Below are 53,280 nucleotides of genomic sequence, written 5' to 3'. Positions count from 1 at the left end.
AGCAGATCAACTAGTGCCTGTGATAGAAATGGAGGGAAGATCCAGTGCCACCCGGCAGAACCCGAGATAGATTTAATATTTCAGAGAATCTGCGAAGGGGGTTACCCCTTTCACTTCCGGGGCCGGTGATAAGGCTCTTCTGCCGGCCTAACCCCGCCTGGACCGGCGGTAAGGCCCTTCCGCCGGCCCAGCCGGCGACAAATAGCCTAGTTTTTGCAATTTTTTCATCCGACTATATATTTTTGCAAAATGCTAAAATAAAAATAAAAAAATAAAAAAATTCCAGGAATGAAAAGTTAATTTGGGTCCGAGCCCAAAATAGTTGATACTTGGCACAAACACTAAACTACAGATGAAATCACTAGGCCCAGTTTCGAACTAAGAAAGAAGCCTGATAGCCTGCAATCTGCTATTCTTTTCTAACTTGACTTTGATCTAGCTAGTTTTTTTTTACTGCACAGCAAAATTAGACTAAAAAATCCAACCAAACAAATTGCTTGATCCTATCAGGTCAGGTTTAAGGAAGGTGTCAAATTTTGTTATCAATAATTAGTATTTATCACTAAGCCAGCAAAATAAGGTCGAACTAGTCCGATTTGCTTCTCTTTCCTGCATCGGGCTCTCGTACGGTCGCCGCTTCATCTTCTCAAAATAGTTTTGTTTATTATTTTTCCTCCAATAATCTTCCTTGCTATTATGCTTCAACTTTTAAATATTCTTCCTTGCGCTCTCATCTGTTAGTGTTCTGTTGATCAGGATAATAACAAGCACTCAATCATGATATATTATATAATCAAATCAAAATATATTTTAGTTACTTATATTTTTTTTGTAAACGTAGGGCTCCATTTAAGGCTACATCAAAAGTTAGATGGAAAGAGCGTTTTGGAAGCCTGATTTCATAATCTGGTGGATCCAAACGGACGCTTAAACTAGCTTATTTCAAGGAGCACAAGTATACTTGCTAGTTGTTGTAATGTTCGTGACCGTATTCGGAGGGGCTCAAAAAGCACAAACGTTGTAGCAAGATGTCCAGCCAAGCGTTCTGTCCTGTTTTGCTTTAAGTTTCATTTTAAACTTTTGTGCTTGAGAAGCATATGCCAAGTGCTCATCACCACCTCAGCTCTTATCCACACTACTTTGTTCTCATTCCACATGCTCATCCGATAGACATCATCAGCACCCGTCAAGTGTTCAACGAATTAACGTCGCTTTCCCTCATGTACCTCTCAAAGGAAGCTTTGCCGCTGAAAATCCACCACAAATTTTGGAGGCAGCCGCTGCCCCCATGACGTGAGTCTTCTTGACGTTTTCGGCATTTGGCGACCGGCAGTTCGGCAAAAAAAGGGAGGCTGATGAAAGGCCTCGAACTTTTGTCAATTTGTGCCTGGATGGTTACACCGATCAACCTAATTGACGCACCTTTTCTCTTTTAGAAATTGTATGTGTTGGAGATCTTGGTGGTAGGACATATGGATCGTATTTGTTGGGATTTGTTTGGCAAACCAATGAAAAGTTGTGAATGGTTCGAAGAAAAACAAGGCAAAAAGTACCAAAGAGAGGCTCAAGGCATGCAAAAGCTACTCTTATGAGTGGGCGTGGATAGGGATGGTTATCCCTGAATGTCGCTTCTCACTAAATTACAGTGAAGTGGGGGCTTTGTCTGAGGACTCGGATCTTAATCCTCGTCCTCTTTTCGCTCAATCACCAAATATGAGTGACATCAAAATAGGAGGATATAATCATCCCTGATGCTTCACTCAATTCAGTGCAGCTAAACGTCACATACAAGCACACCAACAAATGCTGCTCATTATGGGAAAAAAGGAATCCTACAACTTCTCCATCCACTTGAGACTTGACCTTCCGATTCACCATTTATGGACCATTCAACCTGAGAAAGTGAAGCCCTGTCTTCAGTCCTCATTCATTGACCATTCATTTTCAGAAGCTGCAAGCTGTTGCCTTCCTTCAGTCTACACCCCAATCAGTGCAACAATGACCGCATGCTAATCCTGACTCATGACTAGTAAACAAAGAACACTCCAGATAAAATCAACAGCCAGGAAGCATATCTGCACATGTGCAATCAATCAGCCAGGATAGCAAGTGGTCACCAGTTTGACAGTTTAGTAGCGCCGACAAAGCTTCCATTCTTTTTCCCATTTCATTTACACAATGATACAGTCAAAACTTTTTGATTCTGGCAACATGGGCTGCTGGGGCACATGGCCGGTACAATTAGGAGGCTTAATCACAATCGACAATAATAATTTACTAAGAGGAGGCTATGGCAAACAACATATCTAATTAGGGACACAAGGAATGGGGTTTGGTTTTGAAGGAGAGGACCTAAATGGCTTCTACTATCCTTACATTCATCTGCTGTGTATGGTACAAAACATACACTGGTATGGCTGGTTGGCTATGAGAGCTCCTGTATGTACACCATGGGGCTCAGGGTTCCTGGCTGTTCACCCGGTGGTGAAGCTCCAGCATCTCCTGGTGGTTGGGGTCCACCGATAGGGCTGCACGGCAGTCCCGGAGGGCGCTCGAGATGTCGCCGATGTGCTCGTGGAAGGCCGCGCGCAAGTGGAGCAGGTTCAGGTCCGCCTTGAAGGCGATTGCCTTGGTTAGCTCTGCGATGGCCTCTTTCTCCTTGTGGTTGTCCATCAGCACTGGGCACCAAATCAAAGTAGGATAGTCCACATCAGAAAATGAGGAAACAGAACATGAACAGATGAGCTAATTCATGGACTGAATGAAATATATTATGGTTGTTACACCTACTGATCAAGTTGAACATAGAATATGGCAGATCACATTGACTCCTCACCAGCTTATGTTAGGAACTAGGGTAGTTGGTTCGTTAAAGTAGCACAAACCACTGGGAGTTGGGCACAGATGAACTACATCTATTAACAATTAAATTATTGCATCTAGAATTTTCTATACCAAGTTTCAATCTGCTTTGAATCTTGTGGTCTAAAATCACATCACTTCTTAGCTTTGTCGTACCAAAATAATAAATAACCTAGATATTTCATGCAGGAAGCAGCGCTTACCAGCAGCACGGTATCTGTAGGGGTAGACTCGTAGAGGGTCAAGTTTGGTGACCATCTGCAAGTCCGCCTTTGTCAGCTCCCGGTCGCAGTACTCTGATCTCTTCTCGTATGCTGATGCATTGTTCCTGGCCTTCTCTATTAGCTTTGTCATTTCATCATATGCACCTGTTCTGTTGTTCCGAAGGAAATGAACCCTTGCAAGGCCTTGATGTGCTCTTGTGTGGCCAATCTTTAGGGCGTTAATGTAGCATTCAGCTGCCAGGTCTAGCTTCCCACAATCCACATAAACACTTCCGAGGTTGTTCAGAGCCTACAAGATGTTAAAACATTCATCAGCGAGTTGCAGTTATGCATCCTTTTCTGAACATCTCGATCTAGCATATTACAGGGACATAAACAGGGCAGTTTCTGAAGCTCACATAGCTAAGCTGACAGCAATTTTTTTTAATTTCTTTTGATTAGCCATTGAAAGGAGTGCTCAATTTATCCACATGGTTAAAATGAAAATTCCCAATAACAAAGATGGAATCGGATGCTCTAACTTTTCTAACAGGCCAACCCAACTACTTGATAGGAAAACAAATTACTATTGGAGTTTACCCAAAACTCCAGTTGATCAGTTGCCATGTTAGGAGAACAAGGACAACCATTTTTAAGAGTGAGAATGCCATTCCCATACTTAATGCAACAATGAATAGGACATCTTAACTTCCTAACAAATTTAGCAACACCTGGCAGTTGAATGAATGAATATGTGAAGAACAAAAGCAATAACAAGAATCCAATATCACTCTCTACCCAAACAAAAGGCTGCTTAACAAATGTAGCAATAAATTCCTGTTCCATATTTTCCAAGGAAAGTGATGAAAGTCAAGCAAAACTTTATGGGTTGCAACTATATTTCAGTTTTGGGTATAAGATCTCTTAGATCTCAACATGTGCCACATGTCACAGCAGAAAAATGATTCATGGATCGTGGTCCACTTGACTAAGTGGAATTGAGGAAATGATGTTGGGAGAAGGAACCCTTACCTGACCCTTCCGAAGTCTATCTGAGGGACACCGCAATGCATCTTCTAGAAGTGATACAACTGTTGCTGAGGTCGAAGGATCAAGACTTGAATCAGCCAGAGCATAGGCTTTTAGAAAAAATGCCTCAAATGACCTTTGTATTGCGATGGATGCTTCCGCTTTCTGCAACCCTTCCTCGCAGTGGCCAGTATCATACAATATCCATCCTTCATAGACAAGCCTTTCATGATCGCTTGCAGCATGCTCACGAGCAAGTTGCAAACTCCTCATTGCAGCCTCAGGACAGTTTAATCTGGTAACACAAAATGAAACCATATTAATCCTAACACCCCAAATTGTGCTTGTGCTTCCAAAAAAAACATGCAGTAAGTTAGCACAGGAGGCATGTGCAAACATGCTAATCAGCCAAACATGTGCAAACATTCCAGCTTCCAGATACATAATACTAGTAGGTGCAAGACATGCCAGGCATGCCAAACCATGTGCGCTAGCATGAGCATCTATGCCCATTATTGCCTGACTCTATAATACCGAATTATGCAAACTATTCTTCTGAGCAATAACATAAATCTATTTATTTACCTGAGAAGAAGCAAAGATTGCCTAAAGTACAAAACTCCTTTGGCAGTATCTGACTCCAGCATTTGATATATAACAGAGAGTGATCCTATATCATCCACAGATGACCACCGATCATAGAGCTGCATCCAACAGTCAGCAGTTGTCCACTGCTCTACATTCTCCAGCACAAGCATACGCAACTGCTTGGCAGCCACCCGGCCGCCAATCATACGATATTCTGGGGCAAGCGTGAGGATTGCCTGCACATCACATAGCGCAGCTCTATAATCCTCAAGAGCAAGGTAGCAACAGAACCTTAGTTCTAAGCATTCCAGCACAAGCTTGAATCCCAGGATCCGGTTGATCTCCATCAATGCAGCTTCAACACTCTGCCTTTTCATCAAAGATGCAGCTCGGAACATATAGGGATATGTCAGAGTAGGGTCCAACTCAGTAGCCTTGTTAAGATTTTCTAACTTGCTATCACCATCCAAATATAGTGCTCTCTCTTGATACATCCATCCAAGAGGCCACCGAGATGACATCACAGAGTCTAGCAACTTGAGAGCAAAATGCTTATTACCCCTCAGAGAGGCCAATCTAGCCAAACCCACTACCGAATAGAAATGGCCAGCAGAAAATGCAGCATTGAACAGGCGCTCAGCTTCAGCATAATCTTTCCTTAGAAATTTTGTGCATGCAAGCTGATGTAAGGCCAACTGCTTCTGTCTAGAATCTAATGCTGACTCCACCAGCTTTTCCAAGAAACTTACAGTGACATCCGATGTCGGGTTGGTACTCATGGAGACTTCACTAAGAAGGCAATATAGGGAGAAAGATGCATTGCCAGCCATTGTCAATCTCTGCTGCTTATTTGCAGAGGAGAATATCCTAACAACTTGCTCATCATTCAAGCACTCTGGAAGCTCATTCAAGAGCACCTGCAAGCATGAAGCAGCAAGGATGGAACAGCCCAGCTCAAGAGCACATTCCATGAAGTCGATAGCATCTTGCCTTGAGGAGACGAAAGAAGCAAGCTTTCGCTCACAAGCATCCTTGAGGCCCTTGCAGCAAAATTTATTGGCAAAATCAAGCATTTCCAAAATAGCATCAGCTGACAAATACGGTAATCTTCCTGACAGGCTGAATTTACTGATTGCCCTCATGCCAATAGGGGAGATGCCATTTCGAGACATGTCAATGACCTCAAGATATGATTCCCTGAACCCGCCATTGAGCATCGCATATAGCGGGGTTGACAAAGCTGCAAGCTTCCGCCGATCACATGCAATCATATCATCTCTTATCCGGAAATGAACCACTGCTGAGCCCCGAAATTCATCAGACTCATCATCATAGCTCATGTCATGTGACCCCGTGGAGACCTGCGACACGAAATCCAGCAGCCTGAACTCCTGCGAGCACTTGCCGCAGGAGCTGAGGAGGTCCGAGATCGCTTCCTCCCCTTTCTTCTCATACTTGAGCCACGCCCCAAAGATGAGCTTCTCGTGTATGGTGCTCGCCTTCTCCCACGCGGACTGGAGGCTCCGTCGCGACAGCTTGGCCTCCCCCAGGCCGCGGAAGACCTGGAATTGCAGCAGGTACAGGCAGGACTTCTCATCCGGAGGGCAGGACTCCAGCTCCTCGTGTATCTGAGCCAGTTTGTCGACATAGTCCGCGGGCTTAAAGTGCGGGAGCACTGCCGGCTCCGGCATCTTCATCAAAGACTCTCTGCATCACAGACATCAGAAAAGATGGCAAACATCCCAATCAGCCAATTTATCACAGGAAACCAAAATTCAGCACCAAAAAAAGTGAATCTTGAACAACAAATTCAGCCATAATAGCAAGCGCATCTTGCGAAATCAAGCGAGAAATCAGGTACGGCGGGGAGCAACGGGATCGGGGCGGGCGCTTACATGGAGGAGCCGCCGGCGGCATGGCCGGAGAACTTGGAGAGCTTCCCCCTCTCGAGGGGCAGCCACGAGTGGGGCGCGGAGTGGAGCTTGGTCTCCTTGCAGGCCGACTCGGAGAAGAAGAGCTTCCTCATGGCACATACCACGGCGAACCGAATCAGAGCTCCGCCTCCTCCTCCTCTTCCCGAATCCACTCAAATCCTTCCCATCCAGGGCTGGAATCACCCCCCGGACAGCCAAGAAACGCCGCGAATCGACCCTCCCGCGCCAAACCGGTGTCCGGGGAACGGCGGCGAGATTCGGGGCCCAAGAAGGCAAGAATTCCGCGGCGGGGGCGAACCCGGAAAGGCGGCGCCTTTGGACTCCCGAGCCCCAGTCGAGCTGCGCGCTGGCGCAGGAACCAATCTGCAGCTATCTAGCTAGAGAGAGAGAGAGAGAGAGAGAGAGAGAGAGAGAGAGAGAGAGAGCGGGTCGGGTAGAGAGAGAGGGAGGTGGAGAGAGAAGGAAACCCAAAGGCGCCGGCTTTAATGGCACGACACGGCCCAGCGGGGCAAGAAGCCAAGGGGGGAAGTAACCACTCCCCCCCTCCTCTCCTCCCGAGCTCTCCCACCCCCAACCACACCACACCTCGCAACCAAATCCAACCCAACCCGCAAAAGGGCGGGGCCGGCACCGGCAGGCAGGCAGCGAACCCACCAAGATTTGCTCGCCCTGCTCCGCTTCCGCTGGAGCTGCGGTGTGGAGGAGGATGAGGAGGGAGGGAGGAAGAGGAGCAGGCGCGTGCGCAGGCGGCAGGCGGGGTCCCGAGATTCAGCCGCTTTGGAAGGGAATTCTTGGGAATCCAAAGCCCCGACGCGAACGCTTTTGTGCAGCCGCTGGCCCGCTGCAGTGATCCCCTCCTCCCTCTCTGCTTTTGGTGAGGAAAGATGGGAAAGAAAGAGGCTGCTCTTTATCGATCTACCTTCCCCTCTCCTTTTTGCCAAGGGACGCAGAGAGAGAGAGAGAGAGAGAGAGAGGAGACGAGGAAAGTTGCAAGATAAAACTAGAGCTCGCCCGTGCTAATCAAGGATCAGGGGCGGCTAATCGCTTAAAAATCCCGTGTTCCGTGTGGCCGTCGGAGGGAGGGGCCCCTTGCCTGCCGACCGGGGTGCGCGTTCGCGCGAGAGGTGGTGGTGGCGGTGGTCCAGGGGACGGGGGCGGCAATGGCGTCCGGTCGCGACGCAACGGGTGGGCTTTCTTTTGTTTTGGTTTGGTACCGGGACGGGGACAAGTGGCGGCGGTGCACGGGCCGGCGAAGCGTGTGAACGAACGGCGACGGCGAGTCGGCGACGGCGCGGCGGCGGTGGCGCACGCGGCGCGGGTTCTTGGTTGGATTTTACTTGTCTTTAATTTTTTTTTATTGAGAGTGCGGGAGGGGTGGAAACTGGAAAGGAATTTGTGTGGGCGGGAATGGCCATTGATGGCCAACGTACACGTTGGTTGTGGCGATCAATTGTTCCAGCAGCGACAGATAAATTCGGTAGCTGGAGTGAGTGAAAAAAAATCGATACTTTTGCAGTACTGACACTGTAAATCGATACTACTACTAGTAAGCATGTCGTCTTCTTGTCCAAAAAAAAAAACATGTCGGAAGAGGGATCGTTTAGCACATCTCTGTCCCGTTTCAGACCAGTTCAAGTTTCAACACAGGCCTTTGACTCCAAAGACTTGGTGCTAGATCGTGTTCTATTCCTCTACACTTTCATGCCAAAGTCCAAAAGAATCTAGCGAGCAGTACAGCTACTGTGTGCTGCTAGTAGTTAAGGATTGCCATGAAAAAAAAAGGTTTTTTTTCTCTTTCCTGGTCTACAGTACGTACGGTGCACCCCTCCCAAATATTTTTTAAAAAAAATTGTGGCGTCCGGTTTGCACGATGCGACGGGTTTTATTTAATTTTCCGGGCAATAAATAAATATAAACTGCCACCGCGCGGACATGGATGAGAACGTACAACAACTCACCCTCGCTGTTCCGTTCCGTCCCCAATTTTTTTATTCATCCATTCATTCATATCAGATGCTCCGTCCATGAATTTTTTTTAATGCCATAAATTTCCCTTTGGAACTCCCGTTTTAATTTACGCTAGACCTACTTGATACCCCAAAAAAAAAAATCCAAGCAGGTAGGAGTGTTTACTGCTCTGATGCTAGTACTGCAGTGAAGGTACTCTAGCAGTGGGAACCTGGCTGCATTCACCATTCACATCCCTGTTCCGGTAAAAATCCCAACATCATCGGCAATGACTTTTACGGGACTTTTACTGTCGCTGTCATTCTCTGCCTGACTCTCCCTCCCTCTCCATACTCTCGACAAGTCTGATCTCTTTTTTTTTCAGAGTCAAAGTTTGGCTTTGTCCTACCAAAGCGGCCACACTACGGCCAGAGGTAAACTGGTAAAGGGTCTGCATTCTGACGAGTGGCCGCTGCGCCACCGGCTGCGTGTGCTCACGTCACTCTTCGTGTCCTACTTTTGGTACGTTTGTAGGTCGTAGGAACACAAGAAGCCGGCCACTGTGGAAAACTGCACTGTGCCGTGCGATGCAGTGCGTGACGGGGACAGTACAAGGTTGGATTTACGAGAGGCAAAACAAAAGGTTGGAATTAAACGAAGTTCCAGAAAGAAAAAAGGAATTCACGAAATACTTTTACGAAACGAGCGGAAAAGATTTTATATTTTAAGAAAGGAGTCGTGGAACAGGGGCAGCGAAACCAGCCGGATATAACGGCTAGTGCCAGTCGGTGTGCGATGTGGACGCGCCACTCAGCTGTTGCTGGTGCGCTGCGAGCCCTACGCCCCCCTAGTACACGCACGCCTACACCACCCTACCCTGCCCTGGACTGGGTGGTCTATGGCCCGTGAGCCACCCCGACCTCTCCGGCAACCAACGGTGGTGCCGCCGGCGCGCTGAGCCAACCGACCCAATGGCTCCGCCCCCGGGGGGCCCACGCGCCTCCGTGCACCCGCCGCGTGGGCCGGTGCGCTCTGCTGCTGTGGGCGCGCGCCGGGCTCAGGCGAGTGGACCTGGTCCAGGAGGCAGTAGGAGCAGCAGGTCTCTCTCTCTCCCTCCTCCGGCTTTGACCTTTGCAGCGGCAACTAATCGGTTGATTAAATGGATTAATTAATTACCATTACCCTGCGTGGTGCGATCGTGTCGCGTGTGTGGCTGCGTTTCGGGCCGGTCCAGCGACCAAAAAAACAAGATATGTAAGCCTGTTCGCTTCAGCTTATAAGCTGGCTGAAAAGCTGAAACGGCTGATTTGTTGTGAGAGAAAAACACTGTTTGATGGCTGATAAACTGGTTCAATAAGTTGAAGCGAACAGGTCCAAAATTGCATTCCGGCGAGGCGAGCACTGCTTGCACCAACAAAACAAGACAAAATTGCATTGCCAGGAGCAACGAACGGTGGGGTAATTTTTTTTTTGTGTGTGGAATAAATTACTACGCGGGCAACGTTTTAATTTTGCAGGAGTTGACCTGTTATGCATATACTAACTCTAGCTAGCTGACCCCACACGTGCAATCAGTGGTTCTATATGTTTTGCATCTGTCGTCACGTGCGGTGCCACACCTACTACAAATACCGCAGGGAGTGGTTAGACGACGATGACAAACCAGTTTAACCGCGTTTGGCCGTGGCAGGTAGATCGACCAGCTGCTGCACGTCCACGTCAGCTTCATCAAAGGGGGGGAAAAGGGAAAGGAAATTCAGCGCAGTTGGGGGCGTGGCCGACCAGCTGCTCCGATCAGGCCCACGGCAAAGCCAGACAGAGAGCCCTGCGATACAGGGGATCGAAAACACATGCGTACGTTAGCAACAGTCGGTAGGTTAGCTTAGCTCCGGCCCTGACAACACAAATGAGCCTGATTCTACACGCACGCAGCATTAGGCATATGCAATAAAAAAAAAAGTCAGCTGACTGCCAATGCCGTTCGTTCGTTCGTTCGTTCGTAGCTAGCTAGGAAGCGTTTTCGTAGAGGGGCGTGTTGCCTGTTGCGTACCTTACGTACTCACGCTCAAAAAAAAAATCGGTAAAAAGCCTAGCTTTTGGGTGCATGCGCAACCTTTCTAAGTTTGAGTATACACGGGGCACGGGGGTTGCCAGGGTGCGTATGATGTGCTACGTTTTGTCGCTCCCTAAAGCAAGAAGCCGCCGGCGCGTGCGGCTTTGACCGGCCTAACAAAGCTCTAGCTTCCCCTCTTGTGTGCTGCCGCCGCCTGTTGCATGATTGTATTTGCTACTTAATTGTACCCCTAACCACGCATGCATGTACAACTAACCTTTGTTTCTCGATCACAGCCTTATCGGCAACCATACCCAATGTCTGAGGCAACTGATTGCCTACGGGCTACTACGGAGAGAGCATGTTTGGGCGCTTCATTCTTTGCTTCGAATCCCCCTGAGGCCTTGCATGCAGGTGATCGAAGAAAGTCACGAGAGTGCACGAGACATTTTTTTTTATAAGCGTGCAAATCATTAGTTTTGATTATCACGTGCACGCATGGTCCGGTTGATGAGCTCACGCGCAGGACGGTGCGTTAGGTTTGCGTACGTGCCGGATGACCCTGCCTCGTGCCTTATTTGCCAGCGCAGGCGGCATGCATCGTCGTCCACCGGCCGGAAACCAACTCCTGTCACGTCCGTGCCACTGGCGATCTTGATCCGGAGTTAGTACAACCAAGACTGCAAAATTTAATCGATTTCAACGATACCCTTGCCCCATTTGGAGCGTATTTGTTTAAGCTCTGCCCTGTTCCGGTGACAAATTTAATTAGATTCCCGGTGTCTCGTCAAGTCGTTGTTGCTTTTGCTCTTCAGCTGCAGCAAATCATGAGCTCGCTTTCTTGTGTGCGTGAGAGGTTTTGCACTCCAATTCCTGCTCTGTGATGTTATGTTAGTACGAACCGATGTGTCGCGACTCGCATAAGTACGACTTGGTTATCGTGGGGAAAAAAATGTATTTTGACGGAAAAGAAAAAAAATGGGTCGTCGTCTAGGAAGGAAGCCCAGCGCACCTTTGTCGTCTACCAAAGCCAGACCGGGCCAGGCCTGAGAAATTCTTCCAGCCCCTACTCTTTTTAGTTTCCTGCCTTGCTTCTAAGCCCACGTGGAGCCCACGCCTAGTTTTGCCACGGAAGCGGCGGAGTGTTTGGGCTTCTCAGGCGTTGGTTTTTGACCGGAAATCCTGTAAGATAGTTCCTTGTACATCTTCCACTTTAAGATACGTGCGCAGGACATAATTAACAGCAGGTTTAGTTTGCGGGCTAATTTGGGCCGGTTAGTGGGCTGCTAATGGATTATAGATGTACATGCTAACTATCTACCAGAAGGTGTTGATAGGAGCCCCCGTTTTTGACAGTGCGAGCCAGATAAAAATTTCGCAATGACAAAATCAGGCGTGGAACACATAGTATAATTTCAATTGAAAAACATGAACAGGCGTGGAATATAAAAATCGATTGAAAAAAGAAGAAGAGTAACAACCAGATTCGTTAACTACTCACCATCATCATCACGTCCACGTGATACAGTAAACTGATGAAAACAAGGGTTATAACATCCAACACACCTAAAAAACAGCAAATATAATAATCAGCTTAACATATACTACTACTCAATCTATTTCAAAATATAGATCGTTTTAGCTTTTCTATGTATATAGAAGAGTCAAAACGACCAACATTTTGGAACGGAAGGAGTACATGGCAATGCAAGCTATTACTACTGTGCGAGAGCCCAACAGCAAGCAAGCCTTTCACATAGCTTTAATTGTACTGGAGCGTTGGGGGTCATACCGCTAGAGAAGTGATGGAGTACTACCCTTTCCTAAAGCTAAAAGCAGCACGTCTGGGGGGTTATTCATCGCTGCAAAAGTTCAAATCCTTGTTATTGAGTGCTGAAGCCTGCAGGGTGAAAAGTGCCGAGTTTTGTCCACAAGTCATGATCATGAGAAATTTTCGCTATTCTTATTGGGTCAACTGCTTAATTTTGTTTCTTGATAAGCAAATCATTTTGTTCATCACGTACACGCATGGTCCGGTGAATCAGGGATAGTGTTGCGTCCATTCGAGAAGACGTACGCTGGTGTATCCCGGTCGGCCGGAAACCAACTCCTGTGATCATGTCCTGTCACGTCCGTCCGTGTTAGGTCCTATTTGATTACATTTACTTATTTTTAGCACCCGTCACATTGAATATTTAGATACTAATTAAAAATACTAAACGTAGATTATTTACAAAATCCATTACATAAGTGGAGGCTAAACAGCGAGACGAATCTATTAAACCTAATTAGTCCATGATTTGACAATGTGTTGCTATAGTAACATTTGCTAATGATGGATTAATTAGGTTTAATAGATTCGTCTCGCCGTTTAGCCTCCATCTATATAATGAATTTTGTAAATAGTCTACGTTTAATACTCCTAATTAGTATCTAAACATTCGATACGATACGTGTTAAAAATAAATAAAGGAACCAAACGTCCCTAGTGTCGGTGCTGCTAGCTAGGCGGCCGGTCAGCCAGCAGAGCCAGCCAGCCTCAGCCGGAAGCCTGCAAAAGACGTGGGCCCGTGGCGCTGGCGATTTTGATTGGAGTTTGTACAACCAGACTGCATAGTTTAATCCTTTTTTCAACGATATCCATCCTTGCCCACCATTTGGAGAGTATTTAAGCCCCGTTTTGGTGACAGAGATTCCGGCTGGTGTCTAATTCGTTATTGGTAATCTGGGAGGTCTGGAATAAGCGAAACGTGAGAGTTTTTAGATAGCGAGAAACGTCGATGCCGGAACTGATGGTCAAAATCAAAAGTGAGGTGGCAGCTTGGGACTTAGCAAGAGCCAAAGATCTAGCGTCTCTTGTACAATGAGAATAACTCTTTTATTTCTTTCCGACTAGCCGGTTGTACTCTTCTTCTCTATTAATGAAATAGGCACGTTGCTTATACAGTTGTACCTGCCTCTATGATATACTATACTACTGATTTTGACGATTTATCTTTTTTTTCTTGGGTGGCAGCTATGTGAGGCACATTTTTCCACTGCTAAATGTGCAAAAATCACTGCAGGCCTTTGGAAAAGGAACTTGTCAAATAATTAAGAAAAAGATTAGCGATTAGATCACAGATTCACAGTGGACAAAAGAAAGCTTGAGGTCGTTTTAAGCCCAACCCACCTTTGTCTTCTACCCAGAGCCCACCTACCAAAGTCCGATCCGTGCCGGGCCTTGCTCACCCGGAGGCCACACGCCAGTAGCCCAGCATGTGTGGCGGGCTGGCGGCCTGTAGGACCTAGCTCACCAGCTAAGGTGTGGGCCTCCGTGCAACGGTGAATCGTCTATTTTTGTCTTACCGGTGGGCTGCCACTGCCATATAAAATTCCGCTACACTAGCTAGCCTTGAGAATTGAGATATCACAAGAACATTATTGGATGACTATAGAGCACACCATAGACCTAAAAAAAAATATTATTGTGTGACTAGGGACAGATCTGTGATTCCATAGATAATTTAGGATACGGTGTGAGCCATATCTGCACGTGTCCCACTTTTTCTCTGATATACGGTAGACCTACAGTAAAAACAGAAAAAATGGATTAAGTAGAGAGAGAGAGAGAGAGAGAGGGGTCGGATGGGTTAGAACACTTTACTGCTCATCAACCCTGCAGGCTGCAGTAGCTAGTTTTTTTGTTTCCCTTTTTGACAGTTGAGTGCAGTAGCTAGTTGTTGCTACTGCAGACGATCGATCACAGGCGAGCATGCATTAGTCACCCACTCACCCCAGATGGACAGTGCTTTCAAACAGTTGGTACATGTTGCCTCCCCTACTTGCAATGACTATGCCAACTGGAGTATGTTGTTAAAGGGGTGTTTGTCTGGTCCTGTGCAGAATCCTTATTGAAACTATCAGTGGATCGGGCCAAACTGATCATGTTAAACACTAATTCAATTTTAGTTAACTATTTTTTGTAGTTGGGGACATGAACAGCATAGCTGACTTCAAAATACATTCACTATGTGTCTATGTCGAAACAGCATAAAAGGAGACAAGCAAATCACATACGTGGGGTGCAAAACACGTCACTAAAATGAGATTAATTAGCGACGTGAGAGATTACAACGCATCACTTAATTAAGTATGTGTTGGTCCAAGCGGACGTATGAACATACATATAAGGAAGACGTGTCTCAGCAAAAACACGTCTCTCATTTGCGAGTGTTCTTATGACATAATTGATCCCTCCAACATATCTTGCTCCATAATTATGTTCAAAAGTGCTTAAAAAAGGCTGCAGGAAGCACAGTAATTATGGTCAAAAGCACAAAAAATGGGTTGCAGAAAGTACACAGAGATGCTTTTCTTTTTTCAATGGTGGAACCATGCATGGAAAGCGAGGAACATGGGGCATGAACAGATACCTGGCTCCAAAATACTTTGGTGACAACGAGTCGTATTTGGAGAATGCCTCACAAGCTGGGTCAACAAACATGCTGGTGATATGATTAGTCAATTCCACCCCATTGCTTGTTTATACATTCTATTCACACGCACATCATAAGGAGGTTTGTATTGTAGTATGTGGAATCCTTATGGCAACCATTGTTGGATCTACTCAAACTATCATATCACATTGCTACCTAATTCATTTTTAGTGAACTTGATTTATTTGAAGTGGTTGGGGCACATGACCTAATCAACTCTGAAGAAGTTTATTCGTAGGTTTTAAACAAGTTATGTTGGTGAGTACCACAAGTCAGATACCATGCTCATTGGAATCTTGAGCAGCTAGGTGCTAAGATATTATTGTGTGACTAGGGACAGATCTGTGATTCCATAGATAATTTAGGATATGGTGTGAGCCATATCTGCACGTGTCCCACTTTTTCTCTGATATACATAGACATACAGTAAAAACATAAAAAATGGATTAAGTAGAGAGAGAGGTTGGATGGCTTAGAACACTCGTCAATAGAGAACTGACCTTCCATCCAGTAACTTTTATCTCGGATGACTTTACACTTGGGATTTAAGGGCCTTTAGTCCCGGGTCTAAATTTTGTAGACTGGCGGAGCCCTTTTAATCCCAATTGGTGGTTTCAACCAGGACAAAAGTGGAGCTTTTAATCCCGATTGAAGCCACCAGCCGAGATAAAATGAATTAGTTCCGGTTGGTATTCACCTCTCTAACTCCTCTCTCTCTTCTCGCGACCTGCACCCATCCTTATCTCCTGCGCCCGGCCCTCTCCCCCCCTCTCTCTCCTTATCTCCTAGCCCTCCTTTCCTTCTCCCTTAGCTCCCTCCCCGCCTCCTCTCCCTCTGCTCCCTCCCTCCCTCGCTCGCCCACGCCGTGCCGCCCTCGCTTGCAGGGAGGAGGAGACCGGGGATGCGGGGAGGGAGGGAGGGAGGGAGCAGAGGGAGGGCGGGCAACGCGGGCCCGGTGCGGATCAGGCGGAGCGGCGCCGGCGGGCAAATGTCCTTGAGGCATCAGCGCGGGCCCGATGGCGCAGGGTGGAGCGGCGCTGGCGGGCGCGGGCGGAGCGGGCTTTTTTTTATTTTTTTTAAACTTTTTAGTTCCGGTTGGGAATACCAACCGACCCCTTTCGTTTTGAAAATTAATCCCGGATGGATTTTCGGGATCTTTGACCCCTACCAACCGGAACTAAAGGCTCGTTTTCCGGTGGTGACTTTACTGCTCATCAAACGTGCCGGCTGCAGTAGCTAGTTTTTTTCTTTCCTTTTTTGACAATTGAGTGCAGTAGCTAGTGGTTGCTATTGCAGCCGCTCGATCACAGGCGAGCATGCATGAGTCACCCGCACACCCATATGGACAGTGCTTTCAACAGTTGGTACATGTTGCCTCCCCTACTTGCAATGACTATGCCAACTGGAGTATGTTGTTAAAGGGGTGTTTGTCTTGTCCTGTGCAGAATCCTTACTGAAACTATAAGTGGATTGGCCAAACTGATCATATTAAACACTAATTCAATTTTTAGTTAACTATTTTTTGTAGTTGGGGGCATGAACACACTGTTGGAAAACTAAGCATTCATCCCGAGGCTCAGTACCGGTTGCATTTTGGCCTGGTACTAATGTGAGCATTAGTACCGGGCCTAACGGATAGTCCCCGAGAAGCTCCCTGTAACCCCCTTTAGTATTGGATGGGAGCTCCACCGAGTACTAAAGGTAACCCATTAGTACCGGGTGGGGCTCCACCCGCGGCCCGCATCCATCTATTCACCCCTATCTCCTGTCTTCTTATCCACCCGCTTGCCTGCCTCTCTCCTCTATCTCTCCCGTCTCCCTTCCTCTCCCTTCCTATCTCGTTGCTCTCACCTCACCGGCCCCTTCCTCTACCTCCCTTCCCCTCCCCCTCCGCTCGCCCTCACTGACAGTGAGGAGCAGTGGCGGGGCGAGGTGAGGTGGCGGTGGCAATGGCAGGCAGCGGGGTCGGGCGGCTGACGGAGGCGGAGGGGGCGGCAGTCGGGCGGGGTGGTGGGTGGCGGGGCCATGCTCGGCCTGGCCGCGAGCGCTGGCGGCCGAGGGGCCTGCCGAGCCTGCGGTTGGGCCGGGTCAGTAGACGTGGGTCAGGCCCACGGGCTCGGCCTGATAGAGATGAAAAGATTATTTTTAGAAATAATTCCGCGTGTAAAGATAAATTCAGAAAATTCTACATAAATCATTTAACTCACAAAAAATATTCTGAAAATCCTAAAAATTCCAGGAAAATTCCTAGAGGTAGATTGGGACTCAAGGAGTCCAAATAAAACACTTGGAGCTCATGTAAAGGATTCTAGAGCCTTCCAAAAATTAAATTTAGATCTAGGTAAAAGGAGAATAAATTCCAGAAAAAGCTGGAAAATTCTCAGAAGGTCTAATCATCATAGAAATGCATTTTTGAAACTTTTGCACTCATGAAATCCAAGAATGCATCGGCATGAATGTACAGACACAGAAAAATATTATTTAATTTAGAAAACAACCAATTATTTTGCTATACTAAATTTCCTGTAAAGAAAATAAATGTTGGAAAATTTTAAAATTATGAGAAAATTATTGTTCAATTATTCCTTGTAATTACATCCCGAAATCCTAAAATTTCAGGATGTGACACAGCTGCCATGGTCCCGGCGGTATCCTCGGGTCAACGAGCTTGCCGCAGAAGATGACATGGACGATGAGAGGAAGGAGGATGCACAAGCCGTTGAAGTAGTATGGCAGGCTAAAGGGCTCCATAGCTCACCGAAGAAGCGAGGAACATGGGGCATGAATAGATAACTGGCTCCAAAATACTTTGGTGACAACAAGTCGTATTTGGAGAATGCCTCACAAGCTAGGTCAACAAACATGCTGGTGATATGATTAGTCAATTCCACCCCATTGCTTGTTGATACATTCTATTCACATGCACATCATAAGGAGGTTTGTATTGTAGTATGTGGAATCCTTGTGGCAACCATTATTGGATCTACCCAAACTATCATATCACATTGCTAGCTAATTCATTTTTAGTGAACTTGATTTATTGTAAGTGGTTGGGACACATGACCTAATCAACTCTGAAGAAAGTTTATTCGTTGGTTTTAAACAAGTTATGTTGGTGAGTACGACAAATCACCTACCATCACTACGGGAAATCTCTAATTTACTGAGTGTATTTTTATTTGCTGAGTGTATTCCCTTGGGTACTCGGCAAAGAGCTCTTTGCCGAGTGTTTCGCGAAAAACACTCGGCAAAGTAATAACACTCGGTAAATCAAGGCTTTGCCAAGTGTTTTATTTTTAGCACTCGGCAAACAAAAGGTTCGCCGAGTATTTTATTTTTACACTCGGCAATAAGTTTTTTCTCTCAAAAAATGAAAAAAACTTTGCCGAGTGCCCCAATCGGGGACAACTCGGCAAACCTGAAAAAATCTAACCTACGGCGCCCCCTTAATTTCCTCCGCACCGCACCAGGCCACCACCCCCGAGCCCCACTCCGCAACCCCGCGCCCCCCACCCCCCCGAGGCCCCCCGTCTCCTCCGACCTCCCCTCCCTGCCCCCTTCCTCCTCTCCCTACCCTCCCCGCCGGCGGCCGGCCCTCCTCCCCTCCCCTCTCCCTCCCTCCCCGGCGCACCTCCTCCCCTCCCCTCTCCCTCCCCCAGCCGGATCTGGCGTGGGACGGTGACGGGGGTGGGTCGAGGCGGCGACAGGTCATGGCGGCCGGTGGGGACAGGGCGTGGCGGCCGGATCTGGTGCCCCTCCCTCCTCTTCTTCCCCGGCCGGGCACCCTTCTTCCCCGGATCTAGCGCCCTTCTTCTTCCCCGGATCTGGCGGGGAGGGGGGGAGGGGTGTGGCGGCGACGGGGGTGGGTCGTGCGGCAGCAGGGTGTGGCGGCGGCGGTGTGTGCAGTGTGTGGTGGCGGCGGCCGGTGGTGCAGTGTGTGGTGGTGGTGGTGGTGGCGGCGGCCGCTGGTGCAGTGTGTGGTGGCGGTGGTGGTGCCGGCGACCGGTGGTGGTGGCGGCGGCCGGATGTTTTTTTTTATTTTTTTGAAAAATTGGTTGCCGAGTGTTTTTTTGCACTCGGCGAAGTGTTTGCTGAGTGCCCGACACAAAACACTCGGCGAATCAGCGTTTGCCGGTAGATTTTTTGCCGTGTGTCATATGTCGAGTGTTACACTCGGCAAACGCTTTGCCGAGTGTTTTTCGGGCTTCGCCGAGTGCCCCTGGCACTCGCGGAAGTCCCTGTGTCCGGTAGTGCATGCTCATTGGAATCACTACATATTCATGAGCTACTATACTTAAGAAAAGGAATGCATTGATGAGTGATTAGCCCTCCAGTGTGTTAGAAAATTAGCACTACCCACTGATCTCCATAATGGAAGGGATTGTTGGACTACCGAGATGAACTTGTAAGATCACAGATAATTTTTTGTTGACGAGGTTTAGCCAAAGCCTGCATCTATAGGGTAGGCCTATGTGTGCTTGAGTTACAGATTTTGACACATGATCTCTAGCATACTGCTAAAGCGCTTCATATATAGTGCACCGAAGAAGTGAGAAACATAGGTTTGGATTAGGGCCCTTTAGGTATGCATATATTGCCATACACTCATCCCGTTCAAACGTACCAGTGCTTTCATCAGCTGGTAAAATGTTGCTCAACGACATTGACAAGCCTGTGTCCGTTAATGTGGCTTTGTCTTGTCGTGTGCAGAATCCTTATTGCAACCATCAGCGGATCTGCCCAAACTAATCATATTAAATACCGATCCATTTTTGGTTAAACTAAAAATTAAATTATTTCAGTAGTTGGGGACATAGATAGATATTAATTTGACTCTAATACTTGTACACAGTGTTCATCGCGAGGACGTTGGCACTATATATGTTTATCACAAAGCATAGTAGCAATAATCTGTACGGGACGATATACAGACACTGCAGCATTAATAGGTTTGGACTCGTTTTGCCGATGAACTTGCAAAGTTGCAATCCTCCGTTGCATAAGGGTTAGCGGCCGGTACTGGAGGATACCAACTACACATGCCCTGTTGCACAAGGCTTGTTGACCTCTTTTTCCTGCCATGATCTCCTTATTCTCAGAATTGAGTTCGTGTGCATTGTAAGTAGGGTGGTAATGGATCATGGTTCTTATCCAACTCAGATCTATCTATTTTTTGTTCAAAATCATATAAAATTATGGCCCGGTCCATATTAAACCTGATCCTTAAATTTGTTAGTCTAATTTAATTTGTTAGGCTAAATTAGAGGTAACTGTGAGACGAGGATTTGCTGGTGGCTCGACAACTTAGGGAGGCAAATTAAAGGTCGAATCGTGCTAGGGGTGGAGGAACTGGTCGACAGTGGCCATGATGACGCATGAGGGACTAGTGGAAGCCCCGTCCAACCCCTCCACGAGGAGAGCAAACTGACCGTAGTTTTCCTTCCATTTGACCCTTGTGTACTGTCACTTATATAGTTGAGGTGAGTAGTTGTTTTAATTTCCTACAAACCTTTGTTAGGAACAAAAATTAAAGGGAGGTCTACACGGGCCAACAGCATTATTCACATACTTATCAGTTATCACACACTGATAAAGATAATTTTTATCTGTTCTCACACACAATGGGGGTGCTCGGAAGTGATTGCAGTGGCTGAGCTGTAGCTGAGGCTGCAGCAGCAAGCCTGAAGCGACTACAGTGCTCCTGCAAGCCTGCAGCTGCTCATAGCAGCAACTACAGCTGTTGTAACCAGCCTGCAACCTCATTTTACTAGTAGCACTTATCACTTGTACACTAGGAAGCTTTTCACTGGAAAATTCTTTGAGCTGCATCCGATTTTTTGACATGGAGTATCAGCCAATCAGCTGGCTGTGCAGCAACTACAGCAGCTGCTACTGCTTGAGCTACAGCCGAGCAGCTGGTGAAAAAGAACAAGTGAGCAGAGTCTTATATTAAGGAAGAGAGAAGGGGGAAAATATTCGTACAAAGTCTCATTTCCTCACGAAGGAGGAAATAAGGCTGCTGCAACACCACACGGATCTAAATTAAAAACCTCTCGCTTGACCCTCCTCTTGACCGGCTCCTCTTGACCGGCAAGGTTGCAAAGCCTCAACTTTTCTTTAAAAACTGATGTGCTGCTTGCAAAGAAGGGCTGCCCGCATCAAAAATTCCCTTTGTTTATGTGGTTGCATCCAAGTTGCTAGTAAGTAAAATCCTTTTCTTTGGACTTTCCTTACTTTTGTTTATATGATTTATTCACCAATCAGCGAAGCTCTTTTCATTCCTTCTTGGAACTATGCTAGCGTTGGTAAGAATGTGCTGCACCGTCTCCTCCGCTTGATCCATTGATATATTGTTGGGGAAATTAGAAAACTGTCAAAACTCCTCTCATGTCCCTTTTCTAGTATCATTGATTCATTGTAGCATTTGTTAGATGCCAATTGATTCTGATCTCTCTCAAGTGAGGGTAGGGTCCCACGTGTCATTGGGACAATCATAGTATTTTCACAAAGCATAGTTCCTTTTCCTCTTGAAAATTTGGTCCTAACCTTTGATTTTGCATTTTGGTCCTGTATCCTACGTAGTTTCTTTTAAAATAAAATTTCAGGTGGGGATGGTGATTAACAAGAGCAGCGAAACAGCTAGCCGAGCAACAACATACAGGGGCAGAGAGGCACATTGCTGAAGCACAGAACATGTCATGTAACACTTCATTTCTTGTTTTATTTTTTTGCACAGATCGCCGACAATAGTTTGGCCCTTTTTCGGCCCCAGCAGCTAGATATGCTTCATCAGAATTCAGTACTCGTCCGAAACTCTGGTGATCTTGGCCAAGCAGTTGTCCACCGGCCTGGGGTGGGGCAGGTACCTCACCCGGCAGCTGGGGTTCGTCCTCGTCAGCCTGCCAAAGCAAAGCCCAACAAATCATTAAAGAGAAACACGCATTATTCAGATAAGGTGTCATATGAACAAAGCCAAAAAAAAAAAACACCTGTAGTTTCTTCATCTAAACGGTAAACTACAGGTGTTTTTTTTTGGCTGCAACTTCGCCGGTGGAAACGGTAAAAAAAAAACTACAGGTGTCATATGCACCATTTCCACCGGCAATGAAAGAAGTTACCTGTAACCGAGGAGGAAATGGTGGAGGAAGACGGAGATCTCCAGCTTGGCGAGATCGTTGCCGGGGCAGAGCCTTGCGCCGAGGCCGAAGGGGAGGAATGTGCCGGCTCTCGGCGAGTGGCCCTGAAAGGAAACAAGAGTATGAAGATTGTTTGAGCTTCATCAGGCCATGATCTGATTGATGATGCTTTTAGGATCGATTTATTCAGAATGGCAACAGTGTCTCTGTTGCTGTTGGTACAGTACCTCCCATCTTGAAGGGTTGAACTTCTTGGGGTCAGGGTACACTTGAGGGTCCATGTGCACGCTCCGGTACCACAGCTGAACCTTCCAGCCCTTGGGGATCAGGTACCCTGTTAGGAAACATGCACACGGTGTTTCAGTCGATTCAGCGATCACTCTAGATACAAAAATGTGAGGCTAATTCTGAAACTCACCGTTCACAAAGACGTCTTTGGTCGCCTGACGGAAGGACACGAACGAGGTGTTGACGAACCGCAGCGTCTCATCGATCACCTTCAGATACGTAGGAGTTCATCAGTACAGTATAATGTTGCTGGTTGGTTGCATTGTACTGTCAAAGAATGGAATCTAGTGTGCTCAAAGTCACTGCTGCGTGAGCTGAATATAATGCATTTAATTTGCTACAAAGAAAACGTTACCTGTGAGAGGTACTCCATCTTCCTGTAGTCCCTCAGCGTCAGCCCCTGCTGCGTCGGTGGAATGCTCCTCATGATCGCCTCCTGCTCTGCCTGGAATAAAAGAAGCCGCGTCAACCAAACTGATCTCCAAATAATGTCGTCTGAGCTGAAAAGATTCAACCTTTTTCAGCACGATTATAAATCCAGTACGGCATACCTTGGCCTTTGCAAAGATGTCGGGATTCTCCTGCAGGAATACGGTGGCCCACATGGTGATGTGGCCGGAGGACTCGTGGCCGGCGTTGAGGTACATGATGAGGATGTCGATGATCTCGTCGTCGTCCAGCCTCCGCCCGTGCTCGTCCTCCGCCTCGATCAGCCGGTCCATCATGTCCACGCTGCTGGACCGCGTCAACCCCTTGGCCGTCGCCGCCCGCCTCTCGTCCAGCACGCCCTGCAGCACGGAGACCAGCCTCCGGCGAGCCCCCAGCGCCCGCCGGTACGCGAACCCGGGCAGGTTGATGGCCATGGCGCGCATCCCGTAGTTGAGGTCCGTGTAGCTCCGCTCCAGCGAGTGCATGGTGGCGTCGTCGGCGCCGCCCAGGAAGATCTGCACGATGATCTTGAACGTCATCCGGCGGAGCTCCGTCAGGAACTCGACCTCGCCGCCGTCGGCGCACTCGCCGGACCACGCGCGCAGGGACGACGTCACGGTGCGGTCGATGAAGGGAAGGTACGCGGTGAGCGCGTCGAAGCCGTTGATGGGCGCGGCGGTGAGCTTGCGCAGGCGGCGGTGCTCGTCGTAGGGCATGGCCACGAACGACTTGGGCCCGATGAGCGCCACCGTGGCCTTGAGCCACCCGTTGACGAAGCCGTCGTCGTCCATGAGCACCTGCTTGCACGCCTCCGGCGTCGTCACCAGGATCGTCGGGTTGCTGAACATGAAAGCTCGGTACACGCCAGTGCGGCCAAACCTGCATGCCAAATTGCCAAAAATCAGGAGTCAGGGCAACTGATGAGCTCTCTCGTCAGAGTACTGATCAAAGATAACACCAGACTCCAGAATGATCCAACTTGCGAACATGCAGTCTGAAACAGGTCATGTCCTAGATGCAAACATTTTGCACAGAAAATCATACTTGGATGCTCACCATTCATTAGCATTGCACAAAACATGAGGTTATGAGAGAATTGCAAGAGCTAGCAGAGGCAGGAACTCGTTTTCTTTGTTAGAGGAATTTCTCAAAAATTGGTTGAATTCAAATTTTTGTATGGGAAATGGAAATCAATCAGTCAGACATCTCCTTTTGGGCAGTGGGGGCAGCGCCAGCAAGCATTCCCTAGCTCCTCCTCCATGCATCTGATGAGATCAGATCAGATGAGCCATCATTGACTGACTGGATGACTGTACATGTTTCTGAACTTACGGCAGCAGTCTGACAGAATCGTTGAAAGTGATTCACTGACTGCTGGAGGTGATATGCAGGCGTACGTAGCAGTAGGATATCGTGGCGTCATCAGGGCGCACAAAGAACTGAAGACAGAAACAGGTTGGAGAAAATAAAAAGGAGAGAGATGATGATCTTGAAGCCACACTTTATGTGTACGTGTGCCTGTTTGAGGTCCAGGGGACAGGTTCTCATCCCTCCTGTTGTTTGTGCTTGCATGGATGTCTTTTGGTGCATACCTAAAAGCATCCGTTTGTTTGCACTACTACAGTAGACTTGTAGAGAGAGGGAGAGAGACAGATATTGCAAGGACAAGAACATTTCATTCATCCCCCAACACCAACAGGAATTGATGTACAATCTTGTTCTTGGCGGCCAAACCAAACCGCAACAATCTCGTAGTAATTCGTCAGGAGTAGAGTGTGGATAGCAACTCCTGTCTGAAGAGGAATAGAGGATGGCTTTGGCATTGGCGAGAAAGAGAAAGGGAGGGAGGGAGGTAGGGAGGGGGAGGGCGGTTACTGGAATGGAGGAAACTGACCGTCGGATGAATGAGGCGACGAAGGCGTCGGGCTTGCCGGACTTGAAGGCGCGGAGAAAGGCCCACATGGCGCCGACGACGGGCCAGCCCATCTCCCCCGGCGGCAGCCGCGCCCGCCTCGCCGCGCCCAGCGCCGCCTCCCTGTACCACCCGTGGAGCCTCCGCGCCCCGGCGTCGAGGAGGAAGAAGAGGAGCAACGCGCCGACGGCCGCCACCACCGCCGCCCACCACATCGCCGGTGGGCTCGCCACGGCATCGCCCACACCCACGGCCATCTCCGGCACGATTCCCGTGCGGTGCCGCGCGCGCAAGCAAAGAAAACTCTGGGAGCGCACACCGTCGAGGCGGAAGCGACGAGAGAACTCACAAGGATGGCGAAGAGGCCGGAGTGAAACTGTCGCTGGGTCCGCGTGTCACTCGCTCTCTATAAACCCACGAACCGTAGTAGTAGGGGCTGTGCGGGCCCACAAGGTACACATCGGCGCACGGTGGACCAGGCGCACGCATGGCTTGTGTACACAAGCTCTCGTTCGGAGCACAACAATATCTTATCACCGGCATGTAAAGAGAGATCATCTTCAGTGAAGCAGCAAAGAACCTTTGGGGAGTGATCATCTTCAAGCATGTAAAGAGAGATCCATTTTGGAACCTCCATGCTAATCTCAAAGGCTTATTAGTGTAAGAGGGGGTACACCATCTATTAGTCCTGTATTGCTAATAGACGAGGGTGTTGGGGGTTTTCCTCCCTATATATACGGACCATCTCCCTCATGGAAAAGATGCACCATAGACTACTATACGGGAAGGTCCCCAGGTTAGGATATCTCCAAGGTGGTTTATACGAGTTAGGTTTTGCCTCTTCTCGCTGCTGCGCCGCCACCATAGTCAACTCCATCCCGAGCGCTGGCATGCACCGGCGAATGGGAGAGCAGGTCTCCGGAACCTCTCGCTCTTGTGATCCTGCACAGGGAGAGGGCGAATAAGGTTTTTGAGAAGCGCTCCATGCGACTGCTCAAGGTCTTCACCACAGCTCGTCTTCCATCTAAGTCCGGCGTTACGGCGGGCTATCATCTTCAACGTCGTCTGCTGTGCTCCATCTGCAACATCGTTGTCGAAGCATCAACACCGCTTGTCATCACGGCTGCACCCGCTACGTACGTACACCGTGATCTGATATGTTATTTTAGCATGTTTTCTGAGAATATAAAGTCGTGCTTGCTATTGCCTAGTATGTTAGAGATTTGCATGTTAGGTTTTATTCTTGCTATGATAAATCTATTTCGGAAAGTTGTCTAATTTTCCAACAAATTATGTTCTAAAGTGCTTAAAAAAGGCTGCAGGAAGCACAGTAATATGGTCAAAAGCACAAAAAAATGGGTGGCAGAAAGTACACGGAGATGCTTTTGTTTTTTCAATGGTGGAACCATGCATGGCAATTAAATTAAGCAACCAAACCATGCATGGAAAGCAAGGAACATGGGGGCATGAACAGATACCTGGCTCCAAAATACTTTGGTGACAACGAGTCGTATTTGGAGAACGCCTCACAAGCTGGCCTGGGTCAACAAACATGCTGGTGATATGATTAGTCAATTCCACCCCATTGCTTGTTTATACATTCTATTCACATGCGCATGCGCATCATAAGGAGGTTTGTATTGTAGTATGTGGAATCCTTATGGGAACCATTATTGGATCTACCCAAACTATCATATCACATTGCTAGCTAATTCATTTTTAGTGAACTTGATTTATTTGAAGTGGTTGGGGCACATGACCTAATCAACTCTGAAGAATTTTATTCGTAGGTTTTAAACAAGTTATGTTGGTGAGTACGACGAGTCAGATACCATGCTCATTGGAATCTTGAGCAGCTAGGTGCTAAGCACAAGCTGGCAAAAAGTTGCACCACACTGCATAAATGGTACAAAACGTTTAGCAAGCTAAAAAGTTGACTTTCTTCAGCAAAGAAAAGTCATCTATGAGTAATGCAGTATATAGAGTCAGAAATATACTTTGGAGGTATCTCTGAGCTTTTACATTTTGGTCAATTTTGTCACTGAGCTACTCTTTTCTCAATATAAGCTATTCCCTGCAGGAGCGAGTTGGAATCTATCGGTGCAGCTTGTATGAAAGATCCATCATATCCTTGTCTCATTTGACTTGTCAGTACTCAGCTATGGGCCGGGGCTATGATCCGTTCCAAATGATAAGTTTAATTGTCTAACAAAGGAAAACAAAATTAGTGTTTATTATCAATACAACTTAAATATAATCATTTTTTCTTATATGAGCATCTGTATCAATATAGCGTCCTTAAGAAAAAGGACAACCTGCAGTTGTAAATTGCACCATAAGTACAACAATGAGTGATTTAGTTTTAGGTAGATCGTGAAAGAAATTATTCGCTCAAATAAGTCATAAAACATTTATAATTGGTGTAAGCTAATTAAAGTGACATGGCATGCAGGAATTGAAGCACTTATACGTAGTAGTACTATGTAGTATATTCATAAGTTATCAAGTTCTATTCATATACAAGTGGTATACGGGGAATTGGGTGTAAGAGAAGGTCGGCCTTCCTCTTATTAGCTGCAATCCCAAAGCCTTCTGTCATACTACCGCCGTTCGTGAATGTTTGTCGTTTCGGACAGGAATTTTGTACTGGAAATAGGCTAAAACGTCATTTAAAAAGGAACGGAGGTAGTATCAAAATCAAAATGGTATAGAAGGCTAGCCAAAGCAATCTCGATGTTTGCTTCCGCGAAATCAATCCCAGGGCAAATTCTCCATCACAACAGACTTGATGACTCCTGGGGTGAGATAAACTCGCATGCCGCTCTCCTTTTGTATCCTTAGCAGCACGTCGATCATGTCCTGGTCACCGCCTCCATCTCCGGCGGCGGCCCTCCTCTCCTCGTGGAGCCGGAGGATGTCTCCGATGAGCCGGGACACCTCCCGCCAGTGCCGCTCCACCTTGCCGCTCCGTGGCAGCATCCGCACGAGCCGCGACAACAGGAAGAGGTCGCGGAGCTTGAAGAGCGATGAGAACTCCGTCCCTTCCTTCCTCATGCTCAGGAACGCCGCCCGGTCCGTAAGCCTGTTGCCGAATATGGCGCGCACCGACGAGTCGGCGATGAACTCCGCGAGCAGCTCGACGACGTTGACGGGCTGGCCCGCCGGAGGGGAGGATGACGATGCGAGCGACGAGAGGAGGCGCGCCGCCTCGTCCTGCCAGATCCGCCGGAACGCCGCGACGCGACGCGCGCCGAGGAGCTCGGTCACGAGGATCATGGTTCTGGGATTCGGTCCGAAATGACCGGATTTCACTGAAATTCACCCATTTCGGTTAGGACCGAAACGAAATTGAAATGATCAAAAATTCGAATAAAGTAGAATTTTTCTACCATCATTAAGATCTATACAGCCCCATATACCCTTCTAGCTATAAAGATATGAATAAACTTTATTTATATAACTCTTTTAGCCTCTTGAATTTTGTAACAACCGAATGAACGCAGAAACATCATGTTTTCGCCATCTTTCTCCTAAGCTCCTCACAATATCTCCCCAGTTCTCTCCCACTATCTTCTCTGGGAGTACTCAATTCCTAAATCTCCATCTAATTGTAGCCAAATTTCATATAAAAATGAATTTGTTGACCGGTCAAACAACTGAATCCCGGTCCGAAATTCACCCATCTCGGTCAGGATCGAAATTTTTCACATTTCGAATCCTAGAACCTTGACGAGGATCCGGCGCAGGAGCACTGGAGCCTCCAGTGCTCGCCGTAGGGAAGGAATTGTTGGACTACCGATGAAGTTGTAAGATCACAAATAATTTTTTGTTGACGAGGTTTAGCCGAAGCTTGTATCTATACCGCAACACCGGCCAGTATGGGTCCTTGCAAACCTTTCGATACGTCATTATGGCTACAACAACAATCCCACCTTATATTTATGAGAATGCCTGAGTTACAGATTTTGACACATGATCTCTAGCATACTGCTAAAGCGCTTCATATATAGTGCACCGAAGAAGTGAGAAACATAGGTTTGGATTAGGGCCCTTTAGGTATGCATATATTGCCATACACTCGTCCCGTTCAAACGTACCAGTGCTTTCATCAGCTGGTAAAATGTTGCTCAACGACATTGACAAGCCTGTGTCCGTTAACGTGGGTTTGTCTTGTCGTGTGCAGAATCCTTATTGCAACCATCAGCGGATCTGCCCAAACTAATCATACTAAGAGGGTGTTTGGGAGCACTCCACTCCATGAAAAATTGCTCTACTCCACCAACTCCAAAAATTTCGCAGCCAAACGCGTCTAGCTCCAGCAACTCCGGCTCCAGGAAAAAGGTGGAGTAGGGGGTAGATCCACGTTTTTTTGGAGTACCTCAAGAGGTGCTCCAAAAACCCCCTGTACAAACCTCTTCGTGGAGTTGGTGGGTATTTACCCACCATTGCCACTCCTTACACAATACCGGTTCGCGAAACGAAACAAAAACAATCCTCCCGTCGCCCCGTCCCACCCGCGCGCCGCCCCCGCCCGCTGCGCGCCGCGCCGCTGGGGCGTAGGCCGGCGACCTCCCCCGCGGCGGTGCGTATGGGCTGCAGGACGCCGGAATTCAGGTCCCTGGACAAGGCAGTGGTTGTTACTCAAGTGGAGCCGCTGCCGGCGGGTGGTCACCACCAGCAGGAGGGCCCATGGAGCCTCTGCACGGTCACTCAAGTGGAAGAACTCAAGTGCATCCTGCGGCTGGCTCCGATATGGCTCTGCAGCATCCTCTTCTCCACCTCCTACTCGCAGATGTCATCCGTGTTCATTGAGCAGGCGCAGGCCATGGACGGTTCCCTCTGGAAGCTGGAGATCCCTGCTGCCACGATGAACGTGTTCGAGATCCTAGGTGTGACGGCCTTCATCTTCATCTACAGCTTCTGCATCGTCAAGATCATGTCCAAGGTGTGATGACTTGCTTGCTCGTGTAGATGACTCCGTGCTGCTGCTCTTGCGATTTGCAAACAGGAAGAAAGATGAATTGCTTGCTCGTGTAGATGAGATGGTGTTTGAGTTGTGATTGGTTCTCGTCGTCATTTCTGATTGATGATCAAGATTGTTCTACATTTCCGATTGATGAGCAAGATTGTTCTGCATTTCGCATGATAATTTCTTGTAATATATGTAGCACTGTTTAAAACTGAGAAGAGAAGAGGAGAGGAGAGAGAGGAAGAAGAGAGGAGAAAATAGAAGAGTATGACATGTGGGTCCGTTCACAAAGGGTAAACTAGACCATTCACAACAAGTGCTCATGTTTTTGGAGCTGGAGCACTGCCATCAGCCAAACACGTGCAACAGCTCCATAATTTTTTTGGAGTTGGTGGAGTGGAGCTAGGAAAGTGTGGAGCTGGTGGAGTGGAGCTGGTTTTTCTGGAGTGGAGTGCTCCCAAACAGGCCCTAAATACCGATCAAAAACTAAAAATTAAATTATTTTAGTAGTTGGGGACATAGATAGATATTAATTTGACTCTAAATACTTGTACACAGTGTTCATCGCGAGGACGTTGGCACTATGTTTATCACAAAGCATAGTAACAATAATCTGTACGGGATTAATAGGTTTGGACTCGTAGCTTGAGGTACTAGCGTAAACCAGGCGACTGTTTTGCCGATGAGCTTGCAAAATTGCAATCCTCGGTAGCACAGGGGTTAGCGGCCGGTACTGGAGGATACCAACTATATATGTCTGTTGCACAAGGCTTGTTGACCTTTTCCTGCCGTGATCTCCTTATCTCACTATTACTAATTGGAGGCTCCTTTTGAAGTCACCTAGGATTCCTAGGTGGACACTTTAGAAAAAGAGAGAAACTCTAGAAATTCTCACAAAAAAGCAAAACATCCGACCATCGATTGATAGATTCAAATCATCATAGCCATTAGATCTATTATGTTTTCTAAAAAATTACCCACCTATGCTATTATGAAAGTAGCCTAAAGTAACCTCCTAAATCTATATATAAATTACCCACCTCCGCTATTATATAAAATAAACTAAAATAACCCCTTAATCTTCATCAAAATTACCCACTTATACCATTATAAATAATATTTAAAATAACCCCCTAATTTGCAACCAAATTGCCCACCGCTATTACTTAAAAACTTAAAGTAACCCGTTAAATTTGCATCTATATTACCCACACATGCCATTATTAAAAATAACATGATAACCCTACGTTTGAATCAAATAACCTTAATTAAAAATATACAGCAATATATGATTCTAAATCGTCTATATCTTGCACTATTGGTATATGATATAATAATTAAGGTCTATACACATGATGTGTCACCATTTATAAAGATATAGAGGAAGTGATGAGAATATATATTTCTATGTTAAAATTGTATCACAAACTTAGGGTTCATTAAATAAATTCAAGCGCATACCTGCGATGCAAAGTGAAAAGTTAAAGATTAAAAATGTGGATGAAAATATTATAGAGTAATTACTAACTAAAATCTATCACAATTGGATGAAGATAATAATATATATCTATTGTGTTTGAATATTTAACAAACGAGAGGTAGCTTATGGTAATATTTTTTAGCAATGTAGTCCCATTTTTTTCCATTGGAGACACCGCATTAGTTCCCATGAGACAAGCTAGAAAAAAAGAGACAAATTCTCATAAAAATCAAAACATCAAACACCAATCATGTAAACTCTAATAATCATAGCCATTGATCTATTATATTTTCATCACTATCATTGTGAAAATATTCAAAAATGAGCTCTAAACCTATATCTTAATTACCGAGCTCAGCTATTATAAAAAATAATCTAAAGTAATCCTATAATCTTCGTCCAATTTACTATTACATATCATTATAAAGCATAACTTAAAATGTCATTCTAAAATTTAATCTATATTACCCACGTAAGTTGTTATTAAAAATAACCTAAATTAAACATCTAAATCTTAATCTAATTATCTTCATGTGCATCATACAGAAATGTCAAAAATAAACTAATATATAATTCTAAATTACCTATTTATGTTATTATTAATATAAAAATACTAAGTTAAAGTATATACATATGATGAGTGTCACCATTTAGACCATTTATACATGTATGTGAGGAATCAATGAAAAATATTGATTTGTATGCTAAACATAATGTATGGAGGATTGGAGGTGCGATACAAAATGGAAAAAGTATGAATATGGATGAAAAAGTGCATAGAGTAATTATTAATTAAAAATCAATCACAACTGGACAAAGATAGGTACATATCTATATAAGTATTATGTTGATGTATTAAAAAAATAAGAGAGTATTAGGTAATCAATTTTGATTATTAGCTACAAGTTTAATTTCTAAAGAATTTTCGAATATAATAGCTTCTAAAAACATTAGCACGTGCAGGAGCACGGGTTGATGGACTAGTTCCCAGAATCGAGTCCATGTGCACTGTGAGACGACAATTTGCTGCTGCCTCGACGACTTAGGGAGGCAAATTAAAGGTCGATTCGTGCTAGGGGCGGAGGAACTCGTCGGTAGTGGCCATGATGACGCATGAGGGACTAGTCGAAGCCCCGTCCAACCCCTCCACGAGGAGAGCAAACTGACCGTAGTTTTCCTTCCATTTGACCCTCATGTACTGTCACTTATATAGTTGAGGTGAGTAGTTGTTTTAATTTCCTACAAACCTTTGTTAGGAACAAAAATTAAACGGAGGTCTACACGGGCCAACAGCAATATTCACATACTTATCAGTTATCACACACTGATAAAGATAAATTTTATCTGTTCTCACACACAACACACTTGTTGCTAAAACCACAATATTGGCACATATTGTGTTTACCCAAGGAGGCAGAGAGGACATGTACTCAGCATCTCAATTATATTATTATCAGGACCTAGGGAGCAGTTTAATGTGATAGTCTTGTGGGAATGCAAGATCTGCAATACGGAACGTTTCACCTCTTTTGATCTCCTTCCATCTGAGTACTCCAAAAACAAACATGTATAAAATACATTGCGCAAATATATGCAATAATAGAACAAACGTTCTGAGCATACTCGTTGATATATATAAAAGATTCCTTTTAATATCATACTGGGCTTTCTATGCATTAGTACACATTTCATTGAACTAGTAGCTTGTAAGAAAATGTATTATGTAAACATATGAACTTATTATTATGTACCTGTATTTGGTCACCAAGGTGTGAAGGAACATTGCAATCTGAAACTTAGTGAAGTTGGCACCCATGCAGTGCCTTTTTCCGTCTCCAAATGGCATGAAGTGCTTCATTAGTGAATTTGCATTTTCTTCCTGCAAGTTTTTTAGTTCATTGATGCACGCTCAAATTGATTTAACATGTGCTCATCATAAATTGATTCACATTTTTGCAGCATACTTCACCTGATTTAAAATAATATAGTCAATTTCTCATGCACATTAAATGAGTGCATTATATTGTATCATGGGAAGACACGATGGAGAATAATTAGGCCTATTTGGATGCTGATTATTCTAGCTTTAAGGAGAATGTAGCAAAAAAAAAAATATGTAAACATAACTCGAAATCATTGAATGGAATAAAAATATTTAGCATTTATTTCCTCTATCACCATGCATGATCATTACATCAATACTATGGTTCTTCTGTAATTTGTGTGTATGCTTGTGATATAAGTGCAATTTAGGCTGCGATGAAGCCTATGTTTTCGAACTGTTCTTTTTACATTTGCACATTTCTATATGATAATATACAGGTATATTTTTGTGATACAAACATGTTAGTGAAAATCCTTGAATCTTGTATTTAAGTCTGAAACTCATTTTAATGATTAAGGTAGTTTAGTCTAGTGTTTTCAGTAATAACCTGCCACCTCCATGGATTAAAGGTGAGTGGATCTTCAAAAATGTCAGGATTTAGATGAACTGACATGGGACTGATCATGACAACCCATCCAGCTGGAATCGTATAGCCTGCATCATAAATTTACATGATTAGAAATAAATTCTTGTCAGCATTACATAATGTTAAGTTGGTCCCTGCCGAAAAATTTCAGCCAGTCTTGAAGTTGGGTTTTGGTAATGACGACCATAATGAATTTATAATCATAGAAGATTAGATACATGTACCATTATATTGTACATCCTTCAAGGCCTGCCTAATAATCCCAGGGCCATTGCTACTCAAGCGAAGTATCTCATTAATAACCTTCAGATACAAAAAAAAAAAATATCAGTTTTGCTAAAAAAGATACTGTGCTGAAGCTAAGAGTTGAACATGCCCATGCAAATATAAAAAACTATGACACACAGGAAAAATGCCAATTGTGTTTATCTTAACATTAAGTTTCAACTAACCACACACTAAATTTGACAGCGCCTGCTATAATAACGCGTTTAGTTCATAAAGAAGATCATTGAGCATTACTTTTTCTCGAACACGCAGGAGAGCTGCGTATCTTTGATTAAGAGAGAATAAAGGTCCAAATTACAGGACATCACTCCACCTTGAACTAGGATGAGGGATGTAAACCAATAGCATTACTCTTACTTATCAAGAAAAAACGCACACAAGAACCTGATCGGACTAAACCCCTGTTTTTGAACATTGAGCATTACTATTTAATATTTTTATTTGCTAGTTCATCACAGTGAAGTCTTACGATGCATCTTTAGTATCTCTTTAGTTAAACTGGTCCTAATTAATTTGCAGCTTCAACTCTGTGTGTGTTGGAGTAATTCCTCGTTGTAAAACAATAAACAATTGAAATTCAAATATTTGTTCCTACACATTGTTCATCACAGTAAAGTCTTCTGATACTTCATATAGTTCTCTAGTTAATCTGGTCCTAATTAATTTACAATGCCTCAACTCTGTGTTTGTAGGAGTAAATTCCTTGTCGTGAAACACTAAAAATTGAATTTCCGAAGAATTGAAAATGCTGCTCTTACATACCATTTTTGTAGTAGTGAGGTCTGAAATTTGTTTCAAGTCTTACCTCCTAAAAGGCAAGATGCATGTAACATCTACTTTATTTGATAGGAACACATCACCTTTTGATTATTGCATGAAAATACTAGTTGATGTTAGCACCGTACTGGATACACTAGTGTTCCAAATAATTTTACCTGATCAGTGAATTTCATGGTCTTGAACTCCTCCCATGTGATTGTAGGTTGAGTTTCATCTCGATTTTTGAGTATTGTATCATGCTCCTCCTGCAAAAGGGAATGGATAATATTTCTTGATGATGTTTATAAAATCCGTCGGTAAATGTACTAGTATCTGAGTAGAATTATTTATACGTGTAAAAGTACCGCAACACAAAGCAGTGTTATTATTTAAAACTTCAGCGAGAAACACTAACCGAGAGTGCTTCCACTACATTTGGACTGTCTGTGAGGAACTTCATGCCTGCAGTGAGTGTTGTTGGTGTTAATGCAACACCAGCGAAAATGAATCCAGCAACGGTATCCACCAGAAAATTCTCATCCAGTAATGCTCGTCCACTCTGTAGTTCATCCAGAACTACGTCCAAAAAGTCACCGTACTTTTTTTGTGGTGCAGTAGTCCTTTGTTTCAACAAATCTTTTAGGATTTTTTGCACGTGTTTCCTTCCCTTGGTATGCAAAAGATCAAGGGAAAAGTTAATACATACGACACTACAATGATGATTTTCTAATATTTTTCGCTAAAATTAAAATTTAAATTGTCTGAGATAAATATCATGGACAAACTTAGTTTTCGTTCGTGAGCGTTAGCTCAGTAGGAGCGCCACAAGGTTTGATCCTCCTGGTCCTAAGTTTGATTCTGGAGCTCTGCGATTTTTTTATTTGGTTGCGCCAAGGTGGAGTCAGCTTATTTATGGCCACCAATGAAGGCTGGGCAGTGGCAAAACTTAAGGGCCCTTTTTCTTAAAAACACTTAATTTTTGCTCATGCCATCTAAACAATCTGCTCCATTCTGCAGGCTCAGCTTATTGCCAGAACTTAGTTGATTTGGCCTATGTTCGAGGTCAAAATTGGCAGAGCTGGACGATCACGTCTCTGAACCGGTCTCCCCACCGGTCAGACCGATTGGACCAAAGTCCTCAAATGCAAATTGACCGCCATGGCCAGATCAAGATTTCTGCTATTAGATATGATGAGATGCTCAAAGCTAAAATAGTAGTTTCATACATGTTGTACTTGCTAGGATTTTGTTTCGGCTACATTAGCATCCACAAAAAAAACCATCATATCGGCGATGTATTGTTTATCATCATCTTTAGACAATTTGGATAATTGAGAATGTTTTTTGGCATGCAAGCTTTGCCATAAAATAGTGGGGCATGTGTTCGAGGTCAAAATTGGCAGAGCTGGATGATCAGGTCTCTGAGCTAGTCTCCCCATCGGTCAGACCGGTTAGACCAAAGTTCTCAAAATGAAAATTGGACTTCACCATTGCGTAGCTCTCGTCGAGTAGATCAAAATACATATGTAGAACGCTCAATTTGTCCCCGGAACCTAGGAAAACTGGTCAGGCTGGTTTCCCAGGACGATCAAACCGGTTTGGTTTGTGTAGTATAAGTTAGGAGTTGTATTTTGACAAGGAATTCATTAGGGTTTCGACTCCTAATGGGGCAAGACCTCCCCACCCTATAAATTTAAAGGGCTACAGCTGATTGAGAGCATCCCAATCGAATTATCAAATTTATCTTTTATCTTTTTACCTTTCTTCCTCTTTTCCCTAGTTTTCCAACCCCATGTGATGTTCATATCCTATCTCCATAGCATGAGGAGACGCCCTAGTTAGCCTGCTGAGCCTAGGACAACCCAAGGTACGTGGTGCGCCTGCCCCAACGGGGTCCCTTCCGGGCAGGCGTTCATTGGCTTCTCGGGTTCCCCAGTGAAACTAGTCTGACTGACCTGTGTAGAGGAGTAGCAAGGAGCCCCTCTTCACGTTGCATGTTCGAGTGCTTTTCGTGTGTTGGTCCTAGATTTGCACCAACAACCAGTTTGTTTGAGTTTTTGGGCAGCTTCTCAGCGTGAAAGTTAGAAGCGAAAGTTAGAAGCTTAAACAAATAGAGAACTTCTCTTGCAGCTTCCAAGAAGATAGAAGCCCATATGAGATGAGTTTATATGGAAAGATGTAAAGTTCAATTTTTTGAGTTTCTTGTAGCTTTTTTGAGCCTGGAAAGTTAAAAATATCTTCTAAAAGCTATTGTTGGCTTTCAGAAATAAAAAGCCAACATCATCTTTTTAGAAAAGATTATTTGTAGCCAGCCTTGTTAAGTCGAGTTTCGTTATATAGTAAATTAGTTTGTGTTGACAATCCTGACCGGACAGAATCAGCCAGGCCAATTTTGAAAGGCGGCTTGGCAGGTTTTAGTAGTCGAAACACAAATTGGAGTGCAATATTCTGCACTGTTGCGTAGCTCTCGTGGAGATGATCACGATGCACAATCTGAGATAGGAATTTGATTTGACATATAATTTGTAAGGGTTTTGACAATATGTAACACCCCATCATCCAAAGCCGCACCGTCCAACCCTTTCGAGGGTGGGCACATATACATATAGCATCCTGCTTACACTTTCATCCTCGCTTTATGTAAAAGGGTTAACCCAAAGGTGCTATGGCTAGGGGACAAAGGCTTATATTGGCTCCACCATTGCTCAACTAGGAAGGTGGTACTAAACATGCGCACTTGCGTTCATGGACCCCTAACGTCCTTGTCGGTCCAACTCACTCGCACTTGGGCGAAGGTCCAGGAACGTTCTCTCTTAGCGCACGACTGTGCATCCAGTGTCGGCGCCATATGCCATGCTGTGTGTCCACTCTGAGCCCACACGCGCCATGCACCATATACCCACACACTAACCCGTACACGCAACCGGGAGGTCGGCTCTAATACGACTTGTAACACTCCATCATCCAAAGCCGCACGACCCAAACCTTCCAAGGAGCGGGCACGTATATACATAGCACCCTACTTACACTTTCGTCATCGCTTCGTGTAAAATGTTTAGCACAAAGGTGCTATAGCTGGGGGATAGAAGCTTATAAGTTGGCTCCACTCTTATTCAACTAGTAAGGTGGTACTAAACGTGTGCACCTGCGCTCATGGGACACTATTGGGGCATCCAAATTTGAACCGGGTGTTAGTAGAAACAACGAACCTAAAATTATGGATGTGTTTCATTATCAATCGATGCAAAAGTTGTTTTTCTTTCCAATCACTGCTTGTGGCCGTTGGATATAGATCCAACGGCCAGGATCCGCACCCCTTTCTTCTTGTCTTCTTATTTGGTGCACATGACGTAATAGCTTCTACTTCATCTTCCTCTTGCGCGATGCCATGCCCCTGCTGCGACCACCACCCGTCCTGCTCCGGCGGCCTCTACCGCGTCCGCATCCACCCTCCTCCACCACTTAACGCTAACCCGTTTTGCCTAGACGCCCCCACTGCCTCCACCGCCTACTTGGGGTCCTTTGCTGCCTCTGCTCCGCTGCCGTCTCTTCCGCCTTCAAAACCAGCAGGCGAGCTACCTCGGAATTTCTTCTACAGCCAGACATGGAGGTAACCACCCTACCCCGAAACCCTAACCCCGAATCCCCATCCCCAATTGAAAGTTCTAGTACAAAGTTTAGGTAATTGCGAGATAGTTAAAAATCAAACATTTGAGGAGTAGTAAATCTGATAAATTATACTGTGACACCGTATGCACACACCTGCATGGCTTGATAAAAATTTGTCCCCGGAACCAGAAGTGGGAAGGATATCACGCCCTTGAAGAATAATTCAATATTTTTTCTCAACTCCTTGGACCCTGTGCTATTGGGCTCGAAGCCAACAAGCTTCTTGATTATAAGATCAAACATCATCTGCGGCAGTTAAAAATAAGAAATGATTATTCTGTTTACACAGTTAATAAATTGAATTGAGATTTAGATTAGCTGAATGACAAAGATACAAACTAGAGGAAGACCAATGCAATGGAGCTTCACCGCCTAATAAAATCAAATATTCTTTTAAATACAGGTTTTCATGGAAATTAATTTTTTGAAAATGTTTTCCAAAGAAGAGCTACATGACTTTGTTTTAACTAGATTGGAAATGCTACTATGTGACAAGGCAATAGGCCCCTATTTCCTATATGAGAGGGGAGTTGAAAAACAAACCTTTCCAAATGCAGTTAATTAATGTCCAATCAACTATAATGCTTTGTTTTTGAGTTACTTCTTGGATCCAAATTTTTGCGAAATGGTGACCCCAATAGTGTCTAATCACCTAGCTATAAAGATGCCTAAATCAGCATAAAAGAGATAAAAGTAGACTACTAGTTCATAGATAATGTACTCACATGTCCCCACGCATGTGCACTAAGGGCATGTTTGGTTCACTACATTTGGTTTGGCTTGGCTCGTGGGATGCAGGTTTCGTGAGTTTGGTTGCCTGTACTCGGTGCTGAGCCTGGCCCGATGTGTGCAAAAGGTCCAGCCGAGCGTGGCTGTCTGGAAATGAAATTGAAATCAGTTTCTCGGCGGCCATAAGAATTTCCGTTCTATTGTTGCTGAGCGGACTCCATTGCCTATATGATTACTTTACATTCAGATATTGTGCTCACAATTATGTGCTTTATCTCATTTGTTTTTACTGTATCATTTTACATATTTATCATTTTACATATTTAGGATTGCCATTATGACTTGGTATGTTAATTTTTGTGGCCACCAAACTGGAGATTTTGCCACATAGGAAGAATGCCATGCACATGTCAATGGCTTCAAAGGAGCTTGTTGTTACAAAGGATACAAGAGGTGAAGCTTATTTTGCAGCTTGCCACAACCGACATGGTGATCAAGTCATCAAAAGAGAAGAGCCTAATGACTGCAAGGCCACCAAGCAAAAGAAAGAGTTCATATCATGCAAAGATGCCATCATCACTGTTCAGATTATTTGCATATTAATTTTGGTTTGTAACCATGTGTAATCATCTATGTTCTATGAGTACCTAGGATGTCCAAAAACTACGTGATAGTGATTCTGTATGCACCCCTATAGTTTTGAGACAACAATCAGGAGTGATTATGGGTTCAAAAACCGTTTCCAAAATCAGTTATATAAACCGTTTCCAATATATGAACTCAATTTAGAACCAGTTGTACAGTTTTGTTCCCCAGTACTGTTCTTTTGATTGTTGATGCTGCACATTTGATTTCAAGTAAGAAGGATTACGTAACTCCAAAGAGCCAGTAGCCACGCATGTTTCTTTTAGGAAAAATGTTGTAAGTAAGAAACTTACATTTCTCAGAGACTGCTTCACCTCGATGCTAGGATTAGTAGCCCATCTTCTAAGGGACTCTGTGATGGTTTTCTCCATTTCAAATATGAACGCTTCCTTCAGATTTTTGGGAGCAAAGACGGGACCTCCGATGCTTCGCACGTACTTGTGAATGGATTCTATATCTCTCATGGTTTTCTTGCCAAATATGCTCTTCACCGTGTTAGGGTACCATGTCCTGAACAGCTTATCTTCGTGCCTGAATATAAAACGGTTGACTTCCGTGTCCATGGAGACAATTACATGCTTCCCCAATAAGCTGGTCTTGAAAAGAGGGCCATACCTGTGAAAGTGGTGATGACTCTAGTAATTAATATTCCATATCTTTTGTTGTTGTGTATTGTTAAAAAAATGCTTGGCCAGCGGTAAACTGAATACATTATGATAATATTCTTAAAAATACATTATGATGAAAAAAATAAGGTAAGCTAACCATCTCAATATCTAATAGTTTCTTATTCTTGTTCCTGCTAGTTTACACTCTTTGATAAGGACAAAACAATAAAAAGAATGATAATTGTAGGGCTGAGAAGTGTAGAAATTAGCGTTACTTCTCCGTAACATCTAGGGATGCAGTGGGTACCCAATAGTGTTTTCTAGGTCAGCTGATTAATTATGATGACATGCCACTCTAGTTTATTTATCCTCCCAAATTATTTATGTGGAATGCCATTCTAGTTCATTTAGATCGACCCAATGCAATGACCCAAAATATATATAACTTGCATCCCTACTAACACCACCGTAAAGATAATGGAAATGGCCAGGGGTTTTGGTTTCACCATTTTACAAGGGTTGTTGGTTCAGCCAAACTGCAATAATACTGCATAACAACTATTGATCACTAAAAACAATGACTTCTGCTTGAAAATGAATGACACCATATGGGACTTTTTGATTGTTTTTTTCAGCAGTGGCCCATGCCTAGGGACGACTGCGACATGGCTATCTGCATCTATCAGAAAATAAGATAAACAAAACCTTTGCCGACTTGCACCTGCATACACGTTTTTCTCTGGAGGTCTGTTTGTGTTATTTGGCGAGCTCTTTTACTCTACATAATACTAGCCTATATTAGTGTTCGAAAAGAGCTAGCATAAAAACATCCGACGGTCAAGATTAATTGTATACTATTGTAACCTTCACCTATGGTATGGGTAGGATACATGAGTAGTATAGGTAGTATAAGGATATTATGGTAAAAAAACACAAATGGTATTACTATAATTTTATTTTTGACACTAGCATAAAGTTTAAGAGACCATTCCATTTGAAATATCACTTTTTACAATGTAATAATAACTAAATTATCCATAATAATGAACAGTTAGTTCTTATATATACTATATACCACTAAGTAGTAGTATTGTGTATTGTAAAAGAGTTCTATTTGCCATGGGACCAAAAGGCCATCACCTTTCCAACAGTCCATGTTCGCAGTCTCATGGCCACTTTCTTAGCGGTTGCCACATGTTTTATTTTGTATGATATGGAAGGTTGAAGGTTTTTTTTATGATGCTAGCCATTTTATGCCCATGCAAAATTAGTAAAAGATCGTGGGTGGCTAAGAGATGCTTTGTGATAATGCATTGTATATATAGAGATTATTTAGTTTACTCGATTTATGTGGATTATATTTACCTTGTCAAAACGAATACGTACTAATTAACTCGTCGGCAGCATAGACTAGTAGAGAACTCACCTTCCATGCGTCCCCTTTTATCCCGGTTTAAAGTTGGCTCGGGACAAAAGGGGTGAAGCTGTACATCCCTCTGTTTCGTTGCAAATGGGTGAAGCTAACTAGTGTAACCAAAGATCAGTATGGAATGACAATAGTGGACCGGAGCAAGATTGGATACAGTGATGAATCATACTTGCCAACGATATGCATCAGGTTTTCTATGCGAAGGACATGTCTAGCAAAGAGAAATCCAGAAGAGCCATGGGAGCCAAAGCGCCACATAGTTTTTCCAGGTAAAAGAAAAATCAGGGGAGTCGATGACAAAACAGACTAATCATATGATTATGATCAGTTCGATGGCATGCCTCCATTCGCTATTCAAGTTGACCCAAGCATCTTGCCATCCAAAGAAGAAACTCCGTACTTGCTAATTTAATATATTTTTGCATGTTCGAAATATGTAAAGTTTTTACTTTTTGATCCTGAAATCCAGTGAAAACATAAATAAAATCCATTTCCAAAAAACAGGCGGGAGATGAAAAATGGGATAAGGCCCCGAAAAATACCCTTTTATCCCGGTTCCAGTTTCAAACCGGGATAAAAGGGGGCGCCTTTTGTCCCAGTTGCTATTCGCACCCGCGACAAAATCTCCCATTAGTCCCGGGTTCAATTACAAGCTGCACCCTTCAACACTTGGGCAAATTTTCACCACTACCAAGATCCGCGCCCGTCCGCCTGCTCCATCGCCAGCCACCATTCTCCTCGTCGCCCGTTGCACCTGAAGCCGTCGCTCGCCGCCCCGGCCACCTCGCCTGCGCCCGGACCGCCGCCTCCTCCATCTCGCCCCCTCGTCGCCGCCGCCTCCGTCATGCCGCCTCGTCACCACCTCCATCCTCGTCGCCACCTCTGTCCCCGTCATCGCCGTCGGCCTCTACCATCATCGCCGCCACCTTGCTCCGTCCTTGCCGCCGCCGGCATCCGCCGCCCCCCCTCCTCGTCCCGCGCATTACGACTCCGTCGCCCCAGCCACCGTCATCCCGCCACCCCGACCGCCGTATGGCCCCCTCCCCCCGTCACCACCGCCTAACCCCCACTGGCCCTCGCTCCCGCACGTGCGGCGGGGCCCTTGCTGATGCAAAGCCACTGGCTTGTTGACGCAAGGGCTCTTTTTTATTTTTTAGTTAGAAAATCAATAGAAATTTGTAGAAAATCAGTAGATTAGTAAAAAATCAATAGGAAATTACTATTATTAGTTGAAACTCAGTAGGAAATTACTATAATTAGTAGGAAATTAGTATAATTTAGTTCAAATGCATCGTATATTTTTGTATAACTTTTAGCAATTACCATGATTTAGTACAAATGCTTTGAAAATTAGTAGAAATTAGTAGAAATTTGGTAGAAATTCTTACAAATTACTAGAAATTTATAGAAATTTAGTAGAAATACTTAGAAATTAGAAGAAATTTAGTAGAAATACTAGTGGCTCCAACCTTCCCACAACGTACACCAATGAAGAGGGTAACGACATGTTCCTCAACATGTCCGGCGATGGCAATGAAGAGCCCGAGCCCCAACAAAACCTTGCCGTGGTGAAAGGTTCCGGCGATATCAATGAAGAGCTCGAGCCCCAGCAAAACCTTACTGTGGCGGAAGGTTCCGACGATGTATATATCATTTCCATTGTTTTACCCCATCTATAGTGTCTTATTCGTTATTACTATGTACTAATTAATGAATCTTGAACTTTTAGCCTTCTAGATCGATGAACCGTAAGAAGCCCCGAGGTCGTACAAGGGTGATGGATGGGAGGCTTGTCATCATGGAAGTCACAGAAGAGGGCAGGCCGGTTGCTCCCAAAAAAGTGGGAAAGAAGTACGTGAGTCAAATTGGGGCAATCGTAAGGGACAACGTGCCCATCAGCATCAGGGAATAGAAGGGCAAAGGAACTAATCCATACGCACTCCCGAATACAGAAAAGAATATGTTGTGGGAAGATGTCAAGACATTTCACGTTTCCCGAAGGATATATTGAAAAGGATGTGAAAGCGTGGACGCTAAAGAATATGGCCACACAATTCCAAACATTCAAGAAGATGTTGGATGCCAACTACTTTAAGAAGGGCTGAACTCTGGATTTTGATGTGTGGCCAAAGTTGAGGGACCACTAGGAGGCATTTGTCAAATACAAGAGGAGTGAAGATGGTGTGAAAAAGGTCCAGACCAACACTACAAATTCTGGTCAGAAGGAGTACCATCATCGTCTAGGGTGAGGTGGTTATGGCACAACAATTCCCAGATGGAAGAAGATGGAACAAGACCAGATCGATCGGGGTATCGTACCAGCAACTATTGAATGGCCTGATCGATCAAAAAATTGGTATTACGCTCATGGAGGCTTCCCGAGCCAAGAGGATGGGACACTGATCTTCAATGAGACAATACGTCAGAAGGCCAAAAGGCTTATCAAGAACATTGAAGATGCTAAGGCTGGGAGGTTGAAGGTGGACCGAGAGAATGATGAGCTCACATTGGCCCTCTGGAATTCCGAGCACCCAGGACGTTGCTGAGGGTTCGGGGTCGTTCCATGGAAGTTTGCTTTCCGAGGCAACAACGCCTTGTACAGAAGCCGCAAGCGAAGAAAGGAACAGATCGAGGAGAGCTGGCAGCACATGCTAGAATCCAAAGTGCATTCACAAGAAGTAAGAATGTAGTAGGAAATCAATCGTCGAGTGGCCCATGTAGTTGCAGAGTTGGCCCAATCTGGAGCACTGCCAGATCCAAACCTCACTAGCCCTTCTCAATGCCTTGGGAGTAGCTGTGCTTCTACAGGGCTCCTTGATCCACAAACGCCAAGATTACCCGTGGACGAGCAATGGTTCACTGTGGATGCCATCACGCAATGCACCTCATGTGAGCTACATACACCGGTCAGCAACCTCACCATTAAGGTATACTTATACATAATATTTATGCAATCTTCTCAATCGATACACACCTTGGGATCAGAGTTTAATAACTTCTTTATTTCTGCTATATATACAAGTGACGTACGGGAGTGCCTTACCAACCCTGCCAGGGTAGACAAGCCATGGCATGGAGATTCCACCTTGATATGCCAGCATCGGCCTAGAGCAGCTTGCTGATAGCCAATATGAAGGCCTAGAGCTCAACCTCCCAGGAGGTGATGGGGAAAGGACACTAGGAGATGTGCTTCACGGGATCATTCTATGGCGTAAATGCTACATCATCATCCCCAGCACGAAGGCATCTCCTCAGAGCTCAAGACCACTCCCCGCAGATCCCCAGCAGCGACCATCTCCTCGATGCTCAAGACCATCATCTCCAGCACAACCTGCTCCAGGACTGTCACTTCCTGCTCGACCAAGGTCTCCATTTCCACCACATCCTGGTGGTGGGAGCGACGACGATGACAACAACACCCCTCCCCAATCACCGTCGTCAGGACTAAGAGCACCCCCAAGCAAGGAACCTGCAGCACCACTTAAGAAGTCACGACTAGTGCCTCCCAAGCCAAGATAGAGAAAGAAGAAACAAAGAAGCCTGAAGTGACTCATGAGGAACACTCGGAGGCAATGACTCATGCGGAACGCTGGGCCAAAATCCAAGTAGAGGCCAGGGAGTGGTTCAAGAAATAGGCTAAAGAAAAAAAAGGCAAAGGAGATGGAGCCACTGCCAGTAGATCGAAGAGAATTAATTTTTTTATCAGGATGCAAGAAGGAGCTATAAAAGGGTACCACTACTATCGAACTACGAACGGGCATTAGTCAAGGCTGATCAGAGGTAAAAAAAGGAAAGGAAAGTCATCTTCTAGTGGTGCTGTCCCCGACCTGGGGCATCTACCAGAAAAAGATGCTTAAAAGATAGTAGCGATGCCCTTGGATCAACAAGCACAAGTATTGCAATTCATGGAAGAAACAGGTGTGGGACTTGATGAATGTCTAGGGCAAGTTGAGCTGCCAGCTACACCGCCAGTTGAACCGAGAAGGACCTTTGAGCTAAGCAAGTCTCTGGTAAGGCCTGAGTTGGAATGGAACCTATCAACAAAGACGTACGAATTATATCAATGGTACATGAAGGTGCCCGCCGACTTGAGGGAGATGTTTGGCCTTAAGGTAAAACCGATAGATTTTTACGGCGAAGGCGAGAAAGTCCTGTGACTAGAATTCAAGGATATATACGAAGCGTACCATCATGATGCCCTGGACGTCTCTTTGGTCAGCGCCTGAGTTCTGTAAGTGTCCGTTTATCTACATGTAAATTTTAGCTCATATCATTATTTTTTTGCGTGCGTCACTGTACTAACTTCGTCTTCCATTTTATGTAGGATGCTAATTCAGACGTACCGACGAGAAGCGTACCTCCATGTTGGCTTCATAGATCCATTCGTAGTTAACCAAAAACAGATACAAGATGTGCCGAACAAAACCTTGGTGGAAATATACAATTTTCTAGACAAACAAAAATTCAAGGATTTCATACTACTTCCATACAACTTCAAGTAAGTGTGTGCATACCGTCTACTTTCATTTTCTTTTTCCTTACCTGATTAATGTTAGTTAGCTCTAATATATATGAACATTTACATACACATCTTCCCCTGGATCCTCATTATAATTGAGCCTAAAAGAAGCCACGTCACTATCTTCAATTTGTTGAGGAAAGATCTGGTGGGGTACTAAGACATGCAAGACATGCTAGGCTTGTAATAATTCTGGACCTTTATCTTATGCAAAAGTTTGTTTTCTAAATTTTCACCTAACACTATATCATTCATTATTTAATCCACAGAGACAATTCATCAGGACACACAAAGGTCCATTCAAAGAAAAACTTACATGGAACATAGACTTCCCGGTACGTATGAAGTCTGCACATTGTGTACATTCTATAACACGAATATTTCGTAACTTATTTTTTTCCCACTAAAGTGCTTAAGATAGGAACCCGGGAATAATCTATGTGGCTACTACGTCTGTGAGCACATGCACAGTTTTGTGGGATCCAAAGGAAAGACACCGCCGCACAACTATAAAGTACATAAAATAAAACTATAAATAGTTAATTATTTTCTACCTCAAATATAATTGTTCGTGTAAAATTCACATGTTTCCAAATTATAGATGTTAAATATTCAACATGGACTCTTGAAGAAGGAAAGAGTGGCGGCAATGTGAAGGTCTCATTGGATTCCTGGTGGACGAGGTGGTAAATTCACAAAGAAAATTTTATTACGATGGATGAAATTTAGACACTCCGAGCAACACCTCGACGGTAAGATTGTAGATAGTTTAATTTGTATAATACGCTAAGATTTGTATAGTATGTTAAGAATTATATATATACTGAGAATTGTATAAATACTAGTTTGATTCGTTTAAATACTAGTTTTATTTCATTATAAAAAAGTCTTAACTACTAAAGTTTAACTAAAGGGGTACGTATGTGATGCATGAAATTACAGGCACCGTGCAGGCGCCTGCATGGCGCGCACCTGAAACTTCAAGGAGGAATTTAGTCCTGGTTGGAAAACCCTACCAGGATTAAAGGGCTTCCCTTTAGCCCCGGTTGGTAAAACCAACCGAGAGTAAAGGGCCCTATCCCGCGCCTGGTGCGGCAGGCCCTAACCAGGACTAAAGGGGAGCTTTACTCCCGGTTGAAGGACCCGGGACTAAAGACCCCCCTTTTGTCTCGATTGGTTTATCTCGGATGGATTTTTGGGAGATTTGCTCCCTACCAACCGGGACTAAAGGCTAGTTTTCTACCAATGATAAAAATTAAACTCATTCAGTTACTCATCTACCGTGTATAGTAACATATATGTACATACAAAAGAACTGAGCTGGGATGATTGATTCCTTCACCTTTTCAACCTCAGCTTATAAAAGTCCGTGATGTCCAAAGAAGGACTTGACTTGAAGAACTGGAATGATTCACCAACAATAGGTAAGCCCAAAGAACCAGGAGGAAGTCTCCCGTTGCAAGGAGGGATCCTCCACCTGTAGATGAAGTGAAGAAATATTCCCAGAGCAAGAGTAAAGACACCACAAAGAAGAGCTTCAGACACCTGCACCTCCATCTGTGTGTCTAGCTATGAAGTGGCAAAGCTCTTCAGAGCTCCTCATAAGCAAATGGTGCGGATATATAAGGATTGGGACCCCTGCCGCTTCCCACATGTTGCATGGTAGAGTACTCTTAACTGAACGGTTCAGAACTCATAGTCAGCAAATTATCGCATGCTAAAGTTTCAGCAGCTGTCACGTCCAAATGGCAAATTAGTACGTAGTTTGTTTTAGGACGTCCAAATGGCAAATTAGTACGTAGTTTGTTTTAGGACGTCCAAATGGCAAATCTTGAGCTATGACTATGAGTCGCTATCAAGCACTCTCGTCCAATCTTTCAAACGACGTACAGCAAGTCAGCAACATCGTGCTGATACGACAAGAGCTAAAAACCTTAGTTTCTTGGAACATCGGTGATCTTGCCCCTACTTTGAAGTACAATTGTGTTTTTACCCTCAGTTTTCTAACTTTGTGATTTTGCCCTCAACTATTCACAAGTCATTGTGATTTTGCCCCTAGTCAATGGTCAAAACACATTAACTTGTGAATAGTTGAGGATAAAATCATAAAGTTCAAAAAATAAGGGTAAAAACATAATTGCACTTCAAAGTAGGGGCAAGATGACAAAAAAGCTGATAATGAAAGGCTTTGGTGCTTCTTATGGATATCACCTCGGTCCACTTACAGAACCTTCTATCATCCATCTGGCTGCTTATGCATTGTATGATATGTTTTTCGTTGTGTTTGTCTTTCAGTGTGCAGAATCCTTGTTGCAACCACCATTGGATCTACCCAAACTAATCATATCAAATTATGAAATTCGTATTGAATGAACTTGATTTGTTATTAGTGGTTGGGACATGGACCGGCTCTGACATCGAAGTAATCAATTATTGTATATTCGTATGATATATATATATAATGAGGCTAAAATGCACCTGGGTGCATTTTGTGCAGCGAGTGCACCCGACCAGCGAGCGCGAGCCGTACCGGTGCGCAGCATAGCCCGACCACTTGCAACTCAGACCGTCAGCCATACTCGTGTGTATATCACTTGAACATACTCGTGTGATAGGTCACATGCATTCCGGTTCAGTATGTTGACTAAATGGTGGACAGGATAGCGACAGAAACAAACAAATAGCGACGGGGCGGTTGAAACTGCAACCACGAACACACTAAACCAGCAACAAAACTCGACAACGGATACAAACTGAACAAAGCGAATCCGAAACAAAAATTGCAAAGGCTAAAAAGGTGATAGGATAATGGAAAGTGTAAATATTTTTGGGATTTTTGTGGACTATAGATGTTGGACACGAACCAAATCTAAAGGAAAAACACGATAGTATACCTCACGGGTAACCTGGAATCCTGATACCACTTGATGTAGCATTGGCCTGATCTTCCGAAAGGTAGTGATAAATTTGATTGGTGGATACTTGACATTGACAATCCAAGCTTCTAATCAGACACGATTCAAAGCCCTGCAACCAAGCACAACTTGATTGACCTCGCCGAGAAGGCTTTCCCTGCAAGCGAATCAAAGGACACAAGCAAGAAGGTATAAACACGCAATCTGAAATTGCAAATATGGATGAAGTAAAGAAGGGTTCAAGCTCTTAATTCAAAAGGACTAATCGACACAGTCGAGGAGAAACAAGAACAGGGGCCCTGGATCACTGTAAAAGGACTTGTCGCCACAGTTACACCTAATCAATCTCAGTTTCTTAAAGGAAAACTAGAACTAAACAAAACTCGAGTTTCTAAGGTAATGGCTACTGAGTTTATATCAAAAGGGACGAACTAGGGTTAGGGGCGACTAGGTAGGGGGCGCCCACAACTTGGGCTTAAGCCCGACACGATACAAGGCCAAGTTGGCCCAAAACTAGTGACACAGCACCTTGCCGTGGTCACATAGAATGATCCATGAACCTTCTGGAGCTAGGACAAGAACCAGAAGAATGACATCATCATTCCCGTTCCAACACATCAAAGAACACCTTGTTTTGATGTCGTATGAGGGAGATATGGTCGAAACCATGCAAGGGTGTCGGCTGAATCCAAACTGAACGCGACGACTGAGTTGGTGATGACTTATAACTTGGGGATGACCATGACTCGTGTGTGTCTAGCATGGCGATGTCCTCATCATCCTCCCCTTCTTGAATTGGAGTCATCCTCGACTCCATCCCATCATCAATCTCCTACAAAAGGTTAGGCACAACAGGATGCAAGGTACGAGATATAGAATTATCGGTAACACAAATAGCTCGACCATGAGTGCATGCATGCAGGCTGCTAGTTGTCTTTGTTGCACGTGGCTAACCATGAGTGGTGAGAAGTAGCAAATTAGCTATTGGTTGTGTTGGGTGCATGCATCCTGTTTGTTAGGACTCGTGCGGTAGGCTAGTTGCATTCCGGTTGGGTAGGCTAGTTGTGACTGCACTGGTTGGCTGGTTGCAGCACTGTTTGTATACTAGTTGCAACTCATCCCTTCAACCAATTGCAACTTCCGTCATACACAAATTAAAACCTTGGTGGTATGCCAGTTGCATTCTGGTTGGGTAGGCTAGTTGCAACTGCTCCATTTGTATATCAGTTCCAACCCAGCCCGTCAACCAATTGCAACTTCAGTTGTACACAAATTGCAACTCTGGTGGTAGACCAGAGTTGCAACTCGTGTGATAGGCCAGTTGCATTCCATGCAATGAGTGCATAGACCCTCTCTATCCCTGCGGTCCAAGCCCACATTTTCCTGCCAAACCTGCGCTCGTGCATGCAAAATTAAATGGACACAACCAACCACGTGATGCCACCTCATAGCTCAACCCACCTACCAGGAAGCATGCATGGATGGAATCTTATCTTGATTCGATTCGAAAAAATGTGATATCTCCTAAACCACAGATCCGTTTTTGAATCCGTTTGAAGTAGGTTCTTCAAAAAAATGTGCTTAACAAAATGAGATCCATGAAGGCTATATTTGTTGGAAAAAATTTAAAGTATGTTATTGCAACTAAGTTGTACAGTGAGTTGCAAGCATGTCTCCAACACAATTGCAACTTGGTTGTAGCCTATTTAGCACTAGTTGCAGGTAGTTATAACCTAATGTAATCCTTTTCCTTTAGTTGCAATTAGTTACTACTTAGTTGCAACCCAGTTAATTGCAACCAGATGTGCTTCCTACTAAATTGAATTGCAACCAAACGTCGTGTCTACAACAGAGGCCCCTGAACGCATTATGGCCGATCTCTTGTCTCGTCTGGAAAGTACACTTGAGAAGCAATCATACTACCACGTTGCTGTGATGAGATGGTTATTCTTAGTAAACAACATGCATTTCATAATACAGCAAGCGGAGACCTTGGATGTGCTTGAAGATGACAGTTGGGTGCGTAGGGACAGTATAGAGTTTTACATCTGCACCCGTCCTATTTTGCTTGCAGGACAGAATCAAGATGATCCCAGCATGCTTCAAACCACCTGCAACTAGAAGATTCAACACCTTGTTTGAGAAAACTTACCAGGCTCAGAGGTCCTGGAAAGTTGAAGATCCTCTGCTTCGGAAGCACATGCGACAGGTGGTATAAGAAAGCTCATCCTCGCCTACCGTTCATTCCTGGAGAAGTATGAAAACAAACCTGCAAAGCTTATTGAGCATACACAGACTTATAACTAGTTGCAACTCAGTAGTATACGGAGTTGCAATCGATAATACACATATATGCAACTCGCGCAAAAATAATAAAATATATTCATATTGGATCTAGTTCTGTTAAGCACATTTATTGGAGAAAATTTATTTCAAAGAATTGAACTTACAAAAGATTCCATCCATGCAGGCAGGCAGGCTGCTAGTTATCTTTGTTGCACGTGGCTAATCATGAGTGGTGAGAAGTAGCAAATTAGCTATTGGTTGTCTCGGGTGCATGCATGCTGGTTGGTTAGGACTCGTGCGATAGGCCAGTTGCATTCCAGTTGGGTAGACCAGTTGCAACTGCATTGGTCAGTTGGTTGCAGCGCCGTTTGTATACCAGTTGCAACATTCCTTCAACTGATTGCAACTTCCGTCGTACACAAATTGCAACCTTGGTGGTAGACTAGTTGCGACTCGTGTGATAAGCTAGTTGCATTCCGGTTGGGTAGGCTAGTTGCACATGTCCTGGTCAGCTGGTTGCAGCTTCGTTTGTATACCAGTTGCAACTCAGCTCGTCAGCCGATGGCAACTTCCGTCATACACTAATTGAAACCTTCGTGGTAGACTAGTTGCGACTCATCACTACCAGTTGCAAAAACAGACTCATGATGCTCTAGCTGGTCAGTGCACTTCAAGAAGTAGTCGTTCGAATCCAGGACGTCTATGCGCTGGTGGATCATGTTGAAGCAGTAGACAAGAAAGTGATATCCATCTCTAATTGGAATGACTATCTAGAAAAAAAAAAGTATAATGATTATCCCATGAAACACACACAACAACAAAAGTGAAAAAAAGAGGCCAAATGCATATAGTTGTTCTTCTTGATCATCAAGACTCTACTCACATTTATCTGTAGGTACCTGCTAGTCTTGTTTTGATCAGCAACAGTTTGCCGCCATTCCTGTCACTGGTGCAAAACTCGCCTTTAGTCCCGGTTGGTAGGGAGCAAATCTCCTGAAAATCCATCCGAGATAAAGCAATCAAGACAAAAGAGGGTCTTTAGTCCGGAGAAATAGCAGGTCGGCCGCGACGCGCGAGAGGAAGACAAAGCAGAGGTTGGAAATTGCTAAGAGTTTACTAAAGCGGAGCACTACTGGGTTCAAATTAGAATCTGTATTAGAGGGTGGGTGGGGGGATAAGAAGCACTCAGTGCTCCGCTCTAGTAAACTCTTAGGGCTTAGGGTTAGGGTTTAGGGTTGTTAACAACCGGTACTAGAGGAGCTCTACACCCTAAACCCTAAACCCATACTAGAGGGTCTCCCCGCGTAGGAAATGAAAATGCCCCCCTCTAGTACCAGTTGTAAACTAAAACCGGTACTAGAGGGTCCGCAGGAAATGAAAATGCCCCCCTCTAGTACCCCTATTTCAATTTCCCGCCCATCTTTTTATGTTTTCTTTCTTTACATTTGCTATTATATTAATTTGTTGCATAGTACATACACGCACATGAACTTGTTGACCCGTGGTAAGGTGTTTGACTTGTTGTACTACGTACACGCACATGAATTGGAGTTGCAGTGCATGCACATTGAAAAGTGGAATTAAGTGGATGCATCGATGATATAAATAAGTAATTTAGAATCATATATTAGTTTACTTTTTGACATTTTCTGTA

General features: G+C 44.7%; 4 protein-coding genes across 4 annotated transcripts; all 4 read right to left on the bottom strand.

The window, feature by feature from the left end:
• Positions 1–2,133: 2,133 nt before the first annotated feature.
• On the bottom strand, positions 2,134–7,647 carry LOC101766739 (ETO1-like protein 1). The gene is made up of 5 exons (XM_004979520.4): positions 6,578–7,647; positions 4,680–6,389; positions 4,098–4,389; positions 3,066–3,375; positions 2,134–2,678 (listed from the first exon to the last, which is right to left on the bottom strand). Exons 1-5 carry the CDS (start codon positions 6,706–6,708, stop codon positions 2,458–2,460), a joined length of 2,664 nt encoding a protein of 887 aa, XP_004979577.1. The 5' UTR covers positions 6,709–7,647; the 3' UTR covers positions 2,134–2,457.
• A 14,220-nt stretch (positions 7,648–21,867) lies between these two features.
• LOC101783481 (cytochrome P450 88A1) lies at positions 21,868–23,846 on the bottom strand (the record flags this gene model as incomplete). Its single annotated transcript, XM_022829534.1, has 6 exons — positions 21,868–21,993; positions 22,213–22,334; positions 22,458–22,564; positions 22,649–22,727; positions 22,874–22,963; positions 23,070–23,846. Coding segments are annotated over 6 exons (1,278 nt in total), but the record flags the coding sequence as incomplete, so codon positions are not given.
• Positions 23,847–24,145: 299 nt separating this feature from the next.
• On the bottom strand, positions 24,146–25,169 carry LOC111258339 (cytochrome P450 88A1-like). Its single transcript, XM_022829533.1, has 2 exons — positions 24,842–25,169; positions 24,146–24,212 (listed from the first exon to the last, which is right to left on the bottom strand). The coding sequence occupies exons 1-2, from the start codon at positions 25,114–25,116 to the stop codon at positions 24,146–24,148; spliced, it is 342 nt and encodes a 113-aa protein (XP_022685268.1). The 5' UTR covers positions 25,117–25,169.
• Positions 25,170–32,761: 7,592 nt separating this feature from the next.
• Positions 32,762–47,982, bottom strand: LOC105914976 (cytochrome P450 87A3). The gene is made up of 9 exons (XM_012848228.1): positions 47,768–47,982; positions 40,163–40,484; positions 38,589–38,741; positions 35,242–35,493; positions 35,003–35,092; positions 34,004–34,082; positions 33,741–33,847; positions 33,060–33,187; positions 32,762–32,852 (listed from the first exon to the last, which is right to left on the bottom strand). The coding sequence occupies exons 1-9, from the start codon at positions 47,980–47,982 to the stop codon at positions 32,762–32,764; spliced, it is 1,437 nt and encodes a 478-aa protein (XP_012703682.1).
• Between the last annotated feature and the right edge of the window lie 5,298 nt (positions 47,983–53,280).

The sequence above is a fragment of the Setaria italica genome, chromosome VIII (assembly GCF_000263155.2).
Source record: "Setaria italica strain Yugu1 chromosome VIII, Setaria_italica_v2.0, whole genome shotgun sequence".
NCBI lineage: Eukaryota > Viridiplantae > Streptophyta > Magnoliopsida > Poales > Poaceae > Setaria > Setaria italica.
Note: the sequence above shows the minus strand (reverse complement) of the source record. Positions and strands in the feature narration are given on the sequence as shown.

Excerpts from the sequence above, each read along its gene's own strand:
- LOC111258339 (XM_022829533.1), bottom strand. The coding sequence starts at position 25,116 with ATGGCCGTGGGTGTGGGCGATGCCGTGGCGAGCCCACCGGCGATGTGG. Across the intron at positions 24,213-24,841 it reads GTCGCCTCATTCATCCGACG|ATGCATGGAGGAGGAGCTAG; the intron begins GTCAGTTTCCTC and ends TGATCTCATCAG.
- LOC101766739 (XM_004979520.4), bottom strand. The coding sequence starts at position 6,708 with ATGAGGAAGCTCTTCTTCTCCGAGTCGGCCTGCAAGGAGACCAAGCTC. Across the intron at positions 4,390-4,679 it reads CAATCTTTGCTTCTTCTCAG|ATTAAACTGTCCTGAGGCTG; the intron begins GTAAATAAATAG and ends TTGTGTTACCAG. Across the intron at positions 2,679-3,065 it reads CTACAGATACCGTGCTGCTG|TGCTGATGGACAACCACAAG; the intron begins GTAAGCGCTGCT and ends TTTGGTGCCCAG.
- LOC105914976 (XM_012848228.1), bottom strand. The coding sequence starts at position 47,982 with ATGGAGGTGCAGGTGTCTGAAGCTCTTCTTTGTGGTGTCTTTACTCTT. Across the intron at positions 40,485-47,767 it reads TATAAGCTGAGGTTGAAAAG|GTATGGCCCTCTTTTCAAGA; the intron begins GTGAAGGAATCA and ends CCACTTTCACAG. Across the intron at positions 38,742-40,162 it reads TGAAGCAGTCTCTGAGAAAT|ATGATGTTTGATCTTATAAT; the intron begins GTAAGTTTCTTA and ends TAACTGCCGCAG.